The sequence below is a fragment of the Rhincodon typus genome, chromosome 13 (assembly GCF_021869965.1).
Source record: "Rhincodon typus isolate 14 chromosome 13, sRhiTyp1.1, whole genome shotgun sequence".
Taxonomy (NCBI): Eukaryota; Metazoa; Chordata; class Chondrichthyes; order Orectolobiformes; family Rhincodontidae; genus Rhincodon; species Rhincodon typus.
In genome coordinates, this window is record NC_063344.1 from 51,773,307 (window position 1) to 51,845,395 (window position 72,089).

Consider the following 72,089-nt stretch of genomic DNA (forward strand, 5'->3'; position numbering starts at 1 on the left):
ATGCCAATGGTCATGCTGGAGCCATTTTTATAGACACACTGGCAATCCCAAAGGCCGCTAAAGCCAGTCCATTATGACAATCAGGGAACCAGATGCATGTTGACTCTGCAGAAGGATGATCATGGGCGACACACAAGCTCAATGACGAATACCTGAAGATTCTTCCCTCAAGAGAAATGGGAAGTCCTCTTCCCTGAGCAAGCCTGCATGGAGCTCATGGTGAAGATCAGCAGAACCCAGCTACAGTGCGACGAGTTCATCAGCAACCTCTCTGTTCTACCAAGGTGAGAAAACCATACTCTGATTCACCTACAGAGTTAACAAATGGGTAAATGAGAGGATATAGTTGTTGGGGTGGGAGGAATGGGATGATGTTGAAGTGGCTCCAATAAAATGAATGGATGCAGCTTGGGTATGGATGTTCATCTAGCAGCGATGTTCATTCATTGATTCCAGAGTGGCTGAATGCCAGATATATTCCAGTTGCTCCAGAATGGGTAGTAGATTGTGTCTTTCTTAACTACTCTGCTGGTTATTGTTGGGCAAAGAATATTCCTCTTCCTTTTTCCTGTGCTATTGGAAACAACAGGCCCATGATAGCATCAGGGTCTGGTTTCTCATCATTGCCAAAGCCATGAAAGAGAGGGCATTGGAACAGGCAGGATAGCAAGGTGATTATTCCATCACAGGCAATGAGTCAGGAGGGCAGTCTCTAGAGGGGCATAGTCTTATGACTAGGTACAGGCTAGTCTTAAACAAACACAAGCAATGGTGTTCTTTTGTCATTCATCTAATATGCAATGATCTGAACAGCAACTGATTTTGGGAGATAGTAGGAACTGCCGATGCCCTCTGTTTTGGAAGGGAAAAAACCTTTGACTTTCCTGTTGTGTGGGTTATCTACAAGAACAGAGATCTGTCATCTCTTGGGAACAAATCACACAATTTTCCTACATTAACCCCCCAGCACAGATACCCTCATCTCAGTGACTACATTTTCACACTTAGGTTCAGGTTCACAACATGATATGAGCAGCTAAGCAGGACCTCTCTGTTTGAAGGAAGGCACTTTGGACTTGACTGAGGGCCACTTGCATTAGATGTTGAGGTATGCCATGTGTTTGCAGTGTGTTTGACGTATAAGTGTGAGGTACTGCACCTTGGGAGATCAAATGTAAAGGAAAATATACAGTTAATGGCAAGATCCTGAACAGCATTGTACAGAGGGATCTTGGGTTTCAAGTCCATAGCTCCCCAAAAGTGACCACACAAGTAGATAAAGAAGATGTGTGGCATACTTGCCTTTTATGGTAAGGGGAATTGAGTACAAGAGTCAGGATGTCATGTTGCAGCTTTATAAGGCTTTAGTTAGGCCACACTTAGAGTATTGTGCTCAATTCTGGTTGCCACATGACAGGAAGGATGTGGAGGTTTTGGAAAGGGTGCAGAAGAGGTTTACCAGGATTCTGCCTGGATTACAGGGTATAAGCTATACGGAGAGGCGAGAAAAAACTTAGGCTGGTTTCTCTGGAGTGGTAGAGGCTCTGGGGTGGTAGAGGAAAGTTCAAAGGAGATGTGAGGGGTAAGTTTTTTCACATAGAGAGTGGTAGAAGTCTGGAATGTGCTGCCAGGGGTGGTGGTGGAGACAAAAGCAATAGGGACATTTAAGGGATTTCTAGATAAGTACATGAATATGCAAGGAATGGAGTGATATGGACTAAGGACCATCAGAAGGGATTAGTCTAATTTGGTGTCACGTTCCTCACAACATCGTGGCCAAAAGGCCCATTCCTGTGCTGTATTGTTCTACGTTCTATGAATAACAAAAGACTCAGCCCATTTTAGGAAGGTTCCACCTGGACATCCCCTGCTTCAGACTTTCCTGTTGACTGTCGGGATGATCTTTGCCAAAACAATCAACACCCTTCCACATCCTGAGTTTTCTTCCTGCAGACTGTTTCTAGGGTTTTCATTGCTTCTAGAGCCATTCTACACCCGCTCATCAATGCTGACCTCATTATTGGCAACAAAGTTAGTGCCAGAGCCTGAAAAAATGCTGGGGATTTCAAATATCTGCGAAATGAGGGCTTAAGCAGTTGTCATCAGCTTCATGACACATGCTATTCAAATCAACTAATAAGAAGCTTGTAAAGTAGATTTTCTTTTCCAAATCCATTTTCCTTGATATTTACTACATTGTGGATGTACAGAATTATAAGTTTGATAACCAATTTCATTATTTTCTATAATTTAAGACTAGTCAATTTATAGGTGTCTGTGTCTGATAATTTTAGCTTTTTTGATGTAGGCATCATCGTCACCTTTGCTGATCTACTGATAATTTCTCATTGTAGACTGATGCCCTTCGTACTTGTTACCAATGACTCCCAAATTTCCAGTCTCCTCTGACGTTTGTTCTTTTCCTGTCCTTGAGGAATTACAGACTGCTTTGGGTTTCCATCTCATTTATATCAAAATTAGCCATTTCATAGAAATTCAATTTCCGTTCGGTATGTTGATATCTTCTTGAAAATAATTGGAACAGTAGCCTTTTAGAACATTTACTATCTTATGTTTACTGATGTTTTGACTTCTTTAACTGCTCTTTTAAACTGCTGAAGAGCATAAATGTGTCAAACGTTTTTTGTTATGCTTCATGTCTGCACTTTATCTGTCCTTGGTCCTGAAATGAACGAGGCCCATTCCTAACTCTGAAATTTTCACCTGCATTACTGTTCCATTTAGCTCTGCTGACTGCAATTAAATTCATGGAAGCCTTTCCTTCCTGTCTGGATCTGCTCACTTCTGGTGCAGTTCTGAGAAGAAGATTTCTCTCTTCCATTTGCTACTCCACTTTTTCCCCTTGAGTCTAGCCTCCTCCCACTTCCCCACCGGAATTGTCTCCAGATTTATTGTGTTAACCCCGGTACCACGAACATAGAGTTTGGGATCTTACTGAGAACAAGTACTGTAGATAAAGATTTATTCATAGAACAACTAACTGCTCTGCCATAGATGTTGGTGAAGCCTAAGCTCAAATGGTTGACTGAACAGTTTCCCAGATGAATTACAAAACGCAACATTAGCAGTTCAAGGTGGAACATGTCACATTGTGCGATGTCACATTGTGTCACCATTTAACTCTCTTAAAAGGCGCATACCTGCCTGATTAATAATATACGTAACATCCCATCACCACTCCACAATACCTTGCCCTGTGTCCCTACTTTAAGTTCTCTTTCTGTTCCTGCTCGAAAAAAAAAATCTCTTGTCTGCTGAGGTCATGTTTATTGCTTACTGAGTCTAACTGGTCCCAATTCCAATGTCTTGGTCCATTGGCACTGCTGCCCTCCTGCATAGCTCTAAATCCTGCAGCGTTAATTCTGATTCCTGCCTCAAGCCTCCAAAAAAAGTTTCTTCCTTCTCTTCTACTTTCATTGACTCCTTCTTCCTGCTTTGACTCCTCACTGTTTCCTGCTTGGCTCTGCTACAAGCCAGGACCAGCAAGAATTTGGCAGCGTGAAAGCATTCCTGATTTGTCATGAATTTAGAGATTCTCTAGAGTGCCCCGTGCCCACTGTTGCACTAATTTATTAGCTTGCTAATGACTTCTAGTAATTCTGTCAATGTTGTGATTCATGGATGTACTAATGAATGAATTCATTGGTGCTTGCTTTTCTATTTACTTAGTGTTTTGGTTTTACAATAATTCATTAGCTGCCTGTTCTATATTGGCTGGAACCTGCTGCTGCATTAAATTATTGATTTGTTTTAGAGCTTGTGGCACCTTCATTTATTGATTTGTTAGTTTGGCTGTTGCTCCTTTAAATTATTTCATTGACTGGTTGTCTGCTGCCAGATTAATTTATTGATTTCTTGGTATCCCAATTGCTGTTGTTCATTAATTTATTAATTCATTGGTGTCCACTTCTCCATTAGTTTGTTCACTTCCTGGCGAACACTGCTAAACTTTGGTGACAATATTTATTAGGAAACATTGCATGATTATCTGTCAGGAGAACATCGTGACTGTTGAATTCACTGTTAAAAAGTTCTAACAGCCAAGCAGCAGGCCAGCCTAGATTTCTTAATATTTATTCACTGCTTATGCAACTTCGGCACAAGAGAATGATGTATGCAATATGGTTTTACACAGTGCCTCAAGTGGCATTTCCCAAAGAATGAGGAAGTTACTAACTAAGTTTATGTCAAGGGAAACGGGACCTCCAAGAAATGTATGGAAATATTACAATCAACATGTAGCACAGAAACAGTCTTTTTGACACAGTAAATCTATACCCAGTGTTTATCAGTAAGTCTACCCATGTCTCCACCAGTCTTTTCTCATGTTAACTGTTATCAGCTTAACCTGGTGTATGCTTCTCCTTCATATGTTTGCTGTTATAATCCCTATAGAAACCAATAACCTTTAGAAGATGAATGAATTTACCAGTGACTGATGGAACGAATCACACGAGATTTCATGTTTTATAACTCTTATTCTATCAAACAAACTAAAATCAACTAAACATTACTTAGTAGGCAGCTAATACAACCATGCAGAGTTTGTGTTTCCCACCTTTGTGTTTCATATCCTGCCATTTTTCTTCTGCTAGCAAACATTGGAGCTGTCAGAACTATGGATGGGACTCCACATTTAGATCCTACCTGCCATTTTTAAAAGTCTGCAGAAACAACCATAATGCAAAAATCTTGCTGTGTGAATGTGCATGCAGCAAGATCATTTGTTTCCTCCTTTGTGTCTCGGTGTTATAACTTAAAACTTACGTTCGTTAAGATTTGATCTGAGCCTCTGTTTCCATGACAACTAGGTCATGTGGTCTTGTGTCTGGACAGATTTAGTTGGCAGTCACATCTCCCATTCCAGGACATTCTGCTTTACATTAAATTAAAAGAATTTAAAATAAATGCTGGCCCAGCCAGTGTTGCCTATGTCCCCCAAGAGAATTAAAAAAGGCAGTATCAAATAAACTATCCCATAAGGTTTCCCCAAGAATTATTTAAGTTAAGAAAGACTGTAGGAAGCTGCTGCACAGAAAGATTTGGGACTCCTCATTCCTGAATCACAGAAAGCCAGAATCCAAGTTCAGCAGGTAATGGAGAAGACAAATAGACTGTTAGGCTTTATTTCAAAAGGGAATAAAGTATAAAAATTGGATAGCATTGCTAAACCTATACAAGGTACTAATCAGTGCACAGTTTGGATATGTTGAACAGTTTTGGTTCTAAGGAAACTAAGGAAATATATACAAGCATTGGAGGCAGTCCTTAGAATGTTCACTAGGTTGATCCTTGGTATGGAGCGATTTTCTTATGAGAAGAGTTTGAGTACGTTGGGCCTGTACTGGAGCACAGAAGAATGAGAGACTCTGTAGAAACATATAAGAGTTTTAACAGGCTTGACCAGGGTAGATGCAGGGAAGTCGTTTCCCCTAGTGAGATAGTTGAAGACTGGAGGATGTAATGTCGAAGTAAGGGGGCACCCATTTAAGACAGAGAAGAAGATCAACTTTTTCTGATGGAATAACTGGAATATTTTATCGTGGAGGACTGTAGAGGCTGAAACATTAAGTATCTTCAAGGCTAAGATAGACAAATGTTTAATCAGTAAAGGAATCAAGAGTTGTGGGGAAAAGGCAGGAAAGTGGATTTGGAGTTTATCAGATTAGCTGTGATATCATTGAATGATGGAGAACATTCAATGGGCTGAATAATCTACTTTGGCTCCTGCGTCCTAATTTAAAAAAACATTAATTTAGGAATTTATTTCTCCATCATTATCAAAATTTAACAACATTTAACATTATACACATTTTAACAACTAATCTACACACAGTGTAGGTAGCATCCTTTCCTCTTTTGTCACATTCTACCAATAGAAATGTTGCATTGGCAACACAATAATGTTTAGTTCATAATAACTGACAAAATTTGACTGTTAAGATTCAAAGTGGAGCTGCATGAGTTTTTAAGAGTTCCAACACCCCTGCAAGTTAAAGTCCTTTCATTACTGGTTATTTCACTTTCAAATTGTGCAAATGGTCTCCTTTTCCATTTTGTGTAGGGTGTACTTCCATGTCATTACAGCCTTTAATGTTGCTTTTTAAAATCCGTATTGGTTTGTAGACAGTCTGGAATCCAAATTAGTTATTTGTGGTGGGCCCACAGTTTCACAGTCTGGTTGGTCTGGTTAACTTCGTCTACAACAAGATGGCTGATTGCTGAAAAACCATCCAGCTTTTGCATACTAGCCACAATGAAATGTGATCTGAGGAGAAATCTTATAAACCTTTAACTGTTGCAGACCATTCAACGGTAGGTCTCTTCTCTCCAGTGATAAAAGTAGTTCTGTCAATATTTTGTTGGATATATCAAAAAAAATGTGAAAGTTTCTTTGTTTACACTCTTGAAAATTTGCAGAGTGCCTGTTCCACAGTTCTGAAATTTGTAACCCACAAGAGTCCCCAATTTGATATGAACACCATGGAAACCTGCAACTTTTAAAAAGCAATCTGAATTTCCCACTAACCAATAGAAAGAATTGTCGAGCAAACTTGCATGTTTTACAACTTTTACTATAACAAACTAAAGTCAACACAAAGATTACTTAATAGGTAACTAGTGTACTAAATCCAAAAGGATTATTAACTTCTTTAACTCTATTAACTTCTTTTTACAATCAAAATCCCCACATTGTATTTATACATTGCATTACATTTGGAGCAGAAATTAAGAGATTGTTTAACATATAACTGCTTTATAAAGGATTGCATTCATAACAGGATAGTTGATCCAACAAGTCCATGCTGTCATTCGCTCCAGTCAAGTCTTCACTGGCCTTTCATAAATTAACCGCATCAACATGACCCACTTTGCATTTCTTCCTCAAATGCTTGCCACCACTTAAATGTTGCATTACTCATTTCGTATTATTCACTTAAAACACTGACTGTTATAGTGAGTTTTGTATTTTCTCCATTCTCTTAGCAAAAAAGTTTCTTTTGATTTGCATTTGCTTTTCTGCTGGTACCAATAGATAACTTCCTTCCCTTAGCAATGTTATGCTGAAAATTGTAGTGCCTTTTTATATTCTACTTTGGTTGGAAGGATGAAATAAGAACTGAACGCATGGAACATTTACGAGGAATGAGCAGGTCAAAGTGTATATCTTCATCTCTCTTTGATATCACTGTGTGCATGCATTACAACAGCACTTTCTTCCCTGGCCCTTCTTCACCTTACTCAAAGTCTTCCTCATCAGATGATAGGAGTTCTCCTGTTGTTGCTCCTCCATCTGCAATCCTCTTTGGATTACAAGATGTTGAAGTTTTGCAATGTGAAGCACAATGCTACATCACACCACACTCTCAATGGACTATACATACGTAAGCCTCTAGAACAACCTAGATACTTCGAACTATTACACCTAATATCCAGTACTCAGTGAATATCCTGATGGCCTCATGAATCTGATTGTACTTAGCTGTCTGTGTGTGTTATGATCTTCCTGCAACAAAATAAAAGTACCAAGAAAGGCACCTGTGTGCTTATCGAAGGTGTGGAAGCAGAGTAAATATGGAAAGAAATAACATACAAGGTAATCTTTGCTGTGGAAATCCAACAAAAGCACTGGTGAACAGATACCTGTGACCTGCATGTTGAAGATATCTCAGTGCTTTTTTTGATGTCTTTGCCATCTCACAGAAACCTTTCCCATTCGTGTTTTTTGTCTGTTAATATGACATGAGATTCTTAAGATCTTCACAGAACATGAATTTGAAACTATTTGGGAAGCTTTCACCTCCTTCTGTCGGGTTGTAAAACTGAACTGTTACAATGGCAGCTGAAGGTTATCAAGCAGGAGTAGGGCAGCGAGTCTTCTGATGCAACTTAGCTACATATTCATTCCTGTTGGGTGTTTAGGGCTAGCATTACTGAACATCAATTCAAATTAAATTAAATGACAAATTGTTCATTGCTATTGTTTAATTCTTGCATATCTTTCACAATTTACCTTTTTTTCAACCACCTGCTCCTACCTCTCATGCTCTAAAATTTTGTTTCCTGAAGAAGTATTCCTTCACTGAAAGTAAAAGTAGACTATAATTTTAAAAATAATAGATGCCCTTTAAACACATTGTTGGTCAATTATGATGTCCTTATCAATACTAGCCCTAAAAATTATCTGACATTCATTGCTCTTCAAAATTACTCTTATTATGGCATGCTTTGAGATATTTGACCATGAGAATGTATGATGAATTGCAATTATGTACTTTTAAAACCTCCAGAAATTCCAGATTGGTCAAATAAAACTAAATATCAGAGAAACAAATCTGGAAAATGCTGGAGAATCTCAGTAAGCCTGGCAGCATCTGTGGCGAGAGAAACAGAGTTAATGTTGCAAGTCCAAATATGACTCTTCTTTAGAACTGAAAGGGATTGGAAAATCGTGTTTTATATACTTTTGACAGTGGAGGAACTAAGGGAACAGAAAATACGGAGGCCCAGTGCAAAAGACAGAAGGGTTACTAATGGGAGTGAAAGAGAAATAGAGATGAAAAATGGGTTTGTTAAGGTGTGGAAGGATGAAAATGGGTAAAAATCAGCTGAGAGTAAATTTTGGATTTCTATTATCTATTAACTAAGATTCCTGTTGGTGCAGATAAAGTGAGTTACTCTATAGTTAGTTACTATAGTTAGTCACAATGTTTTTAAATTGTTTTGTACTGATTGTGTTTTCCTACTTATATTCTTTAGTTTACTGTCCCTTGGTGGTTTGAGTAGCATTAATTACTTTATGTACCATTTACTTATTTTAGTTGTTTTATCCAGGATAAAAGTCTCCATCTTCACTGTGAAATAACATGAACAAATGATGGAACAAGAGACATAACTCAGATTCTTTACCTCGTAATAGAAATACTCCCTCAGGATCAAAATCCGAATGCACTGGAGATTCCTAGTGACAAAAAGGAGTTCTCAAATTCACAAAATAATTATCAGATAAGTTAAGTGGCAAGTTAATTAAGGGTCTTTGAATGGCATTCTGAACCCTAAATTCTTACATCCTTTGGTAGTTTTGATGGTTTCCAGAAAGCTTTTAAACAAATATCCTGTAATTATGCATGACTGTAACCCAAATGCTAACCACCAATGACAACTCACATAGCAAGTCAATACTAACCAATAGTTCTTCTGTGCCAGTTCTAGTACATAACATATATTGGGAAAGCTGCACATTCAAGTCTGGTGATTTTACATCAATAATTATTGTCTTATATGTTTCAAATTTACTGCCTTCACTTCCTTCCCTATTCTTGTCATATCCTTCATTATGATAATAGTGCTTTTTGGCAGAAACAGATTTACTTGCCACATAGGGCAGAATCTTCCCACAATGTGGCTATAGTGGGAAATCTGGGAGAGCTGCATAAGAAATTGAACGAGACTCATCCTGACATCAGGAGCATCAAGTCATGTGGCACAACAGAGTTCTGGATGTTGAGGTGAGATTCTTGCTAATAAGTGAGCAGAAGCCTATGAATGGGAATTACCGCTCATGATCACCCTCATTACCACAGAATCTTGCCTCACTGATGTGTGGGTTGCTATTCACATGCCAGCCTCTCCACACCTGTATGACACATCTTCAACCCAATTACAGTTTGCTTCTGTACTGTAATACAACATTTTGAGGCACTCCAGCAACTCTTGTTGAAAGGCTGCTGCAAGGAGACTTTGCACAGAGAGACAGACACCCAGATCACAGTTTGGATCCAGTTACATCTCAGGGCTGCTGGCTTTTCTTCTTATCACTCATTCACTTAATGTCTACTGCATGCCCACAGCACCCCTGCCTTGCCTTGTCTTCTTTTGCTTTGGCACCTCCAGAACCACTTACCAGCTTACCTTGCTGCTTAATGTAGACACAAAGCCAAGCAAATGTTCTTGCTTGTCAGCAGTCATCAGTTAAGGGGGTGGACATGTTGTTTGTATGGCACAGTGCCAAGTCAATTGTGTAGCTGCAGCATATGCCAGCTGTTTAAAGCAGCAAACGTACTGCATGTGTATCAACCAAACAGCCATGTCTCAAACTTAAAGAGGAGTAGTCCTCAGTAGAGTCGTGGTGGCTACTGTCAGCCATGGAGTTCTCATCCAGTCAGATGAGGGCAGAGTACGTGCACAGTCCAGCAGCTTGGGCACAGACTGTCATCCACTTGGGGCAGTCACAGTCAGGGGTCTGTCTCAGTCCAGTCTGAGGAGTGGGCCATGATCAGTCTAAGACATTCAGTGGAATGAACATTTGTGGGGTGTATTGGGGAATATAGTATAAGAAAGATGGACAGGGTCAGTGCTGGACATTGGCAGCAGCCTGGGATATGGAAGGAACAAGGATGGTGAAGGGGGAAACTTGATATATAAGCAGAGGAGAGTCAGTAGCATTTGAGGACATGAGATGCTGTGGTAAGGGGAATGATAAGTGGAAGCCACCACCATTGCGTTAACGAAGGGACTATGTAGCACACTATTGGACATCGCCAAATGGTAACGATCGTGCTATGGGAGAATGGAAGAAAGTTAGGGTCTTGGTGATTAAGGTGTTTGGTTGAGATCGGCCATCCGGGGGTGCTTGGTAGAAACAGACATGGAAGTTTGGGAGGAGTGGAGCTGATGACCGTGTTGAGCCTGGTATTCATGGAGTCCAGCATGACCTGCATTGTCTTCAATGATATGTTGCTGCAAAAAGTGGCCTGCAAATGGAAAGTGGCTGTGACCACATTCAGTGTGGACAGAATCACTGAGTGCTTGGTTCACCAAAAGTGCAGCTCCATTTCTGCACAATCAGAGGTTCTTCAAGGGGACAACTGCATCAATCATGCAACTGCAGGGTGCAAGTTCATTTGCAATCATAACGTTGTGCACGAGAAATGCCTGCAGTGTACAGGTAAGTGGAATGCGAATGTTGGCCACAGGCAATGTCAATCTTGTCATTGGTCCCTCGGAAACTTCACAGAGACATCTCTGTGAAGCAAAATTGACCAGAGTTGATCTTAAAAGAGGCACCTGTGGGCCACAGGGTGCACAGCTGATGCAAAAGCTCCTGGGGTGGACAGAAGGTTAGATCTGATTCCCTCTTTGCCTGAACTGTACAATGAAAGACTCTCTTACATGATTCATTTTATGGGTGATGTGGAGAAAGCTACAGCATTCTTGTAGCACCTTTTACTTTGCTACTATCTTTTTGCAACATGACTGGTGGAGCATTCATCTGATAACAAAGTCATTCCATGCCATTCTTTGTTGGAATGCAAGTTGCCTCACTCTATAGAGAAGCATGTTACACTGTCACTTATCGGGAATGTGGCTATCAACTGTTTTTATTGCTAAGAACCTGCTGTGTTCATTACGTGCCTGAACCATGTTCATTGTGAGCGTGGTTTATGGACCCATTCACAGTACGGGTTATCAAGGCAGTTGCTGTGAGGTAGCAAAGACACGGAAAGGTGGAATAGGGGGTGGTGTGCCATCAAGCCCTGGACCAGGAGCAAGTTGCTACAGAAATCAAACAGCCTCCATCCAATTGAACAGTTCACAGCTGTTGAGGGTGGTCCGTGTATAGAATGAACTGTCAGATGAGATGGTGGAGACGGGTACAATTACAACATTTAAAAGGCATCTGGATGTGTACATGAATAGGAAAGGTTTAGAAGGATAGGGGCCAAATGCTGGCAAATGGGATGAGGTCAGATTAGGATATCTGGTCAGCATGGACAAGTTGGACCAAAATGTCTGTTTCCATGCTGTATAACTCTATGAATCTATGATGGGCCCCTCAGGATGTGCCAGAGGCACTGGAGGCCAGAGTCTTTTGTTCTGTGAGTGAAGTGCAGTTTCAGTGCAGTCTGAGAACATCCTGGCACATGTGGCTGGACTGTGTTAGTTGCAGGTGTGGGACCTGCAACTTGAAGCAATGAGTCGTCATTCTATCCCAATGGCTAGTGAGCTTACAGCTGCTTTGAATTTAAGCATGACTGGCCACTTTCAGGGATACGTGGGGGACCTATGGTCTCCAAAATGTCCACCCACAAATGTATTAAAATAATGACTCATGCCACTTATGCCCATTCACATCAGTTCATTTGGTTCCTCCATGGTGAAGCTTGTCTCAGTGTAGACTGCAATAGACTGCACATATTTTGGAATTCCCTTCCTCAAAAGGCAGGGCATGCAGAGTCTTTAAATATCTTTAAGGCAAAGTTAGATAGATTCCTGATTACAAAGAGGATGAAAAATTATTGGGGATATCCAAAATTGTAGTGTAAATGTTAAAATCAGATCAGCCGTGATCTTATTGAACAGTGGAACAGACTCAAAGGGCCAAGTGTTCTTGTTTGTATGTTTGTCCATGTCCATCTGAGAGGGCCACGTCTTAACATGGTTGAGTTCATTCACAAAAAGGATTCCATTCCATTAATGTACAAGTGATGTTTACCCACCTACCCTGGGAACTGTCACAACTTCTTCAACTTTGAGAATGCTCATGTTTCTACTGTGTTTGAGGAGTCAGATGCCTCACTCGGATGGTTTCTGAGGACAAGGGCTACCCTCTGTACATTCCTGAGATTGCATAACACAACCCACTGACTGAAACTAAACATAGCTTCAATTCTGTCCATTCTTTGCCCAGGGCCCTGATTGTACAGGCAATAGGCCTTCTGAAGATGATGTTCTGCATTGTGGAGGGTCCCTGGATCAGTCTGGAGGGACAGAACGTGCCACATCATCCTAGTATGTTGTGCTCTGCACAACTACAGACAGCAAGGGGATGTAATGGAAGCTGAGGAACTGGGTGGTGGGAGTCTTCTTCTGAGGAGGAGCACATTGAGTAGGAGAAATACTACCTTCCACATGACAGAGCATGACTGTGTCAGCTGCTACAGGCCAGACAGTATTTAATTAACACCCAGTTCCAATAGATGGGAACTGGGTGCAATGATCACTCATTGACTGGAAAATTGTTGCTCAGCATAAAACCAGCTTGTTTATGTACTGGGAAGGAAATGCAGGTTCGGTTTGTTTGATTTCTGTTCACTTTTTGAATTTGTAAATAAACGGTGAATGTTCAGAATCATTTGAAAGCTTCTATGCATTTGATGGCCCCACATTTCATAATGATTAGGTTAGATTAGATTGGGCCACAGGGGCTACTGGGCAAAGTCTAACACGACGAAGGGCTGTTGTAGGTTACAAAGGGGCATTGATAGGATGCAGAGCTGGGCTGAGAAGTGGCAAAAGGATTTTAACCCTGAAAAGTGTGAGGTGATTCATCTTGGAAGGACAAACTTGAAAGCAGAATACAGGGTTAACGGAAAGATTCTTGGCAGTGTGGAGGAGCAGAGGGATCTCTGGGTTCATGTCCAGAGTTCCCTGAAAGCTGCCACCCAGGTGGATAGAGTTGTTAAGAAGGTGTATGGTGTGTTAACTTTCATTAATAAAGGGATTGAGTTCAAGAGCCGTGAAGTTATGCTCCAGTTATACAAAACCCTGGTTCAGCCACATCTGGAGTATTGTGTCCAGTTCTGGTCTCCTCATTACAGGAAAGATGTGGAAGCATTGGAAAAGGTGCAAGAGGAGATTTACCAGAATGTTGCCTGGAATGGAGGGAAGGTCTTACGAGGAAAGGTTGAGAGAGCTAGGGCTTTTCTCTTTAGAATGACGAAGGATAAGAGGTGACTTGATAGAGGTGTACAAAATGATCAGAGGTATAGATAGAGTGGACAGCCAGAGAATTTTTCCTAGGGTGGAGGTAGCTATTACGAAGGGGCATAGTTTTAAAGTGAGTGGAGGTAGATATAGGGGAGATGTCAGAGGTAGGTTCTTTACTCAGAGAGTGGTAGGGGCCTGGAATGCATTGCCAGAGAGGGTAGTGGCGTCGGCCACATTTGGGGCGTTTAAGCTGCAATTAGATAGGCATATGGATGATAGTATAGGGTAGGGGTGGAGGTTAGATAGACTTTTAGGTTTAGGGTAAAAGTTCGGCACAATATCGTGGGCCGGACAGCCTGTACTGTGCTGTACTGTTATATGTTCTCTCGATCTGGAGGAGCTGCAAGATAGGGTATGCCTACACCAGTGAGTTGTGTGGCCTGGAGATTAAACTGCTACTGAGGGAGGAGTGTGCTATTGTAAGATGCAAGGAAATGTCAGCCCATGCCATCTCTGCGCTGTGAGATGCCCACTGGTTTGAGTGTGCACTGCCTCTACACTGATGATGAAGGGAAAACCTGGAATGTAAAATCTTAATCAGGTGCAGTTTCCAGGGTGGTGCTGGCACCAGGATTAACGGTCTATTTTGGGATATCCTGGACATGACAAATTCTTTGTTGGGGGAATGTGGCAGAATCAGGCTGGCCTTGGATAAGAAGAGTGTTATAGAGATGGTGGAGGGAGCTAGCCAGTTGGGTTTCAGATGATCGCACAAGAAAATTAGCTAGGCCTCGTGGAGATAAACCTTCTAAGGAAACATTATGAGAATGACATATGCAAAATATCTTATGATTGAGCCTTATGTCTCTACAGTTAACAGGCAGTTTTTATCCTGCATACAGATTTTTTTTAAAACTATGCTCACCAGATATAGTCATAGAATCATACAGCACAGAAACAGACCCTTCAGTCCAGCTCCCAAAGTAAACTAGTCCCATTTTTCTGCATTTGGCCCATATTCCTTTAAACCTTTCCTATTCATGTCCCTGACCAAATGTCTTTTAAATGTTGTAACTGTACCTACATCTACCACTTCATCTGGCAATTCATTCCATTTACGCATCACCCTCTGTGTGAAAAAGTTGCCCCTCAGCTCCCTTTCCCCTCTCACCTTAAACCTATGCCCTCTAGTTTTGAACTCCCCCACCCTGGGGAAAAGACATTGGCTATTCACCTTATCTGTGCCCCTCATGATTATATAAACCTCTGTAAGGTCACTCTTCAACCTCCTACACTCCAGGGAAAAAAGCCGCTGCCTATCCAGCAGCCCCAGATTACTCAAACCCTCCAGTTTCGTAACATCTTTGTAAATCTTTTCTGCACTCTCGCCAGTTTAACAATATCCTTCCTATAGAAGTGTGACGAGAACTCCAGCAATTTGGTTTGCCCAATGTCGTTCTCAGCTGAAAAGATCAGTAAGGACCTAAGCTTGATCCATGCTGTATGCTGTGTTAGTTGTATCTATTCTGTCCAATTCTTGGAGTACCATTAGGGATATCAGTGTCCAAAGCAATGGGTAGAGTAGTATTCAGGGATTTCTTTCCTTGTACTTGCTTTCTGTTGACACCTACTGGATGGCAGTACAGAGACATTGAGTGATTGGGTGAACATCAAAGGTTACTAGCTTTCCACGATTTACTGTAAGGGTTTTAGAGTTATCCCAACTTATTGGTAAATTGAAGCAAATAAATCAACAAAACATCAGAAATTTAAACTAAAGGTAAAAGTATAATCTGCCAAACAGTCAGTAATCATGTATTTCAATGAAAGAGACAAAAAAAATTGCAGATATTGGACTCCAAGGTCGACAAACAGGACACTGGAAGAATACAGGCAGCATCTGGAGGAAAGGAGCAGTCAACGTTTTGGGTATTATTCTTCTTCAGGACTTCATTTGAATGAAATATCCTGCAAACTAAGCTAACCAACAGCAACTACACTAATAGAAGCTTCTTCAATCATTGGATAGAGTGTTTTTTGCTAAATTACACAGCTTTTACCATTGCAGGTAATACAAAATTTGTCAAACCTGCAAAAATCACAATTTCAAATATAAGCCCTGCCCTGCACAAATTGAATTGCTGCAAGGCGTGCAGGCTTAAAACCTGTTACACTGGCAGCTGATTCTGTCCCAATCCCCTCAGCCCCCAAAAAACCAGCCACATCTCCAGAATCCACGAGCGTGGCCAGTCACAATCAAGTGCACCCATTTGCAGCCTTTTGAGGAGATTTTCAACGTTCTTTTAAACTCAAGTGCGTAATCAGGCAAGTGGTAAAATTTTAAAACATGGAACAGTATCTAATTTACTAGAAAACCGCCCATAAACACAATAGAACTATTAAGTGCTTCTTTATACTTCTAAAAAAAATTATTTATAAACAGGTCACTCAGCTGGTGGAACTGAGGATTCTTGTTAAACTTTTCAGCTGTTTTAATAAATTGCACCAGATTACCAGATTCAGATGGATAAAGAAATAACATTTGGGGCAGAAACATTTGACATTTCTAAATGTGCTGGACCGATCTGGTTTGTGGAAAATTTTACATTTGTGATTATGTAAATGTGTTTAAGCAAAAAAGTGTACTATAACTACACTTCAGAAAGCCAGTGTAATTTTGAGAGCTATTTCTCTTGTACAAGGCAATTAAAGTACCCAAAAGAGTTAACTAGTAACATGATCAAGGTCCACTCTGCCCATTAGGATATAAGGAGCTGTTCCTGACAGGATCTAACCAGTGTTCCAGTCGTTATCCAAATGCTAGGTTTCATGTAACTAACATTCCATCATATTTACATTTATATCCAATTTGCTTGATAGACTCTTGTGAGACATCAGGCTGGATTTAATGTAACTACCTATTAGATACTATTCACTGACATTGTTTTGTTCAACAAGAATGAGCCTGTTTTCCTTTGAATTTACGTGGACATCCTTCTCCACTTGATATCAGTAACTTAGTCTGAAACCAATAGGAAGGATTGGCGACAGTGAATCTATCCAAGGCATCTTGAATGGTCTTGATGAACATGGCCACAACATGTATCATGCTAATAGTGGTACAAGTCTTGTCTTTTATATACCATTGTAACCGTCAGGCACTACTCACTAATATACCATACTAGCCATGATGTGGAGATGCTGGTGTTGGACTGGGTGGACAAGGTCAGAAATCACAAGACACCAGGTCATAGTCCAACAGAGTTATTTGAAATCACAAGCTTTCAGAGCACTGCTCCTTTGTCAGGTGAAGACTTAATCACCTATTGGACTATAACCTGGTGTCATGTGACTTCTGACGTAATATACTAGCACTGGTGAAGAAGTCTTCAGTTCTAAAAGAAAACCCACAGCCATCCAAGAAGAAAAGAATTTGAGTTAGAAAACGGAGTGTGTCTTTTAAACATTCAATGGCTTCTTAGTGCCAATTGGCTTCTGTGAATACAACTGCTGCCAATTAAAAAGGCTGCAGAACTGATTGCATTACAAGACTACCAGTAGAAGGTAAAAACAGCTAGAAATAGTGAAAACTGGTGGAAATAACTTATGTAGACCATAGAGAGTCTTAACAAAGCAACAAGGGAAAAGGCCCAGGCTGCAAACCTGGGATAATGCAGTTGATATCGGACAAGCAAATGAGTTAAGTCTAAAAAGTCATTTGATACTACAGACTTGTTTTGCTGAAAAAAAAGACATGTTTTGTCAAAGCGTTTCATCTTGAAATCATCAGGCCAATTAAGTGGTTGATTTCTCAGGCTAATACCGTGACCATTCAGAGTCAACTGTCTGGTTTAAAAAAGCTAAACAAAGCGTGGTGGGTAAACCATCAATCATTATTAATTCACGCTTTGTCCATGGCAATGTTTCTACCAATCACTTGCCAACCAATCAGCACGCTCCTTTCATCGTTGGTTTTCCATTTCAGTTGGTATCCTTACAAACTGGTCCTAATGAGTACAAAATGGAAAATGTCGACAAAATGCTTATTTTTAATTATACTAAATGTCTTGGAGGAAGGGTGGAAATTCCTACATTTTAAGAAAGAAAAACTAGGCTAAGAAGCTTAAAAGTCAGTTTAAATCACTGCATTTAGTAAACGATAATTTTTATAATCATTTAACGTTGTTACGAAATGCTGTGAAAATAAATTGAGGAAAGCACACTCAAAGAATATCATGAAATCTGATGTGCAATTTGACTAATTAGAATGAAAAAGGTTGAAGGCAGAAGAAAAAGGGAATAAAAATCTTAGTTTTGAAAGGAAGCTTGTTCAACAAAAATTAGCCTTAAAGGAACAAAAACAGACAGACTTTTTTTAAATTTAAAAGGACACAAATATCGCTGAAAATAAGTGGAAAGGGTGAAAAGCACCCATATTGTTAAGAGGCATGAAAGCTGCTATGGGAAACAGATGAAATTAAAAGTTCTTTCCTCCAACTTGAAAAAGATAAAAATAGAAATTTAGAAAAGAATGGAAGCATTTCAATAATCTTTAAATGTTTGAATTTTTTTATAATCAAAAATAAAAAGATAATGCTGAAATATTTAGAAGTTTTGTGACTTTAACAGAAATTAAAGAAAATTTCTGAAAAGAAAATAAGAAGGAAGTTAATTATTTTATTGAAAGAACAAAGCTTCTTAATTACAAAGCTTTAAGAGCAATTCATCTTCATTATTCAGCAATTAAGAACAATAATTTGCAATATTTACACTTGCTGAAGAAGACTTGACATTATTGTAAGACCATTTGACAATTGTTTTAACTTAAACACCTATCATGTAGTGAATATTTAATAGAAGAGAACCTACTTAACCTAAGGGAAAATAAATATGCTCAAGATTAATTACATTAGTTTCCAACAACCTTTCATGACTGAGATTGGAAGATGTTACAGATTTCACAGGTTTGTAGGAATTATTTGTTTTCCAAAGTTTCACCACCCTCTGAGTAAAAAACATCCTTCTCATTTTTTTTAAAGTTTGCTTTCTGCCATTTGTTTCAGAAACACAATTATCTGCTCCAAAACAATTTGAGGAACCTAAAAATCCTCGAGGCATACGAACAGTCAGTCACAACAGGCATTCAGGATATCAAAGATCTACTATGGCTTAAGCATAACAACAAATTGAGCCTAAATGTTGTGACCTCAAACATTAATAACTAGAAAATAAACTTGGGAAGAGTTGGGCAATTAGTACCTGAAAGAATTGACTGACATCTTGAGATAAACTTCACCCATCAGGGGAAAAAAGATTGTTCCTAGGACAATTAAACCAAACGGTTCAAGTTGTTCTGAGTGAAAAAGAAGCGTACTTAATCTTATGTCTTATCTGATGTCTCATAAGATACTATTACGTAACTCATATGTATTGTAACTAGACAATAAATACTTTTCTTCCACTGAAGACTTTCTGTCATTATTCTTCCCACATAGTATCAGTGAATTATTACTAATACTAGTAAGAAGAATTGATGGAATAATCCAACTAGGGCATCTAAAACTGATGCATCGAACATGGCCACAACACCTATTCCACTACTAGCAGTGGGCATTTCACCATATGTAGCAATTTGAGCCAAGATTGCACCCAAAGTCATAGAATCATAGAACATCAAAACAGACCCTTCAGTCCAACTTGTCTGCGCTGCCCAGACATCCAATCTGACTTAGTCCCATTTTCCAGCATTTGGCCCATATCCGCCTAAACCCTTCCTATTCATATACATATCCAGATGCCTTTTAAATGTTGTAATTGTTCCCACCTCCACCACTTCCTCTGGCAGCTCAGTCCATGCACGCACCACCCTCTGCATGAAAAGGTTACCCGTCAGGTCCTTTGTAAACCTTTTCCCTCTCAGCTTAAACCTATGCACTCTAATTTTGGACTCCCCCATCCTGAGGAAAAGACCTTTCACTCTATCCATGCACCCCATGATTTTATAAGCCTCTATAATGTCACCCTTCAGCCTCCAGTGTTCCAGGGAAAGAAGCCACAGCCTATTCAGCCTCTCCCCATAGCTCAAGACTGAAAACAATGACAAACAAGTGTAATGATGACATGCACTGCAGAAACTTGCCTGAGATCGTGAGACAGCACCTTCCAAACCCACGACCACTTCAATCTAGAAGGACAAGGACAGTAGAAACATGGGAACACCACCAACTGCAAGTTCCCCTCCAAACCACTCACCATTCTGACTTGGAAACACATTATCATTGCTTCAGCAATGCTGGGTCAAATTCCTGAAATTCCCTTCCTAAATGCAATGTGGGTCTTTTTAGAGCATATGGTCTGCAGCAGTTTAAGAAGGCAGCACATCACCACCTTCTCAAGGGCAACAAAGGATGGGCAATAAATGCTGGCCCAGCCAGCAACACCCATGTCCCAAAAGTGAACTAAAAAATCACTGTTATTAGTGTTTTGTCATTCCCTTTTGCGACAAAATGGAAGTTTGCCATGATTTTGCAAATTTCAAACCATTATAATGAAAGGAATTGAGTTTGAGTGGAATTTGATGCCTCTATTGGAGGAAGGAGGACCTGTTTGATTGGGCAGTAGGATGCAGGTTGGAGAAGAAGGATGCATACAGTAACCATTACGCTATATTGTTACATCAATCAACAAGTGCAAGTTATTCCATTGTTCATCAGAATACTGCTTGCAAAATCTTATTGCACACAAAATGTCTGTCTCATGTGCCAACATAATAATTACCTTTTATATTTCATTGTATTAGTTCCACTCTTTAAATAGCACATGTGCTAATTTATGATGCAGATGTTTTTTTTCCTTTCTTGCACATGGAAAACCTTAAGCTAATATGAAAACATGGTTATCAAAAAAGGAAAGTGAATTGGAGCACCTCAAGACTTGAAGTAAAGTGCAATCCAAAACATTTCGAACAGCAGTAGCTTCACTTAAAAAGCCCCTTCAAAAATGATAGCAGTGAAGAATTTATTGGAGAACCCATTTGGAATGAATTAATGTTGCTAAATGTTTATTGAGAAAAAAATTCAGAAAGATATATTTTTAAAATTTGCTCACAGGATAGAAGCTTCATTATTCAACATTTTTTGCTCGTCCCAAATTGTCTTTGAGAAAATGGTAGTGAGCTGCAGCCTGAGTAGTAGAGGGACATTCACAGTGCTGTTGCAAATGGGGGAGGTGCAGGATAGCACCAGGTTTTGACCCAGTGAACGAATGGCAATATAGTTCCCAGCACAGAAGATTGAGGGCATTGAAGGCAAACTTGCAGCGTAATCATGTTCTTATGTGCCTTCTGCTCCTGTGCCTCTAGCAAGTAGTAGTCAGATGTTTGGAATGTGGAGCAGTGGGGAACTTACCGTTCAAGGTGAGAGACTGGTAGGGAAATTTAGTCAGGAAATTCCAAAAGATGTTTCAGGTTGAACAGAAAATTAACCTTTATTTGTCTCTCTACAGACACTGAGTGATTCCAGCATCGTCTGTTTTTATTTAAGATTTCCAACATCTGCAGTAATTTATTCCTATAATGAGATTCCTGAAGTATTTCTGTGCCATCAAGCATAACAAAGTAGCTTTAAAGCTTGGAGACAGTTAAGGACTGCAGATGCGGGAAGCCAGACTCAGTAGATGTGAAACTGGAAAAACACAGTAGGTCAGACAGCATCCGAGGAGCTTATCAAACTCTATTGTGAAGAGAATCATGGATGAATACATTCTACTCACTAAAATACTAAATTTTATAATTGTTTTATGATACTCATAAATGTTTTGCCTTGCTTAAATAGGTGTTTAGGAAATATTCATAAAAATGTACTGCAATCTAGCATTCTTACACTGGCTGAGTTTACCATCAAGGTCTCAGCCTCCACCCTTACCCAAGGTGTGGTGACCCTCAGTTTAAACCACTGCCAGTCATCTCTCTCTGATGAATCTGCTGAGATGGTCTGCTGAGATTTCAGTGACATTGTGCTTACATTTTAGAATTCAGTTAAGAAAATGTAAAACAGAAAGCAAACAAAAACTTCATCCACCATTTTTTTTGTTTGAACTTGTGAAATTTTTAACCTCTAAAGTAAAGTTGATAGAAAACATGCTTTTCACATTACAATTACGTTATGTTGAAATCTCATTCAGAGACAGGAAAGGAGCAACAGATTAACTATAGCTGCACTCAAAGGATTTTACCTTATTAAACTTCCCTATAATGTGAAAACTGCTAACACTGTCACTCTCAATGGTTGTATGTATTAGCAGCATGCTTTCAGTATGCAGGAGGTTAAATAAGATTAGACACGTTTCAAATCAAATTCTACAGATACTGTGTCTCCGTTAATGTCATAGTATGTGATTTTGCTGGAGGAGTGCTCTTGCATCTTAATCTCAAAAAACCTTTTATGCCTCTTTAAATAAATCAAAGAGATAATCAATCCGCAATATAAGCTATAATCAGAAGACTGGGATACTTGCCAGAGAAAGAATAGTTGTCTGTAAATTGCAGGCAAATAAGAGATGCTGAAGCAAGTTTATTACAGACCAACATAAATTCGATAACTCTTTGCTATAATTTGTTTTGCTTAGAAAGTTTTTGTTTAATGCTAGTTATTCATCATTTTTAATTCGAAATTGCATTGACACTTTGTTGAAGGTTGTTACATAACAAACATAAAAGATATACTTTGTAGTCATATTAATTATTATGAAGATGAAGTGCCTTCACAAAGTATAATCCTTCACAAACAATAATTTGAGAAGTCAGAAACACACAGTCCTACTTTGCTATAATCATCTTCTTTGCTGTCATAATGATATATTTTTGGTATAAGTTGGTCACCAATTTATGTTGTCATTGATCAAGCTTGCTAGAAGCTCTTAAATGCAAAATTCTGCATCAAAGCACTGACTTCATTTTCATTGTACCTAACATACTGATTGGAAAAGCTATGATCTTTCAATAAGTGCATAGAATAACCGTTGCTACTTTAATTCAGAACTTTTTATTTCCTGATCAAGTGCTTTAAATAATTGTTGAACACTTGCAGAGGTTTAAAAAATTGGCATGTCACTTGTCTTGAGCATGAGGGACAGGAGTTGTGTACTCTGATCTTGTTAGATAAGACTGTAAGTGCTAGGTGCTTCTAGGAGGAAGAAGCAACAACATAGTAAGACTTGGTATCAACAGATGCAATAATTTACCAGCGAATTTAAAGTGTGGGAGATCCCTGGCTTGACAGATGTTAAGGTAAGTGACCTGAGCTCAGTGCTGCACCTCTGCTTTACTGGACATGGCAGGTAGGATGAATGATCTGTAGCCCAAGTAGGAACACAAGGCTCTCCAGTGGGGGTGACACTCGAAAAGACTTCTCTGTATTTTTAAATGTGCACTGAAATGGAAAAGTACTTTTTAGAATCCAAGGATTGTTGAAGGCAAAGCTACACTTTTAAAAAGTAAGTTACTGAAACTCGTTGTAAGTCATGCTTATACTGCTGCATTGGTAAAACTGTTTGCAGGTAGCCTGCACTGGGGGTATGTACAAAGTGGGATTTGGCTGGCACCAAGCAGCAAATCAGTTTGTGGACTTATGACCAATTGTGGATGTCAAATACCATCAGCTTCAAAACAACTGATTGGCTCCTGGGTAGCAGAACAGCTTGTGGGTGTGAACAATACTAGCAAAAGCATTTGGATTTTTAGACAGGGAGGTGATGTGTTTTTCTCTGCAGCAGAATATTTAAAGCCTGAAGAAAACTAATCATTTTCCCTCATCAGTTTCTGTAAGCAGTGGCTTTAACCAGTAACTAAAAGCCATACCAATCACCTGTATTTCTTTCGAAGAGATGAAAATGAACCATTTGGACTGGGGCCATTGAAGGCTTTCTCAGATTCCGCCCCCCACCCCTCCACCCATAACACCAATGCTTTTCTTGTCTGTCTGTTGTTACCTTCATGAGCGTGTGGAGGAGATTTAGTAAGTTGTTAGTGTTTTAACTATCAGAGTTATTTGTTGACAGTTCATACTTGTTTTACCTATGGTTAGAATCTATTTATTTGTAACAAATACTTCTTGAATTAATTTGATTTATTGTAGTCACATGTACCTACGTATAGTGAAAGGCTTTGTTTTATGAGCAGTACAGGCAAATCATAGCAAACAAGGACATACAGATCGTAGGGTGCTTAGAGAGAGCAAGGCACATTAGGTTATGACAGAACAGGAGGTTCACAAAACAAGATTAACATAAGCAAGATCAATATTATTTGAAGTTAGGTCCATTGAGCAGTCTAATGACAGCAGGGAAGAGGTTGTACTTGAACCTGTTGGTGCAATTGTTCAAGCTTTTTTTTTATCTTTTGCCTGATGGAAGAGTTTGAATAGAGCATTACTAGTGTGGGAGGGGTCGTTGATGATGTTTTCTGTGGCAATGAGAAGTGTAAATGAAGTCAATGGATCAGAGATTGGCTTCCGTGATGGTCTGGGCTGTGCACACAACTTTCTGTAGTTTCTTAGGGTCCAGGGCAGAGCAGTTGTCATACCAGGCCGTGACAAGAACATAAGAACCAGGAGTAGGAGTAGGCCATCTGGCTCTTCGTGCCTGCTCTGCCTCTCAGTAAGGTCATGGCTATTCTTTTCATGGCCTCAGTTCCACTTACCCACCCTCTAACCATAACCCTTAATTTCTTTACTATTCAAGAAATTATCTATCTTCGCTTTAAAAACATCCAATGAGGAAGCCTCAACTACTTCACTGGGCAGGGAATCCCACAGATTCACAACCCTTTGGATGAAGAAGTTCTTCCTCAATTCAGTCCTAAATCTGCTCCCCCTAATTTTGAGGCTATACCCTCTTGTTCTAGTTTCACCCGCCAGTGGAAACAACCTCCCTGGTTCTGTCTTATCTATTCCCTTCATAATTTTATACGCTTCTATAAGATCCTCCCCTCATTCTTCTAAATTCCAATGAATATAATCCCAGTCTATTCAGCCTCTCTTTATAGGCCAAACTCTTAACTCTCGAATCAACCTATTGAATCTCCTCTGCACCCCCTCCAGTGCTAGTACATCCTTTCGCAAGTAAGGAGAACAAAACTGCATGAAGTACTCCAGGTGTGGCCTCACCAACACCCTATACAGCTGCAACATAACCTCCTTGCTATTAAACTCAATCCCTCTAGCAATGAAGGACAAAATTCCACTTGCCTCCCTAATTACCTGTTGTATCTGCCAACCAACCTTCTGTGATTCATGCACAAGGACATCCAGTTCCCTCTGCACAGCAGCATGCTGCAATGTTTTACCATTCAAATAATAGTCCATTCTACTGTTATTCTTACTAAAATGGATGACTTCACATTTATCAACATTGAATTCCATCTGCCAGAACTTCACCCACTCACTTAAACTATCTGTATCGCTCTGCAAACTTCCAGAGTCTTCTGCACACTTTGATCTATCACTCATCTTAGTGTCATCCGCAAATTTTGACACACTACATGTTGTCCCCAACTCCAAATTATCTATGCAAACTATAAATAATTCCGGTCCCAGCACTGATCCCTGATGCAGACCACTTGTCACTGTTCGCCAATCAGAAAAGCACTCATTTATCCCCACTCTTTACTCCCTGTTGGTAAACCAATCCTCTATCCATGCTAACACATTGTCTGTAATGCCGCAGCCTTTTCTGTGGCACCTTTTCGAATGCCTTTTGGAAATCCAGGTACACCACATCTGCTGGGTCCCCGTTGTCCACCAATTAGTCAAACATGACCTGCCTTTCATGAACCCATGTTGCATCTGCCCAATGTGACAATTTCTGTCTAGATGTCTTGCTATTTCTTCCTTGATGATAGATTCAAGCATTTTCCCAACTACACTAGTTAAGCTATAATTCCCCATCTTTTGTCTACCTCCTTTTTTGAACAGTGGCATCACATTTCCCAATCTGCTGGAACTGCCCCAGAGTCCAGCAAATTTTGGGAAATTACCATGAGTGCATTTGCTATTACTCTAGCCATCTCTTTTAGTATCCTGGGATGCATTCCATCAGGGCCAGGATACTTGTCTACCTTTAGTTCCATTATGCATCCAGATAGTATGCTTTCTTTCTTGTAAAGTCAAGATAAAGTCATCACATCCTACAGAACCATAAGTTTGCTCTCTCATTCAAGAGAAAGAGATGATTGGTGTGATTTAACCTGAGGGTCACCATGTCTCATGGCCAGGGAGAGAGGTTGAGAAACAGTAACTTCAGTCTTCACGGTAACTTCAGTCAGTGAGGGAATTGAACCGATGGCATCATTCTGTATAGCAAACCAGCCATTCGGCCTACTGAGCTAATGGACTCCCTGGTCTCTTGTAAAGTACAGAAACCTGGCCCATGTTTTCTTTTAGCTTGTGTCCACCTTAAATGGAAATGATGAGACTTTGCATACCTTGGTAAAATGTTAACTGTTGTGACAACTCTCAGAATTACAGAAGTTTATAGCTAATGAGGTCTAAAACATCTCCTCCTCTTCTTCTTCATCAAGAAGTAAAGTGTGATAACCAAGTCCACGTTTCAGCAAGAGGTTATCTTCAAGGCAAGACATCGGAAATGAATACAAAATTCTCATGCCTTTCATCTCACTGTATTCTGAGATAAACCAGATTAAGAGGTGGGCATTCATGTCCTGGAGACCATATGCATATATTGTCTGCCAAATTGATGCAAGTAGATGTATGACATAACAGGGCAGAAGTTCACTATCTACCCTAGCGTAAGGTCAAATGTCTTCACCATTGGTTGCATGCTGGTCCTGGAGATGTCCTATCACTCTCTGTGTATCTCTGAATCCATTATGAGACTTTGTCTTAAGTAGATAAGATATCAGAGTAGGAGTGGACCTTTCTGCCCACTATCTGCCTACCCTGCCATTCAGCACTGACATTCTAGCTCAGTGCACTCTTTCCACCAGGCCATTATAAGTACATAAGAACCAGGAGCAGGAGTAGGCCCTTCGAGCCTGCTCTGCCATTCAACAAGATCATGGCTGATCTTTTCATGGCCTCAGTTCCACTTACCCACTCTCTCACCATAACGATTCCTTTAATAGCTGGGATCCTATCAATCTTTGTTTTGAATGTATTCAATGACTAGTCCTTTATTGTTTTCTGGGGCGGAGAATCCCAAAGATTCACCATCCCATGAGTGACAAAATTCCTCCTCATCTCAGCCATAAATGACATATCCCTAATGCTGAGTGTGTCTCCAGTGGGTCTAGACTGCATTATCAGTCATTTAATTCCCCCAAACCTCTAAAAAATCTTACAATAAAGTTCTCTTCTCATTCTTCTAAACTCCATTGAGTACACAACCATCCACCCTCCTCTTAGGAAAATTCCTCCATACCTGGATTTAACCGAGTGAACCTTCCCTGGAATGTCTTAGAAAAGGGGGACCAAAACTATTCACAGTATTCCAGGTATGGTCACACTAGTGGCTTAGCAAGAACTCCCTATTTTTATACTTTATTCCCTCAGAAATAGTGTATTTGTCTTCCCAATTACCTACACTTTGTGATTCATTCGTAGAGTTACTGTAGAACTATTATAATAATAGAAAATTTATTTTATTACAAAAGCTAACAGTTTCCTCACTTTGAACTATTCACAAATTTAATGTAAAGAAAGAGTAGTGTGATAGAATCCTGACAAGGCCTTGTTCTGTGTGGTGAAAAGTGTTCTTTCGGAAATTTAAACTGAACAAAAAATAAAATCAATTGAAAGCACGGAACTAAAGGTATTTCACAAAGAAATGGTTGAGGCTGTTAAACTGTGCTGCTGTACATCTCCAAGTGAAAGTGGGCAAAGAATTGATTAAATTTGTTTTGATGAGCATTGCAAACTGGATAAGTGGAGAGCACTTTGGATCCGGAAAAAGGAAGCTTTCCAGCAATAGTCGGGAATATTCATGCCGCATTGCAATTCTGTAGCCAGTAGAAAAGTGCATTAGGTTCACGTGCATTTACCTGGCACTGACTGCATTGTAATTATTCTCTGATTTATGCACCTTCCACCCATTTCCTGAATAGCCTGATGAAAAAAAAAGTCATTCAATTCAGTAGTGAATTCTTATGGGAAGCTATTTAATCGGTAAAAAGAAGGTAATGTTTGGCAGGCAAAGTGTAACTTATTTTCTGAAAGTAATGGGTGAGTTGCATTTTGAAGGAATTCAGAATTTAAAGTGGTAGTCTTTGAAGCATCATTACTATTGATACTGCTCATTTGAAGACCTGAAAAAGCAGAACAGTGACTTTTATTGGATTTATCTCTCCAATCTAAAGTGATTATGTGCAGGTGCATGCGAAACTTGAACCTGAATTCAAAACTGATACTTTGAGCACTTGTTAAATCAACATATTCTAACAATCAAAATTATTCCTCTAGGTTTCTTGGAGGTTTAAGTTCCGGCCTTTCAAAACTCATTTAGGAATGAGGAATCTGACAGAATACATTTAAGTGAGAATTTTTCAAATTCCTTTGCTGATTAATCAAAATTAGGTTGTAGGACAGGATCAATAACAGCAGATGGATAGCATGAAAAGATCAATAGTGTCCACAGAGACAATATTGATTTGATGCTCACATCAGCCAAAACCTTTTCATTTGATTGCTCATCCATCTGTTTAACTTTCCACATTAATAACTTTTATTAGGCTGAGGACAGCACTACTCTGATAGACTGAGAACAATAGTGTCACATTGAATTTAGGAACTAGCAGTCTGACTGCCATTTTCAGTGAGGACCAAGCTTATTAACTTGAAACCTTGCCTGTTCTATCAAAAGTTGGCTGAACTAATCTGTGTGGCATAAGGGAGGCAATGACTGCTACAAGGTAAATTTGTCTTGGTTGGCACAGTAATGTCTGCATTTCTAACACTTAAGGAACTGTCTCTGTTTGTCATAGGTTTACTGTAGATAAATTACACCAATGAGCTCGAACCAGTGCATATCTTTTACGGTATCTTGCAAAAATGTAGAGTGAATAATTATTAAGACAAATCTATTACAGCTGAATGGTGTTCTGTATTCCTGGCAGTCTTGAGATGGTCTTTTGATTAAGATATATGAACATAACCTTTACCACGCAAACCACAAAAATAACAGAAACTTTCCAAGGGTTTTTCAAAGGCTCCTTCACCCGGTGCACCCAACTTTTTCTCTTCCTTTCCTGAAAGTAGGCTGCTGCTAGTGAGCAATCCCCCTCAATTATTTTATTTCGAGTGGCCTTCCTTTATATATAAAAATTGGCTGAGCAGTAGCTTACTAGCTCAGAGAATTGAACATAAAATCTAGGTTAATATTTCAGTGAGAGTGCTGTAACCCTAGAGAGAATGTCTTTTGGATAAAAGGTTTAGCTGTGAATCCATTTGACCTCTCAGGTGTATATATTGGATCCCATGATGCTATTCAAAGAAGAAAAGGTGAGTTCTCCTTGTGCATGGCCAATATTTATACTTTTATACCTGAAACAAGTGATCTGGTCATTCCTTTCAGTACTGTTTGAGATCTCTTATTATATATATTGTTTCTTGCATTACAATTCAGGCTACATTTCGAAAGCACATCATTAGCTTTAAAGTGTATTGGGACATTTCTTTCTTCTCATTCCTCCATGCTTTAACCATTGCTTCTTGATTGTGTCTGGAAATTTCCAACCATTGCTGCATATTATAGTTGGATCCAGGAGAGAGTTTGGTAAATATTTCATGTAAATATATATTTACTTGAACTTAAATACTTGAGGGGATTGCACTCCAGCAGCAGCCTGCTTTCAGGAGAGGAAGAGCGAAGGTTACAGGGTGAAGAAGCCTTTGAGAAATCCTTGGAAGGTTTCTGTTATTTCTGTAGTTTTTCTGGTAAAGGTTTTGTTCACACATCATAATCTGAATCAAATATTGTTTTTATTTAAACACAATAAACAATTAAACAGTGAGCCACCGTGCTGCCCAAACCATGGGTGGAGGCAAGTTTGGGCTGATGTGGGACATGGCGGTATCAGTGCCGACTGCATTGGTGAGGCCCAATGACAACTCATGGTGACAGCTGCATTGGCAGAGACAAGCTGGCACCAGAGATTGGCAGCTCTTGTTCCAATGGCATGCTGAGGGGACTTGCCCATGGCTGAACACTTAACAAGAAAGACTATAAAGTTGAACTTCATTTCTTTATTTTTCTGCCTTTGTATTCTATGTTTTGATTTATTTGTCTGTGTTTTAAGATATCACCAGGGAGTGGTGATACTACACAATATTTTTCACTGTATTTTGTTACAAATAAATGTGATAATAAATCAAATCGATCAATTGATTAAGGCTGTATACAGGTTAAAAATTCACTTTATCATGAGGCTGATAGATGGAACATCTCCTACTAGTCATGTGGTCTTGAATCACTTCCGAATGATGTGACCACCTTACACGCATATTCACATTATCACTTTTTACTTTACCCCACAAATTTCTGACTCTACCTGTCATGTAATATCTTATTACTTACATCTCCTTGTTCTACATCGTCCTGCAAGTTTCTGAATTCATCTCTGATTCAGAAATAACCATGTTGGTGTTTTCAGCATTTTACCTGACCGTGCTCTCAGATTGCAAGAGATTGCAAATTCAGACCCTCCACGCTTTCTCTCAAATTTAGCTGGGCAGAATGAGAATTATCAGATGATACGGCTCCCTTTGCAGGCAATTTTCCCTGTCTCCTAAAGAGCTGATTGGTCCTCTACAATCTAGTGCACTCATGCTTCTCCTCACTATCACATTTCCGTCTCCGCAAGGCAGGAATATGGATGCAAAAACAAAGTTGCTGGAAAAACTCAGCAGGTCTGGCAGCATCTGTGGAGGAGAAAACAGAGTTAACGTTTTGGGTCCAGTGACCCTTCCTCAGAACTGATGGTGGCAGTGAAAACATCAGTTTATATGCAGAAGAAAAGGAGGGGATGGGGTAGGGAGTAAACGATAGGATAGAGCCTAAAAAGAGTGAAGAGCAATTGGACAGACAAAGAGTTGCTAACGATCAGGCTGGGGGGGTGAATAGTTGTTAATGGGGACTATTAGTGACTAACAACAGGGGGTATGTAATGGCAGGCTATGTGATAACAAGGGCCTGGTGTGTGGGGGAGGGAGCTGGGACATGGGAGAGTTTAGGCCCTAAAATTATTGAACCCGATATGGAGTCCAGAGGGCTGCAGGGTCCCCAAGCAGAAAATGAGGTGTTGTTCTTCCAGCTTTTTTTTTAAGTAGTTCAAGACCTATCCACAGTCAGTTCACTGAAACACTCACCTGGGTGGATTTGTCTTGGTACATTTCCAGTCACACTGATGTTGGATATCTTTCTGCACAGACAAAATAGATAAACGTTGAAAATCCAATGGTTTTCAAATCCAGATGAATTGACTCAATCTCAGATCTTGGTGGGATGTTTGTTTGGAATTCTTGCTGATAAATTTGGCTCTGTGATTCTCTTTGGTCTTCAATAACCAGGTGTTCCAAAGCCCTGTTCTTCTCAGTCTAGGAGAGACAAACGTTTCTCTTGGTTTGAGTTTGCTGTGCGTATATCCTTTCACTTTCTTCAGGCTCTATCCTATTGTTTACTCCCTACCCCACCCACCTCCCTTTTTTCTGCATATAAACTGACATTTTCCCAGCCACCATCAGTTATGAGGAAGGGTCACCAGACCCAAAACGTTAACTCTGTTTTTTCCTTCACGGATGCTGCCAGACCTGCTGAGCTCTTCCAGCAACTTTTGTTTTTGTTCCTGATTTACAGCATCCGCAGTTCTTTTGGTTTTTATTTAAGAATATGGATGAAGTGTTTTGACGAGAACCTGACTTTGGTGATTTTGATCATGCATCCATATTGTCTCTGCAGTCTGGAGGTCTGGCTGTTTGTATATTCTGTGGCAATTGTTATTACTTGGCGTTTGAATGGAATTGGGTACTCATCCTCTTTCTCTCTCACCTTGTATAAGTTTGCTGCTGTAAGACATGGCATAAGTGTATACAAGAGTAGAAAGCTGAGTCCACAAACTTCTTCTCATCAAAAGTTCACAAGGAGGCAGACCACTGTAGAGAGGGTAGAGCAATAATTTAGCAATGCCAAGACAATGCCATTGGTTTTTCTTAATGAAGCCTTTACTATCCTTAGTCCCCCTTCAGCCTCACCGTGAGTACACAAGTATCTCGATGAGTTAGTCATGTGGACAAACATGCAAGATTCATAATATTCCTTGAAGTATGTGTTAGCAAAATATGAGCCCATTATACAAAATGAGGAATCTCACATAACAAAAACAAAGTCAAGAGCAATCCTGTATGACCCTGTAAACATTTTACTTCTATTTCACCTTGAATAGTCGTCAACTACTTTAAAAATTACTTTCCCTCTGAGCTCAAAAAGATCTATTCTAATATCTTACCAAACTCGATTGAGTGAGTCATTTATTGCCATTAAGTCTCACAGTCACCTACATAACCGAAACGTCAGCCTCTCTGCTCCTATGATGCTGCTTGGCCTGCTGTGTTCATCCAGCCCTGCACCTTGTTGTCTCGGATTCTCCAGCATCTGCAGTTCCTACTATCTCTGATTCAATACATAACCATACAGTTTGTTTTCTAACTTCTGCTTTCTAGCTTCATGGTTCTCAAGAATGTCAAATTATTTCTAAATGACAAAAAAGGCAACGATGTTTCACCTAAGACACTCAATGATTCAGGTTAAAATGAATTCTTCCTTTAAATTCACAATTCTCTGCCAGTCTTAAAATTATGAATAAATTAATCAACCTTCTCCCAGTCTCTTATTTAACTTTTCATGCATAACAATGATATTTTACCTGAAACTGAAGTAGGAATTGAATTTTTTAATTAATTAGTTATATGCAGCTGTTTTCTCACCAATGCCTTATTTGATGAGAATATCATATGCACAAAGTCCCATCGAATACAAGAGATTACTCATTAGCTCCTTACTGGGCCTTGTATTGAATCCTAATGTGATAGATTACCTTTGTATGTCTGGAGCCTGTTCAGCTGCTGTGCGGCAATGGGTTGGGCCTGCAGTTTGTGTTATAATATGAATCCTCACTACTGCTTATCATGTTATTTGAGTTAGCTGGACTCTTAGTCACTATCAGATGTGTGTGCTGGGATCTATAGGGTCTACTTTGTCTTGTGTTGTTAAGAAAACCACCATTAGATTAATGTGAAGCAGTTCTTGTCTTAAACTAGATACAGTTTATCGAATTACTGATATCAGGTGCAAGTTACGCTGTTACTATGACATTGAGGAGACCTAGATGTTACGATTATCTCCCTCAAGGTCCAGAGCTGTTCTCATCTCTCAAGTCATCATACTGGGTGGAACATAATGCACTCCTCAGCATTAACCCTTTCAGCACCAACCCCTTAAAGAACATCTCTCCATAAGCTCTATTCCTATTATCAACATTCTTATGTCAAAGTATATAATTACATGTAGCACTACCCCACCTTCCCCCAAGCCTCTGTCTTAAGAAATTCAGACTGGAGTTTTCAATATTCTTCCAAAATGTATTCTGTTCAGACTTGGGATTGGTAGGTCTTTTGTTTGACGATTGTTGATCCTGATTCTGTTCTTGACTCCATGTGGTCTGTAAATCGCATTTCAACATCCTGTCCTTCACAGTCAAGTATTATTAGATGATTCAGCCACACACTGGGACAAGTGTTGCTCCAACTGGAGCTTGTCCACTCCAATCTTCTTCTCTCTCCTCTTTTTCTTCATCCTAGTGCAGTTTTTTACTTCTTCTGCTTTGTTCTTCCCTTCGACTCCCGGCCTCCGACAACAACTCTTGGCTTCCGACAACCTCGAGTGAGTGATGATCCCTGAACGCCAGCACGACTCCAGCCTGGTACAGTGGCCTCCCAGCATGATATGGCATCCTCCTGGCCTCCTACAGCAGCATCCTCCCAGAGGGGCCTCCCAGTGCGGTATAACAACCTCCCGACCTCCTGCAGCGACCTACCGGCTTGGTATGGTGTCCTTCCAGCCTCCTTCAGTGACCTCAACCCGCAGCAACCTCCTGGCCTGGTGGAAGCGGCCTCCTCCTGAAGGGGCCTCCTGGTGTGGTTTGGCATTCTCCCAGGCTGGCACAGAGGCCTCCTTCTGTAGGAGCCCCCCAGCATGGTGTGGTGACTTTCTGGCCTCCTGGCGTGGCACGGCAATCTTCTGGCCTCCTGGTGTGGCATGGTGACCTGAAGCAGCCTCCCAGTGTGGTGTGTTGCCACTGCAATGTGGAGCCAGGACCCCTTGTGGACTGGAAGCTAAGTGCCAGCATAGTCTGCTGTACTGAACTCTTACCTGTAATGCTGTTGTAACTCTTGTAACAAAAGAAGTCTAGGCACCATTCCGTTCCTTTCCATTCCACTCCAACAGTTCTTTCATACAACTCACTGAGCTGAACAAACACAGACATGGTGCATCTTAATTCACTCTGCTTCCCCTGTTTAAATCCTGTTTCTGTACACGTTGCCCTTGGCCCAAGTGTGTCAACGTCATACATGGTGATTTCTATTACAGCGGTGTGCTTGCTGCTCCCAGTCAGATAGTTCCTTTTTACACACATTGTTATAGTACCGTGGACCTAACTGTCATACCAACTACTTTGGTAGGATGGAGAGTTTGGTCATCAGTTTTCTATCTATCAGCAATTCTTACGCTGACAACCCATATCAGATTACGGCGAATGGTAATTTAACAACAATGTATAAAAGTCTGCATTGTTCCTCAAAAGATTTTGCTGTCTGGACACTACATTCGACTTCTGCATTTGACTCAGAGTGCTTGCTACATGTTCAAATGCAGAACCGGATGCATATTGACTGATTCATTATTCTGACATGAGCACACAGAGATCTTGTATGCAGCAAACATTTCAATGGAAAACCCTGACAACTGCATCTGTGGTGGTGGTGATTTTTTTTTAAACTTTATCCACTGGGAAGCATAGTTGACAACAATAAGGTAAAACCATCGTCAAATTTAAATAAATCTGTTTCCTTTTTTTGCTGAGATTTGTTGAGGGATGTGGTAGGTATCAGTGTCTCGTGCTACTCAGGCCTATGAATTGCGCAAATTTCACAATTGACTGAGATTCCTGGTCACCACAATAATGACCAGGTTCTGCCTCTGTATTGGTGATCGCTGGGTGTCCCTGTAGTAACTTGCCTAAGCTATCTTCCCATAGAGCGAATAACAAGCCTTTCATCAATCACCAGTAAGCCATCTATGATTGTGACATGCTATCAACACTCAAGATAGGTCTTCATGGCCAACCCCCTCAGGTTTTGGTCTTGCTACTGTTTGATACAATATCAATGAATGTCAATGCATTCTCAGTCCTTCTTCTTTTCCTACCATAACTAAATGAGCCTATTTTGACTTCCGGGCCACTACATCACTGTGATGGATGTATGACTCAACTTAGAGAAATTTCTGAAAACCAAAAGAACTGCAGATGCTGTAAATCAGAAACAAAAACAGAAGTTGCTGGAAAAGCTCAGCAGGTCTGGCAGCATCTGTGAAGAGAAATCAGAGTTAATGTTTTGGGTCCGGTGACATCTGTTTTTGTTAGAGAAACTTCTCCTCATTTGTTACAAATCTCTCAACTGTTGTTCTAGACAGTACATACACCATTGTCTGTAGTTTCCCCTATGCATAGCCCTGTCTCAGATAAATACGATGAAGTAGAGTTAGAATCTCTGAATCCATGGAAATATCCTTGCCAACTCTTTCTTGTCTATTAGGGAGTGAGGGTTTATGGTCCAACTCTATGAGCAGTTTCAGGCCAAAGATATCATGTGAAAAGCTCTCACTAGTCTTTATAATCTACAAAGCCTCCTTCTCGATGACTGTATAATGTGTCTGTGTGTCTTATAATATCCTGGAGCCATAATACGTCAAGTCCAACCTTGCTCCCATTTCTCCTGCAAAGACAGTGCACCTAAAGCATCAGCAGCCATAATGGTTAGAAAAGATGGATTTTAGTGAGCTAAGGCATCTGTAGATGTCAGTATGTCTTTGACTTTTTAGAAAGTATCCTTCAGTCACATTCCAACATCTTTCTTTGTGGAGTTGCTTCAATGGTTCTGTCATAATTGGTAAATGAGGCAAAAGTTTTGCCAATTGGTTTACCATCCTTTTTTTTTGCATTGGGAAACTCCTTAACAGTCTTTTTTTTTGTGTGATTGCCATTATTCTCTCGTTGTTAAAATGTGTCCTAAGAAGCGAGTAGATTGCTTTTAAAACTCTCACTTGAAATTGAAGATAAACCCTTCATCCAGCAGACAGCTGGCCATTTTCCTTGCCTGTCTTGCCGTGTATCAATATGTCATCCATGTGACACATGATACTGTCTATACCTTGTGAGATATTGCCCATGGTCCATTGAAAAAGCTCTGTAGCTGAGCAATTACACATGTTAGTCTGTTGAAGCAAAATTTCCCAAATGGGGATATAAATGTGGTAACCAATTCTCCTCGCTCATCTAATAACACCAATAACTGTTGACACTGAGTTTCATGAAGACTCTATTTTTGAACTATTTGGCTAAACTGTCGTGTATTATAAATAGGAGGTGGACTTCTCTCACCACACTTTGTTGAGCTGTATAATGCCAACAGGAATAATGATGGACTTGAATTTGGGTACAATACCCATCTCAAAACCCATTCAGTTGGTTTTGTCCCCAATAAATTGACAACTGTTCTGGTAATTTCTCAAAACTTCCCCTCAGTGCTGACTGAGGCCACTAGAGAGATCCCCAAATCTGGGATGGCAGAGAAGGGCGCCTCATGGTGTCCAGTGCGGTAATGCAAATGATCCTGGAGAATCCTGTGGGAGCCCTGGGGAGAGTTTCTGTTCTTTGTAAAGGGCAGGCCATCTTGGAATGGGTTCGCCCCGAGACAGGGGCCCATGTTGTCTGAGGCCACTAGAGAGATCAATCTCTTGGTAGTTGTATGAACTTGCATCACTTCCCGATGACAACTAAAATGATTTTATTTACATATTCACATTAATCCTACAGCTAGCTGTAGAACATAACTCCTAGCTCCAGAATTACTGCAATGAAGGAGTACTTGTGCTACATCTACATTTTACAAGTGAGCCACCCAATTCAAATGTAATTTTACAAAAGTATAATTGGAAAATATGTACCCAAAGTATCAATTTATATCACAAGTCTATTTCTTACCAGCGTCAAATCTGCATTTAGAAGTAAAACCTTGTAATTTACTTTATAAATACATGTCCCTTACACATCTCCAATGCTTTCCAATGTCAGTGTTTTACATGCAACACCAGTTGTTATGCCAGTTAAAAATGGCTGCATTTTTAGATGAAAATCTCTCAAGCAACAAAAAAAATTGAACATTTACTAAGGGGTAGTAGGAACTGCAGATGCTGGAGAATCTGAGATAACAAGGTGTAGAGCTGGACGAACACAGCAGGCCAAGCAGCATCAGAGGAGCAGGAAGGCTGATATTTCGGGCCTTCTTCAGAAAACATTTACTAATCTGTTTTGGTGGAATTGGTTAATTAGCTGATATTGTGAGAGAAATCTCTGCTCTTCAAATAGTACCATGGGATCTTTCAGGTCCGGCAGGGCTTCAATTTACTGTCACAATTAAAGACATGAGACAGTGCAACCCTCACTAGTACAGAACCAAGGTGTCAGCCTAGATTATTGCTCAAGATGCTGTAGTGAGGCAACATTCCATATTGTTCTGATTCTGTAGTCAAGCTAGCCAACAAGCATTTAATGACTATGTTTAAATGGGCTTTTGCACCACTAGGAAATACAATTACAGGATTCAGATAATTTAAAAGAATTGATGCCAAGTTCTTATTGTAATGTTCACAATCCAAATACACTCATGCAAGGATTTAGATGAATGTAGACTGAGCTGAATTACTTGTTCATTCTAGTTTTGTACATTAACAGCATAAAATAAATGTTAACATGTAAAGTTTCCAAGACTGTGTTTCAAAATTCCTTCTTCCTAGGGACAATCCCACAGTGGAATAAGCTGTCAAAAAAACTAAACACAGCCACACCTCTTGAAATATTTTAGGCACATCTTTAGACTGTTTCGATTTAGAAGTTTTCATTGTTAGGACTTCTATTTCAACAGATCACGCTTGGCTTAGCTAACATCACCCTACGTAAATGTTGGCGGAATGTGGATAAAGTGGAAGAAGAATATTCTACCTGGAAATTTTTTTCGGCATGCTGAGAGTCTTACTGCCAGGTCTAAATGCAGGTCCTGAGCCTATGCTGATGAACTGGGTGACCACAGAGGGATTTTATCTCATGGTAGCTTCATAATTTGTTGCCTCCTGAATCAATCAACATCCTATTAAGGACGGAGCCTGCCTCGGGGAACTGCTGGTCCATTTATCAGGAATACTTAACGGCCACTGTTGAGGCTACAAGAAGAAGGAATTCGTGCCTTCAAGTTGAAATACCTTTGAATGGCCATGTAGAAAATTTCTTAATGTGTAGGAGCCAAGCAGACCTGGACAATCGGAGGAATGAAACTTATAACGAGGTGTCAGATGCACAGTTGTGAGGGTGTGGTGGTAAATGCTGTTAGGAGGCCTTTCCATGGACCAGCAGGCCTTCGAGAAAGCTCCTAACCACCCTGGGAAACTAGTGGGTGTAACTGGAAGTCTCCCCATGTGGCAAGGATGGAGCGGGCTAAATATTAATATTCCAGTGTCAATAAAGTCATTAATTGGCCAGATATGTGGCTGTTGTCTATTTGGTGGAGGGTGGAGCCACTTCTGTTCCTGTTTTTCCAAGTGTCCTTTGGTGCCAGAAAGATGCCAGTCTTTCCCCACATACATTCTATGCTTTTTTTTAACCATCCTTCTCACCTGCCAGCCCATTTCCAGAGGGGTTGTAAAATTGCAGCCTCTGGCTTTGTTTGTAACCTGGTAGTCTTTACTTTTGTCATTCTAGACCAGAGACTGCTCACAGTCTGGCATCAGCAACTACCAAATAGTTGGCACTGCCAGGACTTCTGCAGCTATCAGTCAATCCGATTGACCTAAAGTCCTCCCACAGAGGGACAGGTCCCTTCTAGGTCAGTCGGCTTCCCACGCATTTTCCCTCTGGAAATGGGGAAAGGAAACAGTCTCCACCTTCCCCTAACTCCCTCATCAGGTCCTGGCAAATCATCCTCATTATCTCTCATTCAGCAAATCAAACAGCAGCTGATATTTCTGGAGTTTTTAATTTACTCTGCTGTAAACATATTCTGAATTCTCATTCAGTGCTGTGTACATTGGCTTTGAGCAGTTGGGTAGAATTTTCGAAGATGCAAATGAAGTCAAATTGTTTACCTGCTGTTTTATGATGTGGAGGACTTTTAAAAAATAAAGATGATTAATTTTCATCAGCATCTTCCCACACCACAAGTTCAGTACCTGAAGAGTTTACAAGTCAAAAGCTGAATGCAATCTAAAAGAAAATGTCAGAAACTTTGTGACACGAATACTGTTTTCCTTTCGTAAGAAGCCTTTATAAGATCTCTTGTTACCTTTTGGGTGTTTGCTGTGGATTTTCTTTCTCTCAAGTTCAATGTCTTGATCACACTGGTATGACAATTTTGAAAAGTTTCTTTACTTGCCTAGTACAGAGCTAAGACTATCTCTAAAATTAGGAATAGTCAGCATCGTTTTCTGCGAGGGAAATCATGTCTCACAAACTTGATTGAATTTTTTGAGGAAGTAACCAAGATGAATCAAACTCACAGTTCAAACAGAAAATAATCTCAAAGTATTTTGGCTCACAGGTTATAAAACATACTTTCATTTGACCTGCTTTAATTTTAGAATGCCGTATGATGGACATTTCACTATAGCATAATCTAGGCTTAAGTCAATGAAATCAACTGAACACAAGAAAGGGAATTTTAAATTGGAAAGCTTGAGAACTCAGGTTGTTAAAGTGAAACACACTAAAACCTAGCAAGAATGGACATTTTGGTCCAACAGAACTTTTCACAGAACAGAATGTGGACAATTTTGGAAAAATGATAACTAATGGAATATGGAGGAGGGCAGGTGTACCAGAAAGACTGTGGAGGCATAAGTGTAAGGTGACGAAAGCGTTTGAGATGGCTGAAATGGAGGCAGAGGCGTGTGATATGTTATACAGGTGGAAGTAAATGTTATTAGCAATAGAGAGGATGTTTGATCAGCAACTGAGTTCAGGGTTAAATAGGAAGCTGAAATTATGAATAAACTATTCAGGCTGAGATTGTGACTGAGGAAGGGCATGGAGTACAGATGAGTGTAGAGAGCTTGTGATTTCTTGTCATGGAGAGAAAAAGCAGTGGCTTCAGTATCTCCACTGATAACCCAGAAGAGCTTAGAGCTTAGAACTGGAACAAATGATCTATTTTCCATATCATGGATGCTTATGAGACCTTGCTTGAGCATGAATTGGCCAGCGTGTCACTTATGTTACAATGCTGATTACTCTTCAACAATTGGTTGTAAAATGCTTTAGACTGCCATGAGGTCTTAAAAGGCACTTGGACCACATGCATTATGACAGTTCAAGATTGAAGCTCACCATAGGCTGGGTAATAAATGCTAGCCTTGTCAATGGTCCTTACTTTGCATGAGGAAATTTAAAAAAAATACAATTGCTAGTATTTCTTTATTTCTTTGCCTCCACAGATAATAACACTGACTTTAACGTACATTCAAAAAAGGATGAAAGCAGTTTATGTGCAGTTGCTTCCAATTATTCTTCATAAAGGCTTGTTGGCAATGACTGTGCATTTCACAATAGCTACTGTCAAAGCATAAGAACACGACTCTTTGTATTTTCAGCTGGCATTTTCCATGCTCGCTCTTGTGGCAGTTAAGATTACAATAGTTATTATATTTGAAAGAATGATATTTATTTCTGCTCTTAGTAAATGCAAATAAATGACATGTCAAAGAACAGAATCAATTAATGTGCACAACATTCATTTGCATTGAAGCTCAAGTGAATTTTTTCTGGCGACCAAAAATAAATGAGGTTTCAATATCTGGGCTTAAATAGGCCTACAAAATAGTTGTTGCAAAAGTGAACAGAATGCAATAACACTGAATGTGATTGTAGGTGGCCAACAATAATGGACATCTCCCAGGACAAATTAATTTACAAGCTGCATGCTAGAATTTTCCAAATTACAGTGACTGCCAACATTCATGATATCATGGATGAGGTTGGTTTGCCTAGTCAGTAGATTAATGACAGAACCAACATATTCAGGTGTCTGCAATCAGCTAGGATTTAATTTGACTTAGCAACTAATATATGTAGTCTACAGGCAAAGCATTTCCAAAGGAATAGGGGATTCTGAGACTATGGTCCTGTTGTTTCAAGCAGTGGGGTGAGCGAGCAATTCCTGATCTTGTGGCGGATAGATCATTTGTTTATTTTAAGCTCTTCATCATTTCTCTTCATCCTTTTGTGAGGTAATCCTATAAGTTTCTAACTGAAAAAAATCTTTATTTTTCCCTGTGATTGATAAAACAGTCTTGAGTGCTGTGAGGCCAATTTTCTTGTATTTTTTATTAGAAACTGTAAGGGCTATCCTGTCAAGTAGTCCATTATTTTCCACTTTTTCTTTATTCATTCACAGGATGAGGGCATCGCTGGCGAGGCAGCATTTATTGCCCATCCCTAATTGCCCAGAGGGCAGTTAAGAGTTAACCACATTGCTGTGGGTCTGGAGTCACATGTAGGCCACACAAGGTAAGGATGGCAGTTTCCTTCCCTAAAGGACATTAGTGAACCAGATGGGTTTTTCCCGACAATCATTAGATTCTTAATTCCAGATATTTTATTGAGTTGAAATTTCACCATCAGCCATGGTGAGATTCAAACCCGGGTCCCCAGAACACTATCTGGGTCTCTGGATTAATAGTCCCATCGCCTCCCCACACTCTGTGATTATTTATTTATTTTCCATTCAAATGAAAGCAATCCACTCAGTAGTACATAATAATAGTTAGTATACGTTTTAGTGTTCATTCAAATCAAATACATAATCAATGTAAACATTTCAAAATCTCAAACAATCCCTTTATATTAGAAAGGTTTGTAGTTGAACCATCATGCTAAAGTCAATAGCTAAATAATTGTATAGCTCAGTGATTTCTTGTGTTGCTGAATAATTGAGAGGGATTTGTGACTAATCATTATTCAAACTGCGTACAAGTCATTATGTACTACTTCAAATGTGAACTATTAGGTACATGCTTTGCATACACCAAAAAGATACATAATGGCATCCTTAATTAGGTTTCTAGTTTGTATTTTAGTCATTGTGCAGTAACTTTAAACAACTGGATTTAGATCAATGAAGAAAATGCAATATTGCATTAATTACATAAAAAAGTAGAATGCCTGTCAAATGTCTGGCGACTGCACTACAATATTACAACACAAGATGATTCCAATCTTTTCTTTGTTTGTTAATCTTAAGTTTTTGATTCTTTTATCTGATATTGTTCACTTCCCTGTTGTTTTGGAGTCATGTTTTGAAAACTTTAAATCATATAGAAAAGTAAGAGCGCATAATATTTTACTATGTTTAAGAAAATAAGAAAATGGTTTACAGAGATTTCAGAAACAAACATTTCTTCTTACATGTTTCACTGTCTGTATCTCAACTTCTGCTCAACACTACAATTATAACTAAAATTTTTAAAAGGTGAATTTATCATTTTCTTTGTGTTTTGATTATGGAAACTGAGATAGTGTTCTTGCCACATCAAGTCCATTTTACTGTCCTTTAACTGATGTGTCTCTGCTCTGGTCACTTTTTGTCCTTAAAATAGAATGAAAACACACTCACACAGGCATAGAATCAAATGAAGACGACATACTTCTGAATTAACAAATGTTGTGACTAGTTCTTGAAGAGTAATGGTTATTCACTGGGACTGCCATCAAATGCAGAGGAAAACTCATGCATCAATGGGCATTCCATTACAGGCACTGGCACCAACCTTCCAGGAGCAGAATGCTAAATAGTTGTTGTTTGAATATAAATCAAATATTTGTCATGGGTGTGTTCCTGAAGGTCACAATATTATGAACACGAATGTCTTCTGATATGATTTTGCAGGACTGTCCATGAATATTTTCCCTGGTTAATGTGAAGATTATTTCATTGCCATACAGAATGCATTTAAAGGCTGCAGTAACAGATGTTTCAATATTTTGTGCCACATAATGGTATAAAATGGATGACACATTCCAATTTAGTGCATGGTGAACCATTGAGTTTGATTGTGGAGTTAAGTAAGCAAAGTAACGAGGCTTTCATGCACAAGTAGAGAAAATAGATTAGGGGACAAAATAGCCAGACAAGGTTCCTCAATTTTTTACGGTTCCACGTTCTGCAGGTAGATTACAGAGACCACAATCCATTTAGCTCTCAGGTGAGGAGGGATGAACTGGTTCCACTTCGCTATTCACCCATACTTTTGACTGGTCACAACAAGGTTAGTTTTAAAAGAATCCCTTCCTTTGTGGATATCTTCTTCCTAGACTCAAATTACCTATGTTTTGAAAAGAGCCAATTTAACCAGGCTGTCTTGATTTAACAAAAACAGTGAGCTTTTAAATTAGTAAATGTGAGAAGAAATAGTAACACAACACATACACCACACACAGATGAAAAATAAAAGGTGTGTCCAAAATGATGAATCATAAATTTAAAAAAAAATCAGTTTCCAAAGAGCAGATAGATGAACTTTTTGCCCATTGCAATGGCTATTACCAGTATCATCAACTTTGGTAGCTGAACAGTCAGTTTTGAGATTCTTGGGTAGATTAATTAAAGATCTTTTGTCGTGATTCCTTTCAGCAGTGGCTGACTGGCACCATTCAGAGAGGGAGAGAGACAGAAAGTCTTTTGCCTTTTCTATATCTGATTTGCAGGGATGCTTAAATTGCTGTTCTCAGAACTGAGATCCTCATACACCAGGATGTCAAGCCATGAACACACACAGATCAGGACTGAAACTTGCTTGTAACCCTTGTCCCTGTGTATTCTTGAAAGGGGAAAGTACTAATATACCTCTTGTACAGACTGCTGTGTTTTTGTTTAACCACTATAATTCTCTAAGGTTCTGGAATAGATTTGTAGCTCGGGTTGTGGGTGTTGAGGTTGTTGAGTTTGGTTGGCTCGCCGAGCTGGTTTCTTGTTTTGCAGACATTTCGTTACCAGACAAAACGTCTGCGAAACAAGAAACCAGCTCGGTGAGCCAACCAACCTCAACAACTTCAACGCCCACAACCCGAGCTATAAATCTACTCCAAAACCTGAGAGACCTATGGGTGTAACACGATCAAATTGGCAAGAAAATGGGGCTGCACTGAGGATGTTACCAAGCATGGTAACGAAACGTCTGCGAAACAAGAAACCAGCTCGGCGAGCCAACCAACCTCAACAACCACTATAATTCATTGTCTAATATATTCCCTGGAGATTGTGTTGTATAGTTTGTTGTGCATTTCTTCCTTTTAAGCTTCTTTGGTGCCTTGTCAGGTGTGACATTCAAAGTATCTTTCTCAGGCAGCAGCTGAATTTATATCTACAGTCAACATGTGGCTCTATTTTTAATTCAAATTCAATATATCCACTGGTGATACGAGGTTATGAACTTGGTCATGACGCTTTCTACCGTCCCTCCACAACACACACACACACACACACACAAATGATTATGGGATTTATTTTCATTTCAGGACAAGGAGGGGAAAAGAAAAACATTAAGCAACAGACATGCTCAAGCGTGCATTCGTTCCTCTATTCTTGATCAGTTCGAATTGAATCGGACTAGGTTCTGGCAAGGGTGTCTGCAATCACATTTAATTTCCCAGCAAAGTGAGGGTGACTTCTCAGTGTTATTGTTGAAAGAACACGGCCCAACAGAACAACCTACTGTTCTGGGTTTTAAACTTTTCCAAAAATTGTGTTCAGTACAGACTGTGGTCTCTCTACCTTTTTTGATGCAAATCTCAAAGCGTTTGAGAACCAACAATAAACTGAGAATTTCCTTCCGTACTGTGATGTACCATCTCTGAGGTTGTTTTTGTTTTTTGGAGAAGCACCCAATTGGTCTTTCTACTCTGGACTCATCCTCCCAAATGTCATTTGCACAACGGTTACTTTGAATGTTTGGATAAAGTTTGCAGCTGCAAGCACTTGTTAAAATGGCCTTCAATTTTTCAGAAGCAGTTTGACATTCAGAATCGGTACTAACTTTGCTTCTTTCTGTAGTAGATTGGTCAGTGACACAGCTTCTGGGATGAACTTTTATTGTTCCAGTTACTGTTGCTGAGCTTTACCAGTTGGTGCTCAGCACATAGCTCCCAGATCTCCTCCCAAATTTGGGCCAGCATTTCTGGGCCTATCCAATAGGGATTTTGTCTTATAGGAGTAGCCTCTCTCGCATCAGATTGATGGTGCTGGCATATCTCTCCATAAACCTGTAAATGCAGTTAGCAGCCTTCTTGAGACTGCTGACTGTTCTGCATCTGGATGAGCAATTAAGGAGTCTAAGTTTCAAGTACTTCAGCGTTGATTAGCCAGACAGTAAAGGGTTCAATTTGGGCCTCCTCACATCTTTCTTCAATTCATCCCCACTATATTTGTCTGCTAGGATGGTGACAATGGGATGCCCTATCTACTGGTTGTCCCCTTCCCAGCACCATTATTGATTTATCATTGTGACATGACATAGCCTTTTCTTTTTATAACAGACCAAGAGTCTCATCCAGATAACTTACTCGGAGATAGCGAGAACTGCAGATGCTGGAGTCAAAGATAACACAGTGTGGGGCTGGAGGAACACAGCAGGCCAGGCAGCATCAGAGGAGCAGGAAAGTTGACGTTTCATGTCAGGACCCTTCTTCAGAAATGGGGAGGGAGAAGGGAGCTCAGAAATAAATAGAGAGGAGGGGTGGGGCTGGGGAAGGTAGGTAACTTACTTCCCTGAGCTGTTTCACTAATCTGTACAGGTCACTGAAACATTGCCTTGAAGTGTTCACCTGACATTAGTAGGAGCACTGCGAGAGTCAGTGGAAATTGGGAGAAACTCTGCATTGTTTGCAGTCATACCAGGCATATAGGGAGATGCTTGTGGTTGTCAGATGTCAGTTTTCTCAGCTCCAGGACATCTCTGCAGGAGTTCCTCAGGGTAGGCCCTAAGCCTAATCATCTTCAGCTGCTTCATCAATGGCCATACCTCCATCATAAGGTCAGAAATGGTGATGTTCGCTGATGATTGCACAATGTTCAGCACCATTTGCAACTCCTCAGATACTGAAGCAGTCCATGTCCAAATACAACAGGATCTGGGCAACATTTAGGCTTGGGCTAACAAGTGGCAAGTAACAGTAGCCCCATGCAGATTCCAGACAATGACCATGTCCATGATCTAAAGACATTTAATGGCTTTACCTTCACTGAACTACCCACGATCAACATCCTGGAGGTTATCGCTGACGAAGATCTCAACTGGACTCACCTCGCGATGTAAATACAGTGCTTACAAAAGCAGGCCAGAGGCTAGGAATACTGCAGTAACTAACTCACCTCCTGACAGCCCAAAGCCTGTCCACCATCTACAAAGCATAAGTCAGGAGTGTGACAGAACCCTGCCTGAATAAGTGTCCGAATTGTTAATGGTTTAGTTTGGGATGTGATACCTCAAACAAATGAGCCCCCAGATGTGGACGTGAGAATGACACTCCCTTGGTTATTCAGCCATCCTCTTCGATGATCACAACAGGTTAATGTTAAAAAGATGTATTCCCTTGTGGATACCTTCTTCCACTGCCAGGATGAACTTGTATTTTAAAAGGAACCACTCTAAACAGGCTTTCTTGAATTAACAAAAAGGGTGAGTTTATTAATAACTAAACCTGAGAGAAAATATTGAGTTCAGGCGTTCACAAATACAGTTTGCAGTGCACTTTCTCCCTTTGAAACTTCTTTGACCCCCTTATCAGGTGACATTGTACAGTTTCTCTCTGCAGGCAATCACTGAATTTATGTCTGCGGTCAACTTTGGGCTGTATATCCTTTTTGTTTTGAAAGAAGAACATATAATTGAAGTTTGGTGAACATCTGAATTAGAAGAAGGCATCTGCTCCTCTATTCATTAAGGTCTGATCTTACTTTAGCCACATTTCTGTCCTCCCTCGATAATCTTTCATCCTTTACTAATCAAGAATCTATCTGCCTCTGCCTTAAAAATATTCAAAGATTCTGCCTTCACCACTTTTTGTGGAAGAGACTCAACCCTCAGAGGAATGAATTTTCTTATTTTTGTCTTAAATGTGCAACAACTACATTTTTTTAAAAGAATGACACCCTCGTTCTGGATTCTCCACCAGAAGAAACATTCTTCCCACCTCTACTGTATCAAGTTCCCCCAAGATATTATATGGTTCAATCAAGTCACCTCTTACTATTCTCTTACTATTCTAAACCCCAGGAGGTTCATTCCCAGCCTGCCCAAGCCTTTTTTCAGAAGACAACCTGTCCATTCCATGTGTTATGTCATACTAAATTATGTTATATTCCAGGTATTAGTCGAGTACTGTTTTGCCAAGAAATGATGCTGGCATAGCTAGTTTAATGGGGAGGATTAATAAATTCACATCATCAGTTAAAAAGGCGCTTTCTTATCACACTCTTTTCCAAAATTCATCCAGAGATTCCAGAATAGTTAATTCAGTTATTCCAACAAAATTGGCTTGATGAAATTATTTTGTTTCTTGGCAAAATATCCTGCCATTTCCCTTGGTCACTAACACTGGACATTAGTGTACAACTGTAATCAGCATTCAAGTTATAGCAGGGTCTTGTAATACTGGCATTGTCTCTAAATCTAGGAGAACTGGGTTCAAGTTCCACCTGCCTTGGGGATGTGATCAAAAAGGTTGAATAAAATAATACTTTAAGTCTTATCATTCAATACATCTTCTTATGAACAATGGTTTAGTTTTATCATCCAAGTCTTTTAGGGAAAAATTAATTGCTTTGCATGTTTAAACTGCATCAAGCATAATGTTAATCTAACCTTTTTTGTTATTATCTGTACAATTTGATGCGCAACGATTTTTACCACAACGGTTTGAGAACAGATTAGTAAAATCACTGATGTTTGAATAACCAGGTGGTATCCCATCATCTTCTAAGGTGTAATGGATGACCTTCAGAGCTGTTCCTGAATAATAATTATAAGCTGGAGACTCAGATTTCTTTTAAACCCTTTATCATTCAGTGTTATTGCACACTGATCAAGATAAATAAGTCACTTTTTGTTTTGTTAAGTGTCTGAATGGTGAGTTGCAGGAAGATTGCCAGCTGAGAATTTTTTTTTCCCAGAATTTCCATTTAAGAAAGGTAGAATTATCACCAAATAGAACTGCTCCTTTAGTCACGGAGAGTATGATTTGCAGGGTAGTTTTTTAAAGTTAGAAGTCAAGGGTCAAACTTATTTGAATGTATTAGTACGTTGTTATTCCAGTCTATGCCATTTAATTTAAAATCTCCCTGTTTAGTGTTGTTCATTGTGTAACACAAGTTCAATTGTTCTGCATTTGTCTGGATTTGATCTCAAAGCACTTCGCATCTTCAAAATTTGCAATATGAAAAATCTTGCAAACATGAAATTAAAAGACTGAGAAATATATTACATCCAGTGACATGAGTGAAAACCATAGCTAGCCTTCTCCTTTAAATCTTATTTATGTACTCAAAATAACAATGTGCAATTTATTTCTCTTTACTTATAAGTTTTAAACCTTTTGGTGGCTTTCCTTCCCTTCATGCACAGTCAGAAATTACCCCTTACTAACTTGGGAAGGCACTGTGGACTTCAAATGTATATGGTTGGAAATTCTTTCTTTTCTTCACTTTTGCAAAGATATGTTTCTCACCCTGTAATTCAACTCGGCAATACGATCATTTGGGGAATCATGGCAGCGATCTTTAAACCATAGTATTAACAATTTGCAAAATTTAGCTTATTGATTCAACAACTCAATGTTTTCATATTGAAAGATGAATGTAAATCTTTGAATTATATTACCAGCTGACTAAAAGATCTGAACAAAACACAATAACAAATTGTTCACCTTCAATACTCATGCTCAAAATACTTTGGGATTTAGTTGACCACCGAAGAGACTTCTGCTATCCCAGTTAGGTCTGTCATTTACATCTGTAAGGTTTTGGAGTAGATTTGTAGCTCAGGTTGTGGGTGTTGAGGTTGGTTGGCTCGCCGAGCTGGTTTGTTTTTCCGCAGAAGTTTCGTTATCATGCTGGGTAACATCCTCAGTGCAGCCTCCGATGAAGCGTCGGTGTGTTTTCCCACCTGGTTTTTAAACTCTGGAGTCCGTTGAGCTGGATGACCCGTTAAGCCACACTACCCTACATCAGGAATACATCGGAACTAACCACAAGACTCCTACGACTGCTGGGCATCAGAGTGGCACACAAGCCCACATCAACCCTATGACAACTGCTCACCCGAACTAAAGACCCACTCCCCACCAGGGACAGGGGCAATGTCATCTATAAGATCCCCTGCAGAGACTGTGAGAAACACTACATCGGACAAACAGGAAGTAAACTAACAACAAGGGTACACGAACACCAACTGGCTACAAAAAGACACGACCAAAACTCACTTATCTCAATCCACATGGATGAGGAGAACAACCAATTTGACTGGGACAACACCAAAATCCTGGGACAAGCTAAGCAGAGACAGGCACAGTAATTCCTAGAAGCCTGGCACTCCATGAAGAAAGCCATTAATAAACACATAGAACTCAACCCCATATACACTCCACTACTAAGGAAAACCGGAAGTGAGGCAATCCAGCTCAACGGACTCCAGAGTTTTAAAAACCAGGTGGGAAAACACGCTGATGCTTCATCGGAGGCTGCACTGATGATGTTACCCAGCATGGTAACAAAACGTCTGTGGAACAACAAACCAGCTCAGCGAGCCAACCAACCTCAACATTTACATCTGGCTTGGTTTGTCCAAGTCCCATTAGTGCTGGTTTGGCTGATACAACGTATCTGCTCTACTTCACCAGTCATCTAGATGTGGGCATGAAAACGTGATTCAAACTCTTTATTCATGATATATATATACACGTTATTACAGTCTTAGCTAGAGCTATTTCTCTAGGTACAAAGTTCCGCTTTCACCCATTTCCAATTTCTAATCTGAGTTGATTTCTTTACATTTAAAACATAGTCATGCTGAAACAGTCATGCTACATGCACGGAAATTTACTTTGTAGTGATTTACAAGACCTTTTGTTGTAAGTGCCAAGAGTGCAGTATTTTCAATAGAAAATGTATTTTACAGCAGCCTAACAGACATCTAAATAATTGCAATATGCATTATAACAGTACACTCCCATTCCACCCTAACTACTTTGTCCCTTCTGCTCTAAATGCCATTATTTTCTTTTTCATCCTCCAAAGAGGTCTGAAAATCTCTGTATAACTGAGGAGTGTTACAGAGGTTTATGTTTTCAATGTTTTAATGGCTCAAGAATGCTCCTCACCCTCACACTGTCAAGCTCTCGTCATGGCATTCAATCTTGTTTTAAGTGATCCCTGTGTTTTTATGAAAAAAAGTATGGATTTTTTTACACAGAAATATATCAAGGACATTAAAATGTCAGAAATAATAAACACACAGTCTTTGACCCAAACCTTCTCCTCCATTACAATAACTTGAACATAATGGATTTAATTACATTTAAATAAACTCAATGTTCCTGTGATAAAACACTTATGATAGTAATTACACTTGATGGCTGGTCATCAATAAACAGCTAATAATTAATAACATCCGCAAGCTTGGCTTAAACGCTATACACTGAAGTGTTTGAGACAATAGGTCAATGCTTAGTAATCTATACATTGCATTTTCAAATCTCTAGTTTACTGTAAAATAAAAGCAAAAGAATAAGCATATAGAGTAAGTGATAGTTTGAAAACAAGAGCATGATTTCTGAAAATAGTATTTCAATTGAAGTCTTCTATCAAGAAGGAAATATGATGCAATGAAAGTAAACTATAAATTAAACAATTCTAACTTCTCGAATCTTTGCTAAAATTTGACTATGTTCCTTCTACAAAGGGCTGTAATGCACCTGAAGTTAAACTAGCCATTTGAACATGACACCTTCTAGAGTTAAACACACCACATAACAGGAATATTGACAAATGGAGTTGTTTTGTTTCGCTTTCAACTGCTTCATCAAGCCCATAAATTTGACATGTATTGAAAGTAACCCATTACAAATTCACTTTGACTCCTATCTGAAGTCTATGCTCTAGTTTTGGCTTATATATGACAGTAATACCATCATAAACCAAGATAAATTAACCAAACCAGTTGAAAAAAAACTTGAGGGGATTTTAGACATAAATATGTTACACCCAACACCATTCATATTTGTGGGATTGAATTTTACATGCAAGTGTCTGGGGCAGGCTTGTCTGGGATCGGATGACTCAGTCCACAGCTGCTTAATGGTCATTTGGCCTTTAATTGGCTGGAGGAAGGACCTCAGACTACTTTGAAGAGGAAATCCTGCCTCTGAGAGTTGCTGTCCAATCAAGTTTCCAGGACCCCTATTATCACTGCCAATATTGTTGGTGACATATATTTCAAAATGAGGTAGAGCTAACATAAACTTTAATGTTTCCTTCTTAACGGTTGAATATTTTTGTTGAAAGGCCTGCTTCTTTGAAAAATTTCTGACAGGCTGTTCAATATCCACATAGTAACCCTGTAGTAAAACAATCCATACATCAATGTCCCTAACGTCAATAGCTGGCTTCAATAGGTTCTCTTAATTCAGTTTGGCTTTGACCAGTATAGTTGATAGCAAACTCTCAAGTTGACAAAAGCAATATCCATTCTTTTGTTTTTTGTCTTTCTTCAGTAAATAGGTTAAACGTGCTACAACGCTGCTGACATTTGGACATTCTTGTAATACATCCATTCATGCTAACATTATGCAGCATTGTCCTTGGCCTTTGAAAATCCATAATCCTTAGATTTACTCCTTTAGATGTTACTTGGCCTTATCTCACAGTGAGCTAATCACAAATTAGTCACTTTGGTAAATTCACTTGTAGCAAGATTTATAACCAGATTAGCTTTACTCAGCCAATCAAAACATTCCATCAAGTTGTGTGAGCGTTCTTCTCACGTTTGGCAAACAACAACCAAATCATTCATGTGAAGCACACAATTAAAATATTGGTTAATATTGGAATGTTGGTGGTGCATTTTTCATTCCAAACAGCTTGACTTTGCATTGGTAAAATTTACCTGGTGTTGAAAAAGCCGAAACTTCTTTGTCTCTAAAAGTTGTCAGAACTTGCCAATATCCTTTAGGTGAGTCCACTTTAGTAACGGATCATGCATATCCAATCATCAATGCAGTCCTCTCATACTGGAATGGGATATTTTGCTTTTGTTACCATGTTGACTTAGCAAAAATCAGTGCCGAATATTTATGATCAGGTTCAACTATCGCTCAAATCTATAATGTTTTTGCCCATCATAAACTTAATCTCTTTCCTCACTTGAACTACTCTCTTCATTGAATCTGTTAGGATTTTGTTTTCTAGTTTATACAACCCCCACAGTAACATGATGAACAACTAAAAACAGTGTTCAGAGATAGTAAGAACTGCCATTGCTGGAGTCTGAGATAACACAGTGCGGAGCTGAAGGAACACTGCAGGCCAGTCAGCATCAGAGGAGCAGGAAAGTTGATTTTTCGGGTCGGGACCCTTCTTCAGAAACTTTTCTGCCGTGTTCCTTTAGCTCCACACTGTGTTATCTAAAAACTGTGTTCCCACAAAAATCTGGGTTTTCTGGAATATACATTCTGTAATCCAACCTTTTACATATTTCTGTGTTTTCCAACCTGGTTGTTGGAGGGTCAACTTTTGAATTTTCAATTTTTGATGGATTCTCCAATTGTTCTGATGTTATTATCTCATCCCCTGCTCTTTCAATACCGTAAATATGCTGTCCATGACCAACGTCTGACTGATAACAGTACCCCTTGACTCAACAGGGAGCTACCCTCCTCAGACTTTTAGACATGGCCATTTTGTTGATGCACATTCAGTACATTTGCTGTGTAAGCTGCTGGCATATGCTGTATGTGCAATATCGATGTAACATGGTGGCATTCAGCAATATGTCTACCCTTTGACTGATCACTGGTGAACACCATGACAAGCGTCCTAACTCTCTGTCTTGCCTTGTCTTTTAGCTTAGACACAAGTACTGTAAGCCTACAAGTTCTGACTGAAGTAGCAAAGCACAAAAGGACAAGGCACGGCATAGTTTCTGTGAGCATCCATGCAAGTGCAAAATGAGCGAATGCTAAGAGAGTAAACAGCCCTGAGATGCAGACTGCTCTGAGGCATGAGATGGTTGCTTGTCTCTGCATGCAAGGTGGCTTTTCAGAAACATTACAATGGAAGATATTGGGGAGCTCCAATGTACAGCATTGAAATGTATTGTACATGAGTCCATGATGTGCCGTGATGATATGTTGAGACCAGCATATGTCTGAGGCCAACCTCAGTAGACGGGAGTGTGCAGGTGGTCACTGTCCATACACCCTGCCCTTAGATGTTGAGGAATACTAGCCTGGAGAAGCAAGTAGCGAGCCGGAGCTGCCAGGTATGCATTTCAATTTGATGTCACTGGCCTTGTCTGGATGGAATTTTTTCATGCCAGACCTCCCTTGGAAGCCCTTGCGTCACAACTTAACTCCTTTCTCAGAAATTCTTGCTATGCGATTCAATTCTGGACAGAAGGATTTCCTATATTGGACTGCTCCCTCATCCCTATCTTACACTCTGTGGCACTCTCTGAAGGAGATAGATGTCTCCATTGGAGGGATCACTTAGTAGAAGCACCCTTCCCTTTTCCATTGGAGATTTGGAATGGCAAGTGTTACAGGACAGTGCTGTGGAATAAATATTTGAGTGGCCAATAATTTCCCCTGCTTGTAGGAAGCCATGTTTCATAAATGCTTGGGAGATTAAAACAAAGTACCCTCTGAAAGGACTAGTTAAAAGGGCTACTCTTCAATTTCTAGTTGCAATTTAGTCCCATGCATCTTTGGAAAGAAGTGTCCAGATTGGATGACCTTCTCAAGATAGCTCCTGGGTTTGTTCACCAGGAGTCTGAACCATTTAAATCCAAATGGCTGAACCTAAATAAAGTGATGTTTCAACAGAGATACTGGTATTTTTGCAAGTGAAGTATTATAATTAGAATCAATATCTTTACAAAGGATGTATACAAAGGATGTATACAAATGGAGAAAGCTCGTGATTAAAAAAATGGTTATAAAAACAGAGTCAGCATGCTTTGATCTGCTTACTGTTGTCTATTTAAGATTGAATATTGAAGAAATAATATGTGTCCCCTTTCTGTGGGTGGCAAGGGAAGTAACAAGGCAGCAGCAATTGAATGAGTTGGCCCCAGCCAAGAACTCACCCCCACCCCCTCACCCCCTTTTCACCAACTCAGCAATTAACTTGGAGTCATATCTGGCATTTAGGAAGATGGTTGTGGTTGTTGGACGCCGGTTATGTCACCTCCAGGACATCTCTGCAGGAGTTCCTCAATGTCCTAAGCCCAACCATCTTCAGCTGGTTCATCAAAGACCTTCCCTCTATCATAAGGTCAGAAGTGGGAATGTTTGCTGATGAATGCATAATGTTCAGCACCATTCGCAACTCCTCAGCTACTGAAGCAGTCCATGCCCAAATGCAACAGGTCCTGGACAATATCTCGGCTTGGGCTGACAAGTGAAAGATAACTTTGCACCACACAAATGCCAGACAATGATCATCTCCAGTAAGAGACAATGTAACCACCGCCCTTGACATTCACTAGGGTTACCATCGGTGAATCACCCACGATCAACATCCTTGGGGTTACCGTTGATCAGAAACTCAACTCGGACTCACCACATAAATACAGTGGCTGCAAGAGCAGGTTAGAGGCTAGGAATACAGTGGCGAGTAACTCACCTCCTGACTCCCCAAAGCTTGTACATCATCTGTAAAACACGAATCAGTAATGTGATGGGATACTTCTAACCTGTCTGGATGGGTGCAGCTCCAACAATGCTCAGAAAGCTTGATGCCATCCAGGAAAAAGCAGCCTGCTTGATTGTCACCAAATGCAGAAGCATCCAAATCCTGCCTTACTGATGCTCAGTTTAGCTTCAGTGTGCATTATCTACAAAATGATCTGCAGCAAACCACTAAATATCCTTAGACAGTACCTTCCAAAACCATGACCACTTCCAATTAGAAGGACAAGGGCAGCAGTTACATGGGAAAGCCACCATTTGGAGGTTCCCTTCCAAGCCACTCACTATCCTGACTTGGAAATATATTGCTATTCCTTCACTGTCGATGGGTCAAAATCCTGGAATAAGGGCATAGTGTGTCAACCCACATCACGTGGACTGCTCCAGTTCAACAATGCACCTCACCTTCTCAAGAACAACTAAGGATGGGCAATAAAAGGTGGTCAGCCAGCAATGTCAATGTCCCACAAATGAATAAAAAAATTGCTGGGTGAGAAAGTCCAGGGCAGCTTCTCAAATTCCCATCAATTAAGGCTATTGTGGTGAATTAATAACAACTTAAGAGCCTCTGCTAGGAGAAAAGTAGTAGTAGAAATCAGTCTGGTAAGATATTCATTTGTTCCAACCTGAAGTTAGCTGGGGCCATGGATGAGAGGTGGTGGGGGTGTGGTATAGCCCCTGATAATTACCCCCTTTCCCTTGCCTCCAATCCCCTTGATGCCCTTTCCCCCTGACTCTCCACCCCATGATACATTTAAAAAAATCCTCCTCATTATGCTAGCCTCTCATTGTTTCATAACCTGAACCTCTGGTGGTGATCTTTGGGAACCAGAAGCTCCTGGACTTCGATTGGCCAACAGCCTCTGGCAGGGTGAGATTTCAGTACCAAGGCTCCCAATTGGATGAAAAGTTTATTGATCAATACTTTTAGTCTCAATTTGGTGCTTGATGAGTGAACTTTCTCCCAGATGGGGGTGGGGATTTAATGTTCCCAAATGTAGCTCCCAGGCTTAATGCACAAAACAATAAAACTTTGCCAATCGGAAACACTGACATGAAAGATTTACTGAGATCAAGCATGAGTGAGATGCATCATCAATAGCAGTGGGCAGAAAGCCAGCGATGAGACTTTACCAGTTGGGATTGTCAATTTGACTTTTTTTACATTAGCAGTCAATAAAGATCCAAACCATTACTTCAGATGATGTAATGAGCATAGAGTGAAATATCAAACAGGCATAGATGAAATATTAAAACAGTAAAGAGAAAAGACAATTACAGTGAGTCACTTACAATATTAGTTACAATATTAGAGAACACTAATTAGAAAATGGCTGGAATTTAAATCAAGGTATTATGGATCCAAGTGTAATACTTAGCCAAACAAACTATCCAATTTTACCACCTACAAACAAAACAACCAAGCTGTGAAAATATTCACCTTGTGTGAAGTTGTCAGCAGAAATCTATGATATGATACCCTGATTCTGTGTAATTTTACACCAGTGTCAAACATAAAACAATGCTTGGCTCTCCAAATGCCCATACAGGGATTTTGACTAAAACAATGTAGAACAGCAGGCCTGAAGAGTACTGGGAGCAGAGAAATGTTGTTCACCATTATACATTATGCTAACTATCAATTTCTTTAAAAAAAACTTCAACAATTTTAATTCAATAAACAATGAGATTTTAGAGTTATTAAGTTAGGCTGCTCCATAAAAATAAACATTGAAGAGCAATTTACGTAATATGCTTTGGTAAATATTGATCTGGATTTTATGGTTCCTCTCACATATCTGACAGTTTTCCTTTCTAACTGCTATAAAGCCAGCTATCAGCTCGAGAAAAGAGTGGTCTTAGAAACCTGAGGGATTATGTTATCATTTAGATTCTTTTTAAAATACTGTAAGGAAGGAGCAAATTTGTGCTAACTTTGTAATATTATAACGGATCAGACTCACTATGTAATGAATTGAGTTTATTGGCACTCAGTCCTGTTTATGGACTAAGTGTAGAGAAATGTCAGTTGAAGGAAATTGAAATTGCTGTCTGAAATGCTCTATCAGTAGCTTTTTGAAAATGTCATTTCATTGTCTGACTTACCAGCAAAAAGCACTGAACAGCTTGAAATTCTTGCACAAAAACAAAAGTTGCTGGAAAAGTTCAGCAGGTCTGGCAGCATCTGTGAAGCTTCTTCAGTATGAATTACTGCTTCTTTGAATTCATGCTGAAATGGGACCTGAGTGAATTTCTTGGCTTAAGTATAATATTTCTGCAACTGAAATAGACCCATCTCACTTCCAGAATTGAGTCCATATTCATATCAATAATATCAATGGGTGAAATTTACACATTTGTAGTTCAAGTGTATTGTTCAGTGAGATCTATGGTGCACAGAACATCATGGCTTGAAGCAACGTTCCTCACGCATCGTTTGCTTTTCACCTCATTTATTACACGACAGGACTCTTTGGTGCTCTTCTTGGGGAAATCTTTCAGATGGTGAGGAAGAAATGCCTACTATTGCAGGGACTTTCCAGTTTTCATGCCACTGGTGCAATATTTAAGGTCTAGCTGCACATCACTTGGGACTCTAGAAGTGAACAGCTGCCCCTCACAATGTGGTCTTTGACCGTTACGGCCATAAGGAAAGCAGAACTCAAATCCCGCTTCATGAACAAGGATGTGGAGATCGAGGTGGATGAGGTCATGGAGAAGCTAGCCATCTTTTCTCTTGCAGAATACAAGAGGAGGTCATGTCATCAGATCAAGCCAGAACGGACGCAAATAGCTGCCTGGGTCAGTGCAGAGCCCCAGGTAAAACCAGGCACCCAGAACAAGGATAAGTACCACTATCTTCTCTCTGTTACTTCACACTCAAATGGTCAGCACTCGCTCTAACCCTGCCAGTGTACACACTTGTTACCGAGGATCACAAACTCAAACATTTACCACTGTATGCATCACGTCCACTTAAGTGATCTCATTCACTTCATCCTCCCAAAACTATTAATCCTTCCCGCCCTCAGCCAGTTTAGTAAAAGGAACACCTCACTGTTTCTCCTGCTCCTGCATCATGATTAATGGCTCTCCCATCCATTTTCATCATACTCAATCCCTCTTTTTGTCTCATTGCAGGAAACACTGGTGTACAACTGGGTCAAGAAGGCTAAGACAGATGGGGAGAGGCAAACTTCAAGCTCCTGACTCTATATAAGGAAAAGATTCTCAAATTGACCAGAGAAGCATATGACCACTCACATGGGAACAAGGAGACCTCATTATGTCCAGTAAGTTTCAGTGTAGTATGAAGTGTTGCACTGCCATTACCTCCATGTGAATGCATTTTCTATTTCCACAAGTTTTTATCCATCTTAGACAATTAATTTCCAATTCTCTTATGCAGGCTCTAACAGTACCTAGTGAACTTCCATTACAAGATCACTGTTGAAGATCTTCAGCTCCACTTCCATCTGAGGAATGAGTAGCTTCCTCTTCAGGGAATAGACCAGCAAGGCTTTGACTTGCACCCTCCACCAGCTCAGAGTCTTTCACCTTGGTGGGTGCTTTATGTAGATTAGACTCAGCACCCCTATCTTGTGGACTCATTAGTAGCACATCTCCACAGTTTATCGAGGAAGAAACACTCCAGTTCCCTGACAGCCAGGCTACCAGAGCTCAGGTACCTGCTCAGCTCCAAGAAGAAGACAAGCTCATGGTATTGGTCTTTAATGCCTTTGTCAAAATGTAATGAGCCGCAGTAATAACAAGAGATTTGTCACTAGTGTACAGTAAGCTGAATCAAAAAGATGGAGTAGTCCATGAAGGACAGCCAAGTCCAGCACATGAAGTGCCTGGTCAATATGTATATGGATGTCCCCTCTGTCACTGTAGCCATTGTTACCTAGCATCGATGTGTCAAGGGACCCCTCCCTCACTCCAGGTGTCCCTTTGTCTCATGAAGACAATGTGGTGCCAAAAGGCATCTATAGGTTGAAGCAGCAACTCACAGAAATGCCCAGACCCTCCTGTCAAGATAATCCAGAGGTTCCCGGCCCGTCCTCCACACGCCTATGATGCCAAAGCCTGCAAAAGTTAAATTCAGGATTGGTGACCCTGCATCTGGTCATGTTACAATCAGCAGTCTTGGACCTTCCAGGACCAAAGGCATTGGGAACAACATGCTATAAGTCTTCCAGGCCAACCAAGGGCAGCCTCCCTCCTTCCCAGTTGCAGACATCAAGACTACACTTTGACACAATGGGAATGCAGATTCACTTTTGTCAACATATCTTCAGTTACACTGTTAAAATGTCTGCTCTTCAACAAATTTCTGTGTTGGACCAAATTGAATTACACTCATTGAAAAGATCTTCAAAGGTTACAAGGATGGAAAAAGTTGCAATGATTAAAAATTACTAATCTCTCTCACACATCATTCCACATTTACAGCCACCTTGTGGGCGAGGGTACAATGATGACTTCATCCGCCTCTGCAGGCAACATTCTGTTCCATCAGTAAGTTTTTCAAGGAAATTCACTGCCACTGAAGGGTGGGAGGTGTACAATGGGCTTTCACATACTTTCACTCTTCCTCATAGTGCATTGGTCTGCCAAGAAGAGTTAATCAAAGCAAGAGTTTAACACCCTCCTAGAAGATGCTTAAGCATTCAGGGCAAGTTAGCACTTGATGCGTTCTCTGAAACATTAAAGATTTACCAATGGTTGAAGGGTTCAAATGAATATTGTTTATGTGACCTTATCTAAATGTATATTTTCATGCTATATTGTAGCGTAGAATTCTGTCAGTAAGCTACTATGATAACACCCCATTCAAACCAAAAGAAAAGGCTTCCTTCAATATCACAGAACACATCCTTGCATACTTACAGTTCAGTTCGTGATTGTGGCAGCTGTGAAGTATTATTTTCCAATGGTAGCTATGAAATATGTTTGTGAGATGGAATGCTTGTGTGCCACTTTTAAGTCCCTTTTTTATGATTATGTTTGTTGATTGGGCATGACAAGGAGGAAATTAGAATGCACAATGCAATGGTCACAATTACTTGAGGCTATAATTCTTAATGAAAATTCTGGGAAAATGAATAACCTGCTGACAAAAAGCAAATCAAAGCCAGATGGGTGGGGTGGCAGTACTGAATCAGTGGAGACATGTTTACTGCAATTGCCCTTCGCAGGAATGTGTACTTCCCTGCATGCAAAGCAACCTGGCAGAAACAAGGATGTCCCTAAGCTCCAAAGCAAAACATTGAAGAGCAAACATGATGTGTGAGTCGGTTTGAGAACAAGCATGTTGAGGTGATGAAATTTTGTTTTGCTAATGTTGACTTGTGTGGACGAAGGTTCAAAAGGGGTGGTGACTATGAAGCACACTGGAATGTTGAGGTGAAGAAACAGTTCCACTTCCTTGTTTCTTCCTTGTAGCCCCCAAAATCTTTTCTACTCAGGTGCATTTTCATTTTCTTTTAAAGCCATGATTAATTCTGCCTCCATCATGTTGTCTGGCATCCATAAAAATATTTCTTCACATCACCTCTGGTCCTTTTGCCAATCTCCTTAAATTAATGTCTTCTGGTTCTCTCTCTCTCTCTCTCTTGATTCCTCATGATTTTGAATGCCTCAACATCTCTAAACCATCTAAGGAGAATAGCCTAAGCTTCCCTGGTCTATCCACTTAATTGAAGTTTCTCATCATGAAAACTATCCCATAAACCTTCTCTGCATTTTCACGAAAGCCTTTGCAATTTTTCCTACAGTGCAGTGCACAGAATTGAGCACAATAGTTGAGACCAAGCCAATGTTTTATAAACAAACATTCTTAGGATCATAGAATCCTTACAGTGTGGAAGCAGGCCTCTCAGCCCATTGAGTCCACACTGGCTCTCTGAAAAGTATTCCAACCAACAGCCAGAGGAAACCCACACAGACATGGGAACAATGTGCAAACTCCATGCAGACAGTCACCCAAGGTGGGATCGAACCCACATCCCTGGTGCTTTAAAGCAGCACTGCTAACCACTCAGCCACCATGTGGCCTTATTTACAAAGCCCTGGCCATTTTCCATTTAAATTATTGTCTCAACACCTTGTCTCCTTCAATGATCTGTGTGCATGCCCCTCCAGGTTACTATTTCCCAGCACTGTTATTAGAATTGTGTTCTTTATTTTGTAGTGTTACTCTTGCTTTTCCTATCCAAATAGAACAGAATAATATTAAAGTGATCCCTGAGGTTTTTAATGCATTTTACATATATAAATTTGTTTACAACTCACTACTTTATGTCCTTCATAAGATCTTGGACTTCATAAAAAGAATGGATTTAGTTATTCTCTCAAGGTACTCGAGGAAAGAAAGCATGTTTTGTGTCATTCATGTCTGAACTTTGCTTTTATACTTAATCAAGAATTGAACCAATGGTTTCACTGGACAATTTACATTGATAAACTATAAAGAAACAATTTTCTATGTAGGTATAAATGTTTAATTTGTTCTCTACACTTTACTAAACTGACTTTTGATGCAGAGATTTATATTTCTGGCCATAGTGAAAATGCTGCAACAATTTTAATGAGGTTTTACTAAGCTCACAATAATTAACCCTACATTGTAATACTAACATGTTTGTGGCATAACCTTGTACAAGTGATGACAGATGATTCTTTAAAAGATATTTAATCACAACAATGATTTTCTACCAACCAGAACAAACACACGCCGTAATTCATTCATAGGGGCCTTATTTGAAATCATTGTATAATGAAGCAAGCAAATTTGTGTTCATTTTATATGTTGTAGTCTCCTGACTAACATTTCTAAAGCTGCCCCTCAATTTGAGCAACATTTAGAGGTTTGGAGCTCTCAGTCGACTCAGAGAAAGTGGTTGCAGAGGTGAGGGGTGATCGTTCGAGAACTGGAGTCATTGTGCTGGGTCTTTCCTTTGGAGAAGGGAGTTGGGTGGGTGGGGGGCGTGGGTGGTGTGCTAGCAGAGTTCATGAAATGGCTTAAATGATTAAAGAAAGCAGGCAATGGAGCGCTATGTTCATGTCTAAATATTTGTCTTTGCAACAACATCAACTTTTACAGAATATCAACATAGCAGAACACTGAAAGCAACTGTAATGTAGATGAAGATGGAACTAAGCTCTGGACAAGAATAGAAAAAGTTAAGAGAGATTAAAATAAAACATGAGTTTGAGGAAGAATTTAATATTAGGAAGCTGGAGGTGTTTAGGAGAATTGTGTGTAGTGCAGGGATGTAGCTAGAGAACCTTCCATTGATGGGTGCATTGGCACAAGGGAAAATGCACAATAGTGTTTGGTTCATAATTCAGCTGGGATATGAGGTTGCAGAGGTTAAATGATTGAAATAAAACATAAAACTGACTGGATTGCATTTATATGGCACATTTTATTCTGACATTCAAATTGCTTTATAACCAATGAAATTCTTTTGAAGATATATGGTAACCAATTTGTACACAGCACGCTCCCACAGCACAGAACAGTGATGCTGTTAAGATTATCTGTTTCAGTGATGTTGATAGAAGGATAAGTATGGGTGTGGATACTGGGAATAACAACTCCTGCTCATTGTCCAAGTAGTTCCAAGGTATCTTTTGTGACCCCTAAGAGAGCAGACAAGAGTTCGGTTTCACCAAAAGACACAACTTTTGTCAATGCAGCACTTCCTCTCTTTTGCTCTGGGGCATCAGCCTAGATTTTTAGATTCAAGTGGAACAAGAATCCACAATCTTCTGCCTGCAAGGGAACAATGCTACCAATTGAGCCAATGGTAAAACATATAGAAGAAATTATGGACAAGCATTCTGAAATCTACACACTGAGGTAAAGAAAGCCTGTGGAGTTTGATGAGATTCAAAGTGAACAGCCAGTCTTTGAGTAATGATTAATTTTGCTCGGTTGGAGTGACAACGAGAATTACAGAAGTGAGACTAGAGACACTGGAGGCACGGGTGAGATTTCAGCTGCTATGGTAGTAAGGCAGACCTAAAGACAATTGATGTTGTCAGATTATCACAAGGCACCATCTTGCAATACATTTTTGAAAATTCAATTTAAGCCATGAAAATAAATTAGGTTCTTAAGTTACTGTTGAAACCTTTGTTTGTCCTCTTAAAACTGATAGTTGTACTTACTACACAAATACAAGTTTGTATTAAGTTTAAACAGTAAACTAGTAAAATATCCCAATCCATTACACAAAAATGATTATCAATCAAAAATTGATATCAAAGCACATTAGAAGATATTAGTACAGATGGCCATATTCTAGATCAAAAAACCATGCTTCAATAAGGTGAAGGATGTAGAGACAAGGAAAGGTTTAGGAACTCAAGTGCAGAGATGAGGCTTGAGGCAATTGGAGACACATCAGTTAATGGGGGAGCAAAGAAAATTGCACAAGAGAGCAAATATAGGTCAAAGAACTCTGGGGCGATGGGTGAATATGGCCTGGTACAGGTAGCAGCAGAGTTTTGGATGAGTACGAGTTTACAGAAGATGCAAGGAGGGTGTGACTGGCTTGGGTAAATATCTTACTAAAGGAGCTCCACAGCAGCTGAATACTTAGAAGTAAGAGTTTAATCAAGTTCATCTACATTGTTAGCTAAGAAATATTGCAAATATTAAATTAAATTATCTGCAATAAAATAAAGTGTTACGCTCAAGGCTATCAAGAACAACTTCAATCACTAACACATTTTATCAACTCTAGGAGACAGAATAGGAAAACCACATCACTACCTGGTGTTGGTGTGTAGATCAAACAAGTAGGAAACTAATCAATGACACTGAACGTTCAGTTTTAAGCCATAATGGAGTATTTTAAAATCATCTAATAAACTGTGCCCCAAATTAAATTCGCTGTTACAATCAAAGGCTTTCACTCAAATGCCATTTCTACCATCACAAAGTGTATCAATACAGATGTCTGGTTTTCAACACATTACATTGTCAGTCAAATGTCTTTCACTGCCGCTGCTTCGCTTTCTATTGCAAAGACCATCTTGGCCTGATTTATGATCTTATGACAGGTGCGATGTTTGGATCTCAAAAATGGGATTTCAAAATTGCAATTTAGTTGGAAAATTGGATGAAAGATGCAATTGAGGATTTTTTTTTCTTTCTTTCCTCTCCTTGTCACAGCAGAGCTGACTCAGTTGAATGCCGTATATGCCATGATCATGTCAAGTGTCTATCCTTTGTCGCACCCTAGAAACTAAATAGGTGACTAACCCCACACATTTGGTGCAAATGGGCAGTTAATATCTTTCAGGTCATTTACTTGCCGTGGAACTGAGCAGCTGAAAGTTTTACTACAAGGAAATTCACCCAACATAGAAACATAGAAAATAGCCATTCAGCCCATTGAGCCCATTCTGCTATCCAACATGAATTATGGCTGACCGTCTATTTCAACACTACACTCCTGGTCTCTCTCTCCATACCCCTTTCATTTCTAGAAAGTTATCAATTTGTTTCTTTAATATATTTAGTGACTTGGCCTCCACAGCCTTCCGTGTTAGAGAATACCACATGTCTGCAAGTTTAAGAGTAACAAATGGAGCATTTGAATGCCCAACTCATTTTTTGGCTGCAAAGGTCAAGCTGGTTCTGCAAGAGGTGCTTGTGAGTGTGGTTTCCCTCTATGCCAATACACTGTACCATCTCCAGCTTTGCAGTTTACTTGCAAGGCAGTGCAGAAATTTTTCAGGTTACAACCAGGAATTGATGGCACTGCATTTGCTAATTCTAAACCATGTAGTAGTTGTAGGTTGCCTGGAAAATTATCTTCTTTGCACCTTCTTTGACTCTGACCCTGAGAATTCAAGTCTCTATGCTGATTGCCAGTTCTTCCTGTAATGGTTAGTGACATTACATAGCCAATCAAAACATACTAATCATTAGCCTCCTTGATACGTCATAGATGCAGAAATCCCATGAAGTGTTTGTATGCCTCACTCTGTCTAAGCACCGTATGGTGTGTATGTCGTTGTTTACTGTGATCTACCTGTTTTGCTCGTAAAACAAAACTTTTCACTGTACCTAGGTACATGTGACTACAATAAATCAAATCAAATCAAAATGAGAAGTAAAAATTTTTGAAGAAAGAAATGTAAGAATGCAGGACTTAAGTGGAAATGATTGGGTGGTGAACATGATCATACCAGTAGAGTCATAGAGTCATACGGCATGGAAGCAGACCCTCCAGTCCAACTCATGCGTGCCAACCAGACATCCCAATCTGACCTAGTCCCATTTGGCAGCATTTGGCCCATATCCTTCTAACCCCTTCCAATTCATATACCTATCCCAGTGCCTTTTAAATGTTGTATTTTTACCCACCTCTGCCACTTCCTCTGGTAGTTTATCCCGTATACGCACCACCCTCTGCATGAAAAAGTTACCCCTCAGGTCCTTTTTAAATCTTTCCCCTCTCACCTTAAACCTATGCCCTCTAGTTTTGGACTCCCTCACGCTAGGAAAAAGACGTTGGCTATTCACCCTATCCATGCCCCTCATGATTTTATAAATCTCTATAAGGTCACCCCTCAGTATCCAATGCTCCAAGGAAAATAGTCCCAACCTATTCAGCCTCTCCCTATTGCTGGAGCCCTCCAGTCCCGGTAACATCCTTGTAAATGTTTTCTGCACCCTGTCAAGTTTAACAATATCCTTCCTATAGAAGAGCAGCCAGAATTGTATGCAGTATTCTAAAAGTGGCCTCACCAATGTCCTGTACAACCACAACATGACATCCCAACTCCTATGCTCAATGTCATGACCAATGAAGGCAAGCAATTTCTTCACCATCCTGTCTACCTGTCACTCTATTTTAAAGAAATTGTGCACCTGAACCCCTAGGTGGCTTTGTTCAGCAACACTCCCCAAGGCCCTACCATTAACTGAATAAGTCCTGTCCTGGTTTGCCTTACAAAGCAAAGGGCCCATTTTGCATCTTACTCAATTTTTCATTTCCATTGACCATTTACAATGGTGAAGACCAATTTCACCCAGTCAGACGCCACCACTAACGGAATTGTTGTGTATGATTAATTTTGTCCTAACTTTGAAACATATAAGTGTAGTCATCTGAAAAGAATGCATGAGGCATCAATGCATCACATGATTATCGAACATCTGTATTTGAACATGAAGAATCATTTTTTCGGTTGCCAGGGGGCTGTGAATGGAGTAGAGTGCCAGCAATAGCCAATGAGAGTAGGGTGTGTTCTCCTTTTGGTCCATTTGTTAACCCTTTGATCTTTCACTGGCAGCTGTGCATTGAGCAACATCTGCCTCATGGTTTTGAATTCCCTACACTCATTTTCTCCCCACCCCTCTCGCTTTTTTTCTGCCTTTTCTTAAAAGACTTAAAAGCTTAAAAGGCTTTTCTTAAAACCAATGGCTAGACCAAACTCTAGTTCACCCTTCCCAAGACATCCGTTATTGCACTGACACCCACATTTTCTCCACAGGCCAGTGAACCAGCAAGGTCTTTCTTTCATAGAAAAGTTATGATATAAAGGCAAGTTGATGAAATTCCTAAAAGCCCCTGGTGAACTGAGGATTGCAGATGACTATATTTAGTTACTCATTCAATGTAGAAACATACAAAGCTCCCTCAGAAGGCATCCTTATCCGTCAACATCTACAGAATTGCTGGTAAATATGTCATTTCAAAAAGGTTTTAAGTATACTGCATCTAACTAAGCTGAACAAATACTTCAACATTAACAATCTCAATAAGGTCATTAGTAGGCTCGTGATCAAATGTCAACAGAAATGCATTAGGAAAGTAGAGAAAGGTAAAGTAAGAGATTTGTATCTTGCATAGCTGAAACAAGAAACCTATAGAAAAAAGAAGTCTGTTTGTGAGCTATATATTGAGTTCAACTGTAGGTTGCTCATTTTAAGGAAAAGAGTTCAAAGGGAATGGTAGTCAAATTTATACACAATCTAAAAATAAGCCAAATGGACAATTACATGTGTAGGTTGGCATTTGCTCCTCGCTGCTCAGTGGTTGTGCAACTGTTCAGTTCTTTAAGAGTTCAGTTTGGTAGCACTTTCTAATTTGCCCTTGACAGTGTTGTTATTTGCTGATATCAATCCTGACAATGGGAACACAATAAACAAGGCAACACAGCTTGTTCCTGAGATTCATCTAAAAAGCAATTCTGTATGCAGCGGTTTCAGAGGCAACAGTGCCTCCAAGAGGCTCAGAAGGCTATTTCAGTCCCCACAAGTAAATCAAGCAGTTTTGACCCATCTGTACAGACAGCGTGGGGTGTTAATGCTTTCTCGGCCTCTGGGGACTACCCTTAGGCAGGCGAAGGTCCAGCAACCAGAAATATAGCTCCAGATTGTGACTGGAGATTAGAGAATGGAGCATTCCTCATTTCTTTGCTATCTTTTTATATACAATCTTCCCACTATGCAAATTGGCCCTCAGGCAACATTGCAGACCTGTTTAGTAGACCGGATCCTGCAATATAAATATAGATTATATATCACAAGACTCTCCTCTTAAATGATCTTATAAGAACAACAAATGAAAGTGTTCTAAGGTGGTTCAAGTCTGCTGGTCAGGATATATTGAAACCTACCAGGCCCAGTCTGCCTTTGTACTCTGGTCTGCATTAACTCAAAATTTGCGTCATATCACATCACAGTTGTTGAAGCTATTTAATATCTCTAGTTCGCAACAGTTGTTGTAACACAATGAAGGCATTATCAAAACATTTCTGTACAATCAGAACCACTTTCCTTCACTAACGATATTACATCAAAATCTGTACAGAGTCAGTATAGAGCAGGAAGATGACTTTGCCAAGCAGGAAGCTTCTGACAAAGTGAGGAAATGTTGCTACAGCCCTTTACCTGATATTACTGAGGATATTGTACAGACTCCAGTCATTTATAAAGAAGCCATTTATTAACAGTGTGTTTACACAGTGATGTTTGTGATTATAGAACAAACATTGTGTTTGTTCAACATGCACTCAAAAGGAATGAGTAAACTTCACCAAGAATTCAATTTGATTTCACTAATCATTTATACAGAAAAAAGTATTGAAATAACAAATAGAGGACTAAAGTAGGACAGATTTTAATTTAAATCATTTTGAATTAGTAAAACTGCATCTTGTGTCTGCAGTATTTGTCATGTAATGGGTTGCAGGAAACTAAACAAACTTGCATTTATATGGCACCTTTCATGACTTCAGGATGCCCCAAACATTTTACAAACTATGAAGTACTTCAAAATTGTGGTTAACGTTGTATGAAGCACAGCAGCCAATCGACACATAGCTAGGCCCCACCAGCATAATATGACAGTGAGCAATTTTTTTTCAGTGATGTTTATTGAGGGAGAAATTTTGGTCAGTGCTTTAGCGAGAAATCCCTTGCTTTTCTTTGAGAAAGAGCCATGGACTCTTTGTATGTTCACCTGAGTAGCCCGACAAGTGGTGGCCAAATGAGGTGAGAACTAAAGTGAGCAAAGACAAAATTTCTGAACCCTAGCCATCATGGTCTGATTTTTTTTGTGAATGGGAAGAGGGTGGGACTCAGCAATGTGTCTGAATTGGTGTATTGACTTATGAAATCTGTTAACCAGTCGTTCAGCTTACTAAGGGCTAGTCTGGAATCTTTATGGGAAGATACAAATTTGGAACAGGCCAAGAGGAAGAAAGTGTAAATGGGAGCGGCATTGCCCACACCATTCAATGAGATGGCATTATAAAATGGTATATAACTGAGAAGGACACTCATTTATCAACGCACAGTTGCAATGAGGTGAGCAGAATGGACAGAGCAAGCAATCTGTATCCCACCAGGGATTGTAAAATGATGAAAGAGAGATAAAGTAAGCATTCATACAACAACATCTGCAGGAAGTGTGACCAGCTGCAGCTCCACACAGACTGTGTGGTTCAGTTGGAGAAGCAGCTGGACAACCTGTGGTGCATACAGGGGGCAGAGGGGGTGATAGATGCTAGGTTTAGGGAGGTGATCCACACTACTGATCCAGACAGATAGATGGGAGACTGCCAGGAGAGACAGGCAGATAGTGCAGAAGTCTCCTGTGGCTATTCCCCTCTCAAACAGGTATACCGTTTTGGATACTGTTGGGGGAATAGCCTCTTAGGAGATACAATAAGCAGTAGTCAGGCCTGTAGAACCACAACTGCTTCTGCTGCAGAGCAGGATGAAGCAAAGTCCAGGCGAGGGATAGTTGTACGTGACTTGATAGTCAGAGGCACAGACAGACATTTCTGTAGCCGTGAACGAGACTCTAGGATGCCTCTCTGCTGCCTGGGTCCTGAATATCTCTGAGTGAATCTTAAAGCGGGAGGGAAAACAGCTAGGAGTCATTGTCCACATTGATGCAAATGACATGGGTAGGAAGAAGGAAGAGGTCCTGTGAGGACAATTCAGGGAGTTAGGTAGGGAGATAAAAAGCAGGACTGCCAGGGAAGTAATCTCAGGATTACTACCTGTGCCATGGCTAGTGAGGCTAGGAACAGAGAGAAAATACAGTTGAACACATGGCTACAGAGCTGGTGTAGGAGGGGGTGTTTTAGATAAAGGGGTCATTGGGATGTCTTCTGGGGAAGGTGGGACCTGTATAAGAAGGACAGGTTGCACCTGAATTGGAGGGGCATCAATATCCTGGGCAGGAGGTTTAAACTAGTGTGGCAGGGGCGCGGGAACCAGAACAACAGGCCAGTAAGTGCAGGGACTGGGGACAAAAGAGAGACTAAGAATTATGGAACATTGGCTCAGTGATTAGCACTGCTGCCTCACAGCGCCAGGAACCCGGGTTTGATTCCACCATCAGGCAACTGTCTGTGTGGAGTTTGCACATCCTCCCCATGTCTGTGTGGGTTTCCTCCAGGTGCTCCGGTTTCCTCCCATAGTCCAAAGATGTGCAGGCTTGGTGGATTGGCCATGCCTGTAGTGTTCAGGGATGTGAGGATTAGGTGGGTTATAGGGGGATGGGTCTGGGTGGGATGCTCTGTGGGTCAGTGTGAACTTGTTGGGCCGAAGGGCCTCTCTCCACACTGTTGGGATTCTATGATCTATGCATAGTGTGGAGCCAGAGTAAGCAGAGGGAAGTCATGGGGCTCAGAGGGACTGGAGGTCTGGAGTGCATTTACTTCAATGCAAGAAGTATAACAGATAAAAAAGATGAACTAAGAGCACGGATTACTGCATGGAATTGTGATATTATTGTCATTACAGAGACATGGTTAAAGGAGGGACAGGACTGGCTGTTTAACATTCCAGGATATCACTGTTTTAGATGGAACAGAAAGGGAAACAAGAAGGGTGGGGGAGTTGCATCACTGAATAGAGATCACATCACAGCTGTGTTGAGGGAAGATACTTCAAAGGGATCTTGCAGAGAGACATTATGGGTGGACTTTAGGAATAGGAAGGGTGAGATCACAATGTTGGGAGTTTTCTATAGACCTCCCAACAGCCCACGAGAGACAGAGGAGCAGATATGTAGTCAGATACTGGAAAGGGGTGAAAAATGCAGGGTAGTTGTGGTGGGTGATTTCAACTTTCCTGTTATTGACTGAGACTCCCTTAGAGCCAGGAGCTCGGATGGAGAGCAATTTGTTAGTTGTGTCCAGGAGGGCTTTTTGAGACAGTATGTTGACGATCCAACCAGACAGAAGGCCATACTAGGCTTGGTATTAGGGAATGAGGGTAGCGGTGGAAGGGCGACTTTCAGAAAGGAGACCAATAACTAGTGGTGTTCCACAGGGATCAGTCTTGTGTCTTCTGCTGTTTGTAATATATATAAATGATCTGGCGGAAAATGTGGGTGGTCTGATTAGCAAGTTTGCAGATGACGTGAATATTGGTGGAGTTGCTGATAGTGCCAACGATTGTGAAAGGATACAACAGGATATAGATAGATTGGTGATGTGGACGCAGAAATGGCAGATGGAGTTTAATCCAGACAAATGCGAGGTGATGCATTGTGCAGGATCAAATTTAGGTGTGAATTATACTGTAAATGGCAGTATCCTTAGGAACATCAACATACAAACGGATCTGGGTGTGCAGGTCCACAGTTCCCTAAAAGTGGCAACACAGGTGGCCAAGGTGATTAAGAAGGCATATGGCATGCTTGCCTTCATCGGCCAGGGCATGGGGTACAAGAGTTGGCAAATCATGTTGCAGCTACATAAAACCCTTCTTAGGCCACATTTGGAGTACTATGTGCAGTTTTGGTCGCCATGCTACCAGGAAGATATGGAAATTTTGGAGACAATGCAGAGAAAGTTCACCAGGATGTTACACAGTCTCTAGGGCATTGGCTATGAAGAAAGTTTGAAAAGACTAGGATTGTTTTCACTGGAAAGGTGGTGGCTGAGGGGAGACCTGATAGAGGTCTACAAAATTATGAGGGGCATAGATAGGGTGGATAGTCAGAGGCTTTTTTCCACAGTTGAAGTTTCAATTACAAGGGAGTACACGTTCAAGGTGAGAAAGGAAAAGTTTAAGGGAGATGTATGAGGGAAGCTTTTCTCATTAAGTGTGGTAAGAGCCTGGAATGCACTACCAGAAGAGGTGGTGGAAGCAAGGCATATTGGTGACATTTAAGAGGCATCTGGATGGTTACATGAACAGAGAGGGAATAGAGGGATATGGACCAAATAAAGGCAGAAGGTTTGTTTTTTTTAGCTTAGTTAGGACATAATGATCAGCATAGGCTTCGGGGGCCAAAGGGCCTGTTCCTGTGCTGTACTCCTCTTCTGTTTTTCTGTTCTTCACTGAGTGCAATTGACCTTAAGCAAGGTAACAACGGGGTATTGGATTAAAGTACTTGAAATGGGGACAATATTCTCAGAAAGAGAGCTTTGGGCCATTGACAGAAGGTGCAAGCAATGGACATCTTGCCCTCAGCATTGTGTCCATGTCAGAGAATTAACCTGCAGGAGACAATGT